The 61432-nt window shown below is 42.8% G+C and overlaps 4 protein-coding genes across 4 annotated transcripts; 3 read left to right on the forward strand and 1 right to left on the reverse strand.

Annotated features, from left to right (window-relative positions):
- Positions 1-9036: 9036 nt before the first annotated feature.
- On the forward strand, positions 9037-10005 carry LOC310997281 (odorant receptor 131-2-like; the record flags this gene model as incomplete). Its single annotated transcript, XM_083986957.1, has 1 exon — positions 9037-10005. One exon carries the CDS (start codon positions 9037-9039, stop codon positions 10003-10005), a length of 969 nt encoding a protein of 322 aa, XP_083843083.1.
- Positions 10006-15926: 5921 nt separating this feature from the next.
- On the forward strand, positions 15927-16754 carry LOC310997282 (odorant receptor 131-2-like; the record flags this gene model as incomplete). Its single annotated transcript, XM_083986958.1, has 1 exon — positions 15927-16754. The coding sequence occupies one exon, from the start codon at positions 15927-15929 to the stop codon at positions 16752-16754; it is 828 nt and encodes a 275-aa protein (XP_083843084.1).
- Positions 16755-24856: 8102 nt separating this feature from the next.
- LOC310997283 (odorant receptor 131-2-like) lies at positions 24857-25804 on the forward strand (the record flags this gene model as incomplete). The annotated part of the gene is made up of 1 exon (XM_083986959.1): positions 24857-25804. One exon carries the CDS (start codon positions 24857-24859, stop codon positions 25802-25804), a length of 948 nt encoding a protein of 315 aa, XP_083843085.1.
- Positions 25805-47751: 21947 nt separating this feature from the next.
- On the reverse strand, positions 47752-49261 carry LOC310997284 (uncharacterized protein; the record flags this gene model as incomplete). Its single annotated transcript, XM_083986960.1, has 4 exons — positions 47752-48402; positions 48478-48543; positions 48778-48936; positions 49079-49261. 4 exons carry the CDS (start codon positions 49259-49261, stop codon positions 47752-47754), a joined length of 1059 nt encoding a protein of 352 aa, XP_083843086.1.
- Between the last annotated feature and the right edge of the window lie 12171 nt (positions 49262-61432).

Here is a 61432-nt window from a genome sequence, read left to right on the forward strand (position 1 = left end):
ACATTTATATGATAATCCATTGTTCCACTGATTGATTATTAAAGCAGAAGTAAGCGATCTGGTCGTTTTGGATAACTTCTTGTCAGCCGATGGAGTTAGCAGCCCCCGTCCTCGTCATGGATCTATTGGTCCTCGTCCCTACGTCACCACATTCACGCGCATCCCTTGGCTGCACACACAGCCCTTCATGCCGTTCTCTCTCCTCATTGGATAAAGGTTGTAGGATACAAGGAAGTACACAATAATAATAAATAAATAAATAAGAAGTTTTCTCCTCGGCTCAGAGCAGAGCAGAGTGACTGACAGACCCGTGTTTCGGACCAAACACTCTATGTAAGTGATTGCTGTCGGAAGACTATTTAAAACTTATATTAACACAAATATTCCGCTTACTTCTGCTTTAAAAAGGCTTGGTTGAAAACAGACGCATATGACCGGGAGGAGGCAGGAAAACAGCGGAGAATTGAGCCATGTGTCAGCTACGGGCAGGTACGAATGTAAACAGAACGTGACAGAAAGTCATTGTCGAACCCGTCAAAAATTTTTTAAAATAATTAATTCAGACTAAATATAATTTTTTATGGAAAATCAATACTTTCATTCTGTACCCCTCTAAACGCCCCATGGGTGTATTATTTTTGAAAAAATATAGCTTTTAATACATATTCTACATAATCAGCCTTTAATTATGGTTAACTGAGTTAGACTTTTTAATTTCCTTTTCTTTTGTTTAGTTTATTTATTAATTTAAATCATTTGCTTATGTTTGTTTTTCTTTTACAGTGAGCCCTCTTCATTTTGTTTATCCCTTTCCCCCCCTAGAGCTGATGGCTGACGGTGGTGGTGGTTCCCCTGGGTGGTGGTGATCCCCTTGCGTGTGTCTGATCCCCGATTAAGATTTTTCTTTGTGTGACATCATGTTTTTGTTGTGTGAGTGGGGAGCTCTCCTTTTCTCTTCGGACTCCACCTTTCCCTTTTGATCCCCCCTCCAGCCAGGATGCCTCAGCCGTAACCCCCCCCCCCCCCCCCCCCCCCTCTTGTTAGTTGGGCTTCTGTTTCTTTATTTTTGCCAAACCTTGTTATTTTAATTAATAACATTCTGTGTGATCATTGAACTCCGTCTCCTGCTGCCCTTATAAGATTTAAAATCCCAGTAAAAAATCCAAGTATTAAAATAAACATAGAGAGGTACTTAAAGGGACAACGAGGAGTTTCTATATATGAATCTCCGCTACCCACACTTGTTAATGGCTCCATTTTCGATAAATATATCATTCTGTCTCTATCGTTATTTTGTTATTATTAGTGGTGGCGTAAATGCTGGTCGAGCCGACCAGCGTTTCCTTTCGCGGCGAGTCATGAGAATAACGCAGCCGAATCACCGTTTATGGTCGGAACTACGACGGTATGTGAACCTCTTTGAACCTCTGATTTTGATTATTGATGAATGAAAACATGAGTCTGTCTTGCGCCGGTCAAAGAATTTCACGGTGCGCGGAGGCTCATAAATGTAGTGTGAAAACGCTTCGCTTTTCCAAAACTCCTCGTTGTCCCTTTAACTAGGAGAGGGGTGCATCGCGATGCTTCCCCCTCAACTTCTGCCATCCTCCTTCGCCTGCGGTCCACACTCGTCCCCTCGGGTCTGGCACTCGATCCGCCTGTCGATGCAGCCACCAGTTCTCTGACAATACACCAGCCCGCACTTCTACTCCCTTACTCCCGCCTGGCCCTGCAGCCGGCCTTGTCGTGTCTGCTGCTCAATCTGGAAGACAACACTCACGCTTTTCCTAGTTGTTGCGCCGAACAGACAGAGGCTGCTGCACTTCAGGTATGGGTGTCCTCGCTAAATGGTGGTCCCCTGGTTATCTGGCTGGTACTCTATCCTTGGCGTGCGTCCTGCTTCACTGCCGCTGTGCTGATTAGCCTGCTGGCTGTGTGTAGTTCAAGGTCAGTTTGTAAAAGGTAGTCCAATGCAAATCTCAAATAATAAACCCTGTAAAAAAGTAACATAACTACTGCAAAATAACACAACATAGAATACTCCATAAACTTAAATCACAGCAAGGAAACAAAAAGCCAAAACATGCAACACTAAACTGACCCCGTCACATTCGGCCTGGCCGCCTTGTTAACTACCTACACGCACACAACACACACTTAAAGCGTGATCACTTTCCTGTCATAGGAAAGTGCAAGCCCATCACAATGATCACAGATCGGGTCGGTCTCTGGCAGGAATTTCTCTCGGGAAAGGAGGACCGACGATGGTGGTCGACAGCTACTCCGGCCCTGGCACGTCTGGGCAGCTATCTCTGCCACGCTGTCTATGGTGGCGTCTTCCATATTGGGATTCAAGCACCCACCTGGCGAGCAAGCTCCCTGATTAGTGGCACAGTTTGTGCGTCAGAGTCTAGTGTTGTGTTCACAGAAGCAGTTCAGACAGGTAAGTCAAGGCAAACATACTCTAAATAGGCCTATCACAAGAAAAATAATCAAAACTTATAAGCATAGGAAAATCACTGCACACAAGGAATAAAATATCACACCCATATACGTATAGGGCTGGGTACCGAACTTCGGTTCTTTTGTGGCACCGACCGAAATGCTTCGATAGTACCGAGTATCAAAAAATGTCTCGTCTTTCGGTGCCAAGTTTCGGTACCCAGAGGTTAATCACGTGAAAAAAAAAAAAAAAGGTTTATCACGTGATCAAGACCTGGTAATGCTGCCGGTGATTGGCTGTACGTTACACGTGATTGCGGTGTGCCGAGACGTTTTGCGGTTACGCCCACAGACGGGGTTCACGTGCATCTGTGTTGTGATGTGAACTGTAGCTGTGTCGTTGAACCGGTTAAAAATGCCACCGAAGTCAAAAGCGTGGCTCCATTTTAGCAAGATTGATGGCAATAGTGCGCGATGCAATACAGGACTGTCTCAGAAAATTAGAATATTGTGATTAAGTTCTTTATTTGCTGTAATGCAATTAAAAAAACAAAAATGTCATACATTCTGGATTCATTACACATCAACTGAAATATTGCAAGCCTTTTATTATTTTAATATAGCTGATTATGGCATATATCTTAAGAAAACTCAAAAATCCTATCTCAAAAAATTAGAATATTTCCTCAGACCAAGTAAAAAAAAAGATTTATAACAGCAAAACAAAAATCAAACATTTGAAAATGTCAATTAATGCACTCAGTACTTGGTTGGGAATCCTTTTGCACGGATTACTGCATCAATGCGGCGTGGCATGGAGGCAATCAGCCTGTGGCATTGCTGAGGTGTTATGGATGCCCAGGATGCTTCAATAGCGGCCTTTAGCTCATTTGCATTATTGGGTCTGGTGTCTTTCTGCTTCTTCTTCACAATACCCCACATATTCTCTATGGGGTTCAGGTCAGGGGAGTTGGCAGGCCAATCGAGGACAGTAATGCCATGGTCAGTACACCAGTTACTGGTGGTTTTGGCACTGTGGGCAGGTGCCAGATCATGCTGGAAAATGAAATCATCATCTCCATAGAGCTTTTCAACAGATGGAAGCATGTAGTGCTCTAAAATCTCTTGGTACACAGCTGCATTGACTCTGGACTTGATGAAACACAGCGGACCAACACCAGCAGCTGACATGGCTCCCCAAACCATTGCTGACTGTTGGAACTTCACACTGGATTTCAAGCAACTTGGATTTTGCTCCTCTCCAGCCTTCCTCCAGACTCTAGCGCCTTGACTTCCAAAAAATCTATGATCTATCTGTGAACAGCCTGCTCTTTTGGAAATTTCTTTTTGTGTCTTACCCTCCTGATGGAGGGTGTCAATGATGGTCCTCTGGACAGCAGTCAGGTCAGCAGTCTTCCCCATACTTGTGATTTAGTTTACTGAACCAAGCTGAGTGTTTTTAAAGGCTCAGGGAAACCCTTGCAGGTGTTTCGAGTTAATTAGACGATTCAAGTGATTAGTTAAATAGCCTACTAGTATACTTTTTCATGATATTCTAATATTTTGAGATAGGATATTTGAGTTTTCTTAAGCTGTATGCCATAATCAGCAATATTAAAACGACAAAAGGCTTGCAATATTTCAGTTGATGTGTAATGAATCCAGAATGTATGACATTTTCATGTTTTTAGTTGCATTACAGAAAATAAAGGACTTTATCACAATATTCTAATTTTCTGAGACAGTCCTGTATATAAGGATGGACATTGTTATTACTTCATTCTTTCATCAATGTGTACTAATGTGCTGGGCTGTGGTCTAGCTAATAAAACAATGTGTATATTTTTTTTTCCAGACTGGAGAGACTTTCTGATGAAGATTACAGAAAAGCAGAACAGTTTGTTAGAGTAATGAAGATACTCTATACTTCAACCATCTGCATCTCTGCTGAAAGGAGTCCAACTTTGGGCCAGATTCTCCCCATCTTGGGGAAACTCCAGCAACACTTCACAGTGACTGATGAGGACTCCTCCTTTACACAGACCATCAAGGATACGATCTGGGGTGACCTCTCAAAACGATACCAAGTATGTAGCATAATCCTGTAGATTTTTTAATTGTTTTCATTAGGTAAACTCAGAGATTTGACGGTTACATGCTGCTATTCCGACATGCCGCTATTTCGACATTGACTTCTAATTGTCGGAATAGCGGCATTAACATTATTTTTCAAACGTCCCACTATTCCGACATTTTTTTTTTCATTGTCGGAGTAGTGGCACTTTACTATTTTTCAAACATTCCGCTTTTCCGACATTGATTGATTACCTTATAGTCAGACGTGTCCTTCTGATTTTTTTTTTTTTTCATCATCTGAGACACTGTTTCTCATACACAAATACATAGGCCTATTAGAGAAGAAAAAACAAACCCTCCAGGTTTAAAAACACACCGGCAGCTGAGATTTGGGAGGTTTTTGTTTTTATTGTAGCTTATTAAAATGCAAGATCATTTTTCTGACTGATGTATTGCCCGATGCCATGTATCTCGCTTTCTTTCCCCCACCCTCCGCCCGTTGTCTTCGTTGTCACTTTGTTGTCACTTTGTTGCCGCTCCACAGAGCGCACATGGCTAATTAATATGCACGTGCTGACCATATATGGTTGTGTAGGCATTCCGGGGGCGGAGGTGTGTTCACGTGCGCAACTGCGCACCATTCTTGGATCCAGTTTGATTTATCAAAGATAAATTGTGGAGAGTTGTGCACGCACAGTTTGATAGATCTGAAAAAGGTGTAAATATTGTGGGTGTCTTTTCGCCGTAGGCCTAAGCAAAAAATTTAGTAGCAGCAGTTTTACACTGCTTACTTACAGTTTTGATAAATGAGGCCCCAGGCCATAAGCCCAGAGACGCTCACAGCTGCAGCTCCGCGGCTCATCCGCGGCGCTGTCCGTGGTGCTGACGGTCACAGGTTAACTTGACAAACAAACTGCAGCATAGTTCTGTTTGTTTATCATGTGTGTCAGTTTTGTTTGTGACTTGATAGTTGAGTTGTTGAGATTAAGAACATCACTCCCTCATCAAACCAGTGATAGGCATGCTGAAAAGAAAAGAGAGAGAGAGACGCGCCTGGGTATCGCAGCTGTAAAAAAAAAAAAAAGAAGAAGAAGAAGAAAAAAAAGACCACGTGTCGGAATAGCGGTATCAAAAAGTGTCGGACTACCGGCATGTCCAGATAGAGGGATGTCGTAATAGCGGGATGTCTAAATAGAGACATGTCGGAATAGCGGGATGTCTGAATAGCGGGCGGACCCCAGATTTGACTACTATATATGTTTTTGTCTTGCAGGATGAGAGCATCAGGCAGTTCTTGGAGGAGGGCACAGCCTTAGACCCAAGATTCAAGACGAAAGTGGCTGATGAAGTGTGGACCAGACTACAAGAGGAGCTGGTAACTAGGACCTCACAACAGGTATTTTTTTGTTATTGATAATATTTGATTCCTCTTCCATTGTAGATCAGTTTATATGACTCCCATAATCTATTGAATACAGAATAAAGGTGCAGTGACCCAGGCCCAGCAGATGGAGCAGGAGCTTGAAGGGACAGCAGGTGACCATGATGACAAATCTTCTGATGAAGACTGTACAGCTGCAGTAACAACACTGGTAAAATAAAAATATACAAAGACATCATGCCCCCCCCCCCCCCCCCCCCCCCCCCCCCCCCACCCCCAATTTCATTGTCAGAACAAAATTAACATATATTATGTCTTTTTTCTTCAGCTGGGGACACCATCAGCCAGGAGCGGGCTTGTCTGTGTCCTGAGAAAGCAGACATGTTGATTTTTCTGAAGAAAAACTGCTAAGTGAAAAGGTTCTCAGTATGTAGCAGAACATTGGATTGAGTTGTAACTTGTTTGCAAGTGTTCTTTTGCACTGGAAATTATTTGTTGTGTTTTCTGTAAGAAAACTGCTTTGACTGGAAAATTACCAAAGCTGAAAAATAAAACTGAAGATTTGTACAATGTGTAATGTAATTTTCTTTTTGTTATCTTATAATCTTGTAAAATTAGTATCGAAAAAAGTATCGTTCAGGAACCGGTATCGAAGTGAAGGTATCGGTATCGGTACTGGTATCGAAAATTTTTCATTGATACCCAGCCCTACCCATATACAAGTCGATACATGATTTACACATTTTCCTGTTAAAGGGATAGTTCACCCAAAATTCAAATTTCTCATTTTTTACTCACCCTCATGTCGACTAAGGGTTGGAAGAAGTTTCAGAGTCATCTGTGCCTTCTTGGAGTTACAGGGGGGCTCCACGCAGCACTGCATGTCCATATGACACTTCAGAATATGTTGGTTGGATCGGACCCAATTCCCTCTCTGTTTAAAGTTGCTCATGACTAGCCATGTTTGTATTTATCTTATTCATGCTTGGAGCATCTTATCACACATTTCCAGTTACAGTAAGATACAGCAGGGCAAATTCAGAGAGTAGCAGCTGGACCTTCAGGGCATCAGGTGAAGTATTAATTAGGGCCACGGGCTGCTCAGGCATACTTTCACCTAGAGACTTCATTTGAACTTTAAACAGTAGACACAAGTCTTGTGTATTGGCGTATTATTCCACGTTTTGATAGGTCATATAGTTTTTGATCAATCCCTGATCAATGACCATGATCCTTTTTGGAGAAATTATGAGATTATAATGGGTGTGTATTGCACGGAATGTTCGTGTCAGAGTGCGTGACATCACCGGTTAGAGTTAGAGAGAGCACAGAAAAATTTCTGAATTTTTCTCTTTCCACACTCGGCCCGGCCACAATTTACAGTCTACACACATGATTTTTTCAAAAATTTGTAGACAAACTTGTTCTGTCTCTCACCATGTGCTCAAAATATCAGAGAGATTTACAGAATTTGAATTATCAGCCTCTACGTGCGGCCACGTCTGTCTCTGCTCCTCATTGACTCCAATACAAAGATTTTCTGAGAGAAGCAGAACGGACCGATGTTTTAATATTGCCAGTGTCTTCAAAATATTTACTGTAGAAACACCAAATTGTACCAAAGTTTTCAGGAAGTCCTTACAGCACCGTTGATCTGTGTTTTGTTCTGATAGGAGTTACCGTTTTGTCACAGGAAGCCTAAATGCGAGACCAGTGCAGAGGCAGAAAATCGCTCTTTTTCTTAACGTTTCTGTCTGTCTCAGCCTGGGGGGCCCCTATTGTCATTGGCAACCACCTCAAGTTGCCGTGGTAACGTCTGATTCTCAGGCCAGAGCTCGTTAACTTCATAAACAATCCACCTGGCGCTCGTTTAAATGTTTGTAAACACACACACGCTAAATCAGACACAGGATGCAGCTCATAACATGTGTCAAGTCAGTCACACACACACACACACACACACACACACACACACACACACACACACACACACACACACACACACACACACACACACACACACACATACTCTAGAACCAGCTCTGGAAACTGTTCTCAGATCAGATTGAGCCACATTTACACAAACAGGTTTCATACAGTTCTCAGGTCAGACTTTATTCCTCCTGTTGCTCCCTGTTGTACTTCATTGACTTCTCTCTCAAAGCTCTGTGCTTATTATGGGCTGCTTTTAAAAAAACAAACTTTTAAACCATTGCTTCAGGCACCTTCATCAGGTTTAGTTCAAGTCACTGTCAAACACAACTTCATGTGATTACAGTTACAGACACACACATCAAAACACAGGTTTGCGCGCACTCCTCTCCCACACTCCAACACACACAAACACACACAGGTAACTTCATGTGATAAAAGTTACAGATACACACACACACACACACACACACACACACACACGCTCCTCCATATCAGTGCTTACAGAAAGATGATGATGTGTCTATTTGATCAGCTCTGTGGGTTTGATTCCCATGTTGACAGAGATGGCAAAACCGGCAGTAGCTCCCGTGGCCCTCTCAAAATTTCCCAGAGGAAATTTTCTAGTATGATTATCTAATTAAACCTAGAGTACCATACTAACATACATAACTTATAAATGACTATCTTACGTACAATGTAACCATCGTCTTTGTATTTTTTATATTAATTTGTACATTGTTATAAGATTTTATATGCTCATTAACATATTTGATTGACAGCATTAAAATGTTTGTTTTCAAGTGGTGGGGGTGAGGGGTGGGTGTTTTGTGTCACTCCCAATGTTGATCCAATGTCTTATGCCCTTGCTTATAGTATCCTACCTACCTTGAAATTAGTCATAGAGTGTCACAAGTGGGTGGGAAAGTGAGCAGAGATATAGTATGTGAGGACTGGCAAGATTTGCAGACCAGTTCTGCTCACATTGAATCAACTACAGCTTCTTACCTGCTAACTGCTGACATAAGGAAAATGCAGATGGATAATTCTGTGCTCTGTTTTTGAAGCTAACAGGTATCTGTACTGTAAATATGACATGTCTTCACTGTTTTAGGAATCCAAACTGCACAAAAAGTGTTGTGTTTTTGTGGTTCAATTACATCAACAGGTTTATAGTTAGTTTTGGTCTGAAATGCTTTTCTAAAATGTCTTTTGTAAACCAGTCTCAGACTCTCAACATCACTGTGCAACAGTATCAGGGGTTACTGGAAAGAGTCTTGTTTTCTACTCTGATTGGAATGCCATGCTGTGTCTTTCTTGTTATCAACTGCATTATGCTTTTCACCCTGAGGAGTAAACCGGTGTTTAGAGAGACCTCACGTTACATTCTTCTGTATAATCTCCTTTTTGCAGATACTTTTCAGTTGGCATTAAGCCAACTATTATATATAATTGCTACTTGTAGAATATGGCTGACGTATCCTGTGTGTGGTGTTCTTGTTATGTTGACCAAGCTAATGAATGACATCTCTCCTCTCACACTAGTGGTGATGTCACTGGAGAGATATGTAGCTGTGTGCTACCCACTAAGGCATGCTGCCATCGCCACCATCAAAAACACTGCTTTAGCTATTATTGTTGTGTGGGCCATAAGCTTACTAAATGTGTTCGCTCGAGTTCTTTTACTGTTAAATTTTCCATTTGAAGACTTGGACAACCTACAGATGACGGATGTTTGCTCTGATGTACTGATGCTGCTTGAGCCAATAACTGATCTTTATGACAAAGCTTACACTTACTTTCTGTTTTCATCAGCGTCAGTGGCAATAATTTGTTCGTACATAGGTGTGGTGGTAGCAGCCAGGTCAGCCTCTACAGACAAAGCTTCAGCTCATAAGGCTCGTAACACACTGCTGCTGCATCTGGTGCAGCTGGGCCTCAGTCTCTCATCAACTATACACAACCCCTTGCTCACAGCCATCTCAAAGGTCCTAGACAGAATAGTAATTGTGCGCATAAAAATTGTCCTTTATGTGTGTATTATCATTTTCCCACGTTGCCTGAGTGCTCTAATCTATGGCATACGTGATAAGACCATCAGACCTGTCCTCATGTATCATCTCTGCTGTCAGTGGAAACTAACACCTATTATCAGAAGAAAATTAGCATACTAATCACTCCATACATAAATATTAAATACAGCTAATTCTGAGTTTGCTTCATGCGACTTCTGACCTACACTTGACCTACAATGCTTACAGTGGCACAGGCAGAACCAATGTTGAATATGCAGCTGTTATTGTGTTTAAATGGTGGGCATAAAGAAGTACTTCTAAATAGAATACAGTCAAGTCCAAATGGCAAACTATGACCTCAACATAATGTTAAATAGTCAGTGCATGTGTATTTGTGTATGTGACTTATTTTAAAAATCAAAATATACTGTTGGCAATCATCTAAAAAATTGTATTGTATAAGCTTTATTGTAGGAAAATAAATTACATTGGAATAATGGACTGTAGGTTTAAAACTCATCATAAAACTACACATTACTTATTTACAAGACTGTTGAGACAACAAATGGTTGATCCAGGCTTCTTCCTATTCCAGCAAGCTCTGCGTCACATCATACAATTGATTTGTTTTTCCATGGTTCTTTTACAATTTTTCTGCAATAAAGCTGGACTTACTGTTCTCTGCAGTGTGCTTAACTTAGTTTCTCACTTCTGTAAAAGCAAGAGCCGAAACGTAAAATATTCCTTTTCTCAAATTGTAGAAGCAAGGGTAAAGATTAATTTAACATCTAGATACGCACACCACATCCTTTTATTTTCTAAAAAGGGACAAGGTAAAAGGACAATTCTTCAATATTAAGTCTTGTAGTGTAATCAAAATGAATATGATCTAGCTTCGACCATGCAAGTTACACACTAGTGAAGGAACATTTAATGTAAAAAGAAAAGAAATCTGTCCCATTGGTTTGCTTGTCTCAGTTGTCAAAAAAAAGAAAAGAAAAGCCTTACATCAGTAACCCAGAGTTTTGTTTGTTTGGAGGCCGAGGGTTCAGTGTGGTTTGTAGCAGCCAGGTCAGTTGTGGAAATGAGGAAAAGCTGCTGTTTGGGAACAGGCTGGATTAAATTTATGATGATGACAATAAGAAAGTAAATCTGCAACCGGGTGAAAAGACTGTGCAAAGGTTTTTTTTTGTTTTTCTGGAGTTAAAAAAAACAAAACAGAAACTGAACCAAACACTGTGAACGCAAAACTGTGGTATAAACTGAACCGTGGAGTTTGTGAACTGTTTTCATCCCTATTACATACACAATGTATTTGTGCTGATAGCCAGTCAACCACCACATTATCAACTTGGATCATAAAAGTGGGCAAAAAGGTTTTTTCAACTGCTGGAGACATACTGTATTTCTGTGGATCTATTGGCCCTTTTCCCCTAGTGCCACTTGGCTCGACTTGACTCTACTTGTTTTGTTTTGTTTTAATTTTCCACGAGGAATAGTGCCTGGTACTTGATACCTGGTACTTTTTTTGTCATGCGTCTGGCGAGGTTCCAACTGAGCTGAGCCAATACTGAAATGTGACATCAACCGACTGCTGGCCACTGATTGGAGTGTCATCACTGGAAGAGTCGTAAGCATGATGTCCCACACAAGAATCAAAACTGCAATTAAAAAAAACAAAAAACAGACAGGCAACAGTGACCACTGATCTGTACTGCAACTGTTATTCTTTCTGGCCATACTTATCTTTCTTTTAAAGGTGTACAGAAAAGAAAATTGAATTTAAGCCCACTCTGGGTCATAAAATTAGTGTAATAACTCATCTTTCAGACGATGTAGGCCAAACTTTGTGCAAAATTCTATTTTTGAGTAAATCCGGGATGAAAGTGTGTATTTTTTTCCCCGCATTGGATAATGCAGGTGCACGGATTATACGTCAGCCTGTACACGATTCACCAGCCACTGATATTGGATCCGTAATCCGTCATTCAAACGTCTGAGACACGCACACACACACGGAGCTCGGGCTCGCCCCAAGCTTTGAATATCCCGCCCGCTCGATAACGACCAATCAAATTCGTTTTCCTTACTCGGGTGAACTCGTGTTGCAGCTCGTGACAACTCGGCGCGACAAACAGGACAAACGGTCATTTCTGTACACCTTTAAAAGAAATGTAAAACTATGGTTGAGAGACGGTCAAGTATGTGACCATCTGCTCTGAAACTGTAATGTATGTATTTTATTGTATGCACTGTAATATATTGTATTGTAATGTGTATTGTATACTATGTATTCTATAAGTAGGCATAGTACTGTTTTTTTTTTTTTTTTAATGCATTTTAATTGTTGTAGTGCTCATGTCACCTGCCCCAGAGACTACGGTTGAAAATTGGCCAACTTGGCTAAACCGACATGTTTACAGAAATGTTTATTAATGTGCATTGTCTCCGTATATTTAAACCAATAAACTAAACTAAGCCGGGCAACTGAAAGACACCCTGGCTATGTTGAACCTGCTTCGTAGAAAAGGCCCTTGCTGAATGTCATACCCCTTTCTCTTCCTTACTTTAATGCCTGCCTGTCACTGTGACTATCAAAGTAAAGGTGATAAATAATCTGCCGTTGTTACAAACAATGTGGGACTTTCTCCAAAAAAGGGGCAATTTGTACAATTTATTTTCTGCATTTTGCACTTCCTTTTCTATTATATTATTTCTTGTTTTTTTGAGATTGCAGGAATATCATTAATACCTGGATTATTATAGTTGTGTTTTTGGTAAGATGTGTATCCCTTAGACCTGAGGGAAGATTAATGAAGCATTTTGATTATTTTAAGTTTTTGTTCTAGGTACATCTAATGACCTTGTCCAAGAAAAAACTAAAGCAAAATAATGCAATACGCATTATAGGAGGTTCAACAGGCTACAAGAAAACTTTTCAGGATGCAATTAAAATGGGTAGTATGCCAGAAAGTGCAATCTGCGGTAATAACACTTAATAATAATAATAATAATAATTTTATTTACAGTATATAGCACTTTTCGAGCAAATTCACAAAGTGCTTCACAGATGAAACAATACAGAAAAAGAATAAAAGAGAGATAAAAAAGAGACAAAATGTTAAAATTATTAAATAAAATCAGAAAATAGTTAAAACCAGAGTGATGGACTTCATAATTTTTCATCATAACTCATAATTTTTAATAGGTTTAAAGCAATACTTACCGATCTGGCATTTCACTCAGCACAGCACAAACATTTGAAAATCAACAGCTCCACCTCCCTCACAAGTCCCACCCACCTCTCCCTCCTGCAGCACCTCCACGAGCCCCCTCCCTCCCTGCTGCATGCGTTGGCATGGCAACGGTAAACAGAACAGGAACGCGAGTGAAACGGGAACAACACAAACAAACACAACACCGGAGTTTTAAACCATATAAACGGACTCAGTGATGATGACTGATGAGTTTTATAATAAACTGTTGTTAGCCTACTGCTACTGGAGACGCAGGGGAAGTGATTGTTACAGATTACAGTTCTCAACGAGCCGGGCTGGTGGCCGGACCAGCGCCACCTGATGCGCTGGTTCAGGCCGAAAATAAATCCAGACCGGGCCGAGTCGAGCCGCGCCGGTCCGGAGTTCACCCGGGTCCGGACCGCTGAGAACTCCGAGAGCTAACAGTAGCCTAGCCGTTAGCACAGAGCTAACAGTAGCCTAGCCGTTAGCACTGGATGCTTTATAGACACATGTGACTTCCTGTGTTTACGTATCACTCGGGGCTGCTCACTAATATCAACGTTACAATATCAGACATGAAACTCTGCGACCAGCTGCGGCTGCAGTTATTGGTCTTTTAAAAAACTATTTATTTCCAAAAACCTTCTTTCTTGTGTGTTGTGACTCTAGTCTCCTCTGCTCTCTGTGTCCTGCTACTGCTCTGTCAATAAGCGTTCTTCCTGGTCGGGAGGGGGGAGAGGAGGAGAGGGGTGCACAAAGTGATTACATATTAAGTAGGTTCGGTCGCTCGTCAAATCTTATTAATCGGACCGAATAATATTATTGGTCAGACTTTTCTCAGAATTATATGAGAATGAAAAAATGATGAGTTTTTAACCCTGTTGGGTTTCTCTTACATTTTAATCTATCATCAGATTATTAATAGCATTTTACCTTAGACAAAGAAATGTGCAAAAGTTCCAGAAAGGTAAGTATTGCTTTAAATGTCCAAAAGTGTATTCAATATTGAGGCTACATTTTGATGAAGCTGTTGCACGTATGGTTGATTTGTTATGAATGTTCAAAGTTTTGAACTTTAGACGCTTGCTGTAGTGCCACCATTAGGACTATTGTCTTGAGTTTACAGCTGGTGTAATCTGGCATGAGACTGGACCTTTGTGCAAAGTTTGGTGAGTTTTCACCAATGGGAATTATGATTTCCTCGGAAGAAGAAGAAGAAGAAGAAGAAGAAGAAGAAGTATATAACTGATGTTTTAAAATGCCATTCTTGCATTGACTGCAATTAATGTTCACAAGAGCACAGTTCAAAATGCTGTCAAAAATTCAGTTTTTGAGGTGAAATTCTTATATTTGTCAAACATCATCTAACGTGACTAAAATTGTATACATTTTACAAAGACCATCTTGTTGGGTCTTGAACGCACATCCTCTGACACCAAGAACCAGCTCCTAACTCACTGAGCTAATTGTCTCGAAGTGAGACCTTGTGTGTTGCTTCCCAAATAGACTCAGGGAGTCACGGGCCAGGCAGCTGTTGTCATGGCAGATTTCATAAATGGTCAAAATGTCACAAATTGTGTTATCTAAACAAAAATCTGATACATAAATTTGCATTAACATAAATTGCATCTAGACAGCATGGGAATGTTGGTGATTTGTTTTTAATGATAAGTGTTTTGCTTCGCAAGAGAAAATATGATGTTTAGAAATGCCACTCTTACATTGACTGCAGTTGTTCCCATGAGAGCAGAATTCAAAATGTTCTCATCAATTCAGTTTTTGAGATAAAATTCTGATATTTACCAAACTTCATCAACCAGGACTCCAAAATATTGTGGGGTGGGGGTGGGGTGGGGGCACATGTCCTTGCAGTTGAGTAAATCTGGCATGGGGTCGGACGTTTCTGTCAAGTTTGGTGAGTTTATGATTTCCTCGGAAGAAGAAGAATATAATAGTGTCCTGGCTTAGCTGCCCAGACCCTAATTACCTGGATTTGTAGCAAAGGATAGATTTTACATACCATAATATCCCCATGGATTATGACAATATGCAAAATTACTTCTATGTCAAAGATGATCCAGAACAGAAAGATGTAACAGTCCCTACAGATGGATGATTTGATTCGAGAATTCAAGGAAACTATCTCTGTCAAACTGGAACAACACTCACAAAACACGGGAGGTGGTCTTCTACAACACCATCTTTTAGGTGGCAGGGGCACAAAGTTGGTATTTCACATGATTATCTTTCCTCTGATGCCTGCCCCATGCAGCGCACTTTCTAGCATAACCTCTTTTTTTTCCTGGCAGGCCAACAAAAAACAAATCGGACATGAGGAGCTGATCAACCCCCATAGCGTCAGTAATAGGAATAAATGAATATACATGGACCAGACTAGTGGGTGTTCACAGAGTGTCATGAAGTGGGTGGGGAAGTGAGCAGAGATATAGTATGTGAGGACTGGCAAGATTTGCAGACCAGTTCTGCTCACATTGAATCAACTACAGCTTCTTACCTGCTAACTGCTGACATAAGGAAAATGCAGATGGATAATTCTGTGCTCTGTTTTTGAAGCTAACAGGTATCTGTACTGTAAAGATGACATGTCCTCACTGTTTTAGGAATCCAAACTGCACAAAAAGTGTTGTGTTTTTGTGGTTCAATTACATCAACAGGTTTATAGTTAGTTTTGGTCTGAAATGCTTTTCTAAAATGTCTTTTGTAAACCAGTCTCAGACTCTCAACGTCACTGTTCAACAGTATCAGGGGTTACTGGAAAGAATATTTTTTTCCACACTGATTGGAATGCCATGCTGTGTCTTTCTCTTTGTCAACAGCATTATGCTTTTCACCCTGAGGAGTAAACTGGTGTTTAGAGAGACCTCACGTTACATTCTTCTGTATAATCTCCTTTTTGCAGATACTTTTCAGTTGGCATTAGGCCAGTTATTGTATATATTTGCTACTTGTAGAATATGGCTGACGTATCCTGTGTGTGGTGTTCTCACTATGTTGACCAAGTTAACAAATGACATTTCTCCTCTCACACTAGTGGTGATGTCTCTGGAGAGATATGTAGCTGTGTGCTACCCACTAAGGCATGCTGCCATCATCACCATCAAAAACACTGCTTTAGCTATAATTGTGGTGTGGGCCATAAGCTTACTAAATATTTTGACTCGAGTTCTTCTAATGTTAAATTTTCCATTTGAAGACCTGGAGAGCCTGCAGATGACAGAGGTTTGCTCTGACATACTAATGCTGCTTGAGCCAATAACTGATCGTTATGACAAAGCTTACACTTACTTTCTCTTTTCATCTGCTTCAGTGGCAATAATCTCCTCATATATTGGTGTGATGATAGCAGCCAGGTCAGCCTCTGCAGACAAAACTTCAGCTCACAAGGCTCGTAACACACTGCTGCTGCATCTAGCACAGCTGGGCCTCAGTCTTCTTTCAACTATGCACACCACTATTGTTCAATCACTCTCAGCAATCCTGCATAGATTAGCAATTGTACGTATTAAGAGTGTTTTTTATGTGTTTGTCTATATCCTCCCTAGATGTTTGACTTCTCTCATCTATGGGCTCAGAGATCAGACCATCAGGCCCATTCTCTTGTACCATCTGTGCTGTCGTCTGACACTCAGCAGTCCCAGCCAGAGCTGAGGACATTTTCCCCTTAACTCTTTAAGGCCAGCAAAAATACAAAGGCATTTATATTGTGAATTGAAATGTAGTGTATGCTCAAAACAAAATGTTTTTAAATGTTAATGTAAAATTGTTTTTGCAATGAGCAAGATAAATGTGATCCCCAGAGTCCCTTCTACCTTTTCAGCAGCATTACAAGGCAGACTGTATAATATAATTAAAAAAGACATGCATAATGCATATCACACAGAATGTCCTTTTTTATTTCTATAGAAGAAAGTCAATAAAGGCTTCAGCTTGTTTAAAAGTTCTGCTATATGCATTTTAAAAGACAACTTGTCATCAATCCAAATGCCCGGATACTTATAACAGGAAAACTTTTCTAAAGGGGTCCCATCAATACTGCCCTACTAAGCCAGACCGCAGTAACTACGCAAACAGTGAAACTGAGAAAAATGGCTTTTAAGTTTTTTGATTTGCCTTCCAAATGTGTTGTAGGTAGATTAGTGAAAATACACAGATTTGACAGGTTTTCATTAAGTAATATTCATGCAATTAAATATATGACCACATATTATACATTTTACCCCTAAAAAGCAGATACTGCGCTCTGGTGCCAGTTTCCTTCAACAGATAGACAGGTAATGCTGAGGCAAAGTGCAGTAACTACAATGTTGTTGTTTTCTTCCAGCTTTCATTACTTAATTACTAACTTTGGCCACCTCAAAAATGATGTTTTGAGTGTGATTTTGTACAGGGAAACAGATACAGAGTGCAGTAACTGTAGTTACTGTGGTTTGGCTCAGTTTCAAGAGTGATTTTGTAGTTACTGCAATTTTTCATACCTCATATCTCTAAAACTGAGCAAAATTGACAGCTGAACATTTTTACATAAGATAAAACATTTATTGACAAGTTCAATTTCACAAAAAACTCAATTTGGAATTTTCACGTAGTTACTGCGGTCTGGCTTAGCAGGGCAGAGTAGTGGTGATAAAACTCTTATTTTAATCAGCAGACACTTTTTTTGTATGAAAATCATGTTTCTACATGCCTTATTATTAACACCAATTGAAGATCAACAAGAGTCCTTTGGATCACACAGAAATTAGACTGTAGTTTCCAGAGCATATGAGCGGGAGGATCATGTGTTGAGCAGGGAGCGGCTATTTTCTTTCAAAACTATGGTGTTTACTGTGTAGGGTTTCCGCGACAATAAAAAAGTCTCATATTAATGAATCTACGTTACCCACACTTGTTAATGGGCCCATTTTTGATAAATATATTGTTTTGTCTCTATCGTTATTTTGTTATTATTAGTGGTGGTGGAAATGCTGGTCGAGCCGACCAGCGTTTCTTTACTTTCGGTTTTGTGGCGAGTCATGAGAATAACGCAGCCGAATCGCCGTTTATGGTCGGAACTACGACGGTATGTGATCGTCTTCCAACCTCTGACTTTAATTCTTGATGAATGAAAACATGAATCTGTCTTGCGGGCGCATGACGTCTGTCCGACGGGAGCATGCCTATGTTCCCACAGCCCTATGTTCCCTCAGCCCTATGTTCCCTCTGGACTCTATCTATCTGGCCTGTCTAGCCTCTACCTGGTCTTTTTACTTAAAGAGCAACTAAACCCCTCAGTTTTGGATGACGTGCTCTAAGCTTGAAATTCAAAAAATGCCTTGATTATGGGCGGGACTCAGGAGCACTCTCCGACCCCCCCTCCCCCCTCCCCCCCATTCACACCCGCGAAATCACACAAAAGAGAAAAAAAAGTAATAAACACACATCGACACTTCTGCTAGGGCTAACGAGCTACTAACGAGCGACTCTAACAGCACTAGTAGCGCAGACACTACTAGGAGAGGACGCCAGAGCCGTGACACAGTGTATCTACAGCTGATCCGCCGGCTCGTTAGCTCGTTAACGGCTCGTTAGCGCCAGCGGCGGCCGCACTAACGATTCCCATTCAGGCAGCTGTTAGCAGCCGTTAGCCGCAGCAGAGCAGCTAGACTGCCTAGCAACCGTTAGCGGCAGGCAGCAGCCGGCGCTGATTGGCCGGGGAGCTGGTGGCCGGTGACGAAAGCTGCCTCCAAAACGTCATCTGCCTCCATCTCAGCCAATAGAAAAATTCGATTGTAATAGCCGTGTTTCAACCCATAGAGGGCAGTCACTCTACATTTTTACTACAAAATACACCAAATTGAAATATTTTGACTAAAATGTCAAAAGTTGGACCAGAATCAACCGACAACACTACCTTATACCCAGATATATTTGTTTTCAGCAGAAAAAAGTGGTTTAGGGGTTTAGTTCCTCTTTAACTTAACCAACTCCTTTCTTCATTGCCTAAACCCAACCAATGGTGGGACCGAAGGGCTGTGGGAACATAGGGCCTAATTTTCAGTGACAACAAAAGTTAGAAATGAGGGAACATAGGGCTGAGGGAACATAGGGCTGTGGGAACATAGGAATGACCCCTGTCCGACTATCCATTTCCCCCGACCATACATTTCTTTATTTTTGCGTCCATTAGTCCGACCTCCCACTTCTCCGACTTAAGTAGCCCTAACCCTTAACCTTACCCTAAACCTAACCTTAACACTGTAGAATGGGTAGTCGGAGAAATGAGCCGTCGGACTTTTGGGCAGTCGGACTGACGTATGCTCCCCCTGTCTTGCGCCGGTCAAAGAATTTCACGGTGCGCGGAGGCTCATAAATGTAGTGTGAAAACACTTCGCTTTTCCAAAACTCCTCGTTGTCCCTTTAACTCATTGAGTGCCAACCACGTAATTTCTCGTTTTTCGTTCCCATGCGTTGAGTGCCAACAACGTAATTTTACGTTTTTTGCTTTTTTTTTAAATTATGAAAATAGACACTTTAATACACATTATATGTAAATTTGGGGACTCTACGACGAGGAGAACTGAAATAGATGACGATCAAAGTCACATGACAGCTCATGATCTGGAAGTTTTTATCATAACTCGGCTTCTGCAAACGAGTTCTGCATGCAGATGCAGCGCAGCTGCTCTGCTCTCACCCGCGCTGCTGCTCCAGCTGCTCGAGCTGCTCGGAGCAGAAACAGGAAGCTCTCAGCCGACAGTCCGCCCGGTCTTCAGCTGGAGCAACACCGTGTCCTCTCCAAAGTCCTCCCGCGGTAAAATCTGATGGTCTCTGGGCCAAAGCAGACCGGCATCACCGACCCGTACCACAGAAGGACCGCGACCACCGGCGAGACCGGTCTTCCCGAGCCGCGGTGGCCGACTGACCCTCACGCTCCGCGGCGAGAAGCTGTGACACGGCACGGTGCGTCTGTGATATTGTTGTTTAGTGGCGCCCCCCCCGCCCCCGCTGGTGGTTTTGTGAATAGAACAACCATTGTTGTATATATTTATCTTATACGAGCCCTTTGATCCAGAAATGCGAGTGTCAGAAGAGCGACAGACACAAACAGAGCACCTTTCATAAAAGACGCTCTATCTCCTTTTCTAGAAAAAAAGGAGGGATTTTGGTGAAACCCAGCCATGTTTAGCTTGACTTTTCTCAGGAACGGAGGCACGTAGAAACAAACGGTTTGTGGCCACTTGAAGCATTAAGTTAAACCTTTCAATTGAGCCACAGTATGTGTTGGTGGCAATAATATAGAATACACTGTGGCTCTACATAAAAAGTCAAAAATGGTCTAAATTGCCGGTACACTTGACTAAAACTTTGGAAAGGAGCGCGGCACTCAATGAGTTAATAAATAATAAATAAATAACAGGACAGATCACCCTATATTGAGGCATCTGATTAAAAAAGGGGAGATTGCCCTGCACCGCACAGATTAGATCCTCACATTGGTGCCGGTGGTGTCAGGAATTGAGTCCATGAAGAGAAGAAGGAGTTCCACCGCACACAACGTGGTCCTATCAACACTGATAAACTGAGTAACTATTACAAGGCTCATGAGCCTGATGAAGCCCACTGGGTTAAACGCATTGCTGTACTTTTACTTGTAATAATAAATCAGGCCGGGAGTTTGAGACCCCTGGTTTATACTGCCCATAAACTTCATAGAATAAATTATAAAATAAAAGCATGCTGTACACAAAACCTATCGGGGAGCGGAGCACTGGAGCACTCAGTTGACCCTCAGAGTCCGTGTAGTGGATTCTTTGGAACAAAGTAAATCAAAAGCGGCAGCTAACCATCTCCACATCATGCAAGACAGAGAATACATGTGCAATGTTGCGTTTTTAACAGACATTTTCTCCCAAACTACAGCTACAAGGAAAATAAAAATCCATGGTGGATGTGATGGAAAAACTTGATGCCTTTGGGAAAAAACCTGATCTGTTCCACGCAGATTTGTTGTCAGGGAGGCTGCTGCACTTCAATACACTAAAGGAAGAAATTCATCACTCAATTAAAGGACAACTTCTCTGCTAGATTCAATGATTTTGTCATTTCCAGAGATATTGTTGGATTTGTGCATGACCCAGTCACAATCAGCCCAAATGGAGAATTCTCCACAAACTCGATCAAAGTGGTGCTGTTGGACCAGGTGGCTATTCAGAGTGAGCTGGCTGAAATCCAGGCCGGAGGCGACATGAGGGCTGCTCTCCGTGGTGCTGAAAGCTTGAGCACATTTTGGGTGTCTTGTCCCCAAGACTATGGAACATTACGCCCATATATAGACGCTGGCTATATATGGGCTCACTGTGTTCGGTCCAACCTACACCTGCGAGGATGTGTTCTCCAAGATGAACTCGATAAAAACACAGGAGAGGAACCAACTATAAAACCAGTCTTTGGAGGAGTCTTTGCGCACTGACAGCTACCAAATGTGATGTGAAAAGCTCAGCCCAGGCATCTCCTCAAGCCCACCAGCAGCTATTTTCCCCCTGGGCCTAGTCTCCAGCCCATCACCCCCATGGACCAGCACCCCTCTTCCCCTCACCTCCCTTATCACCAATAAACTTTTTCTTTTGACACTTGGGGCCAGATCTACTAAAGGTTTGCGTGTATTAAAACGTGTGCAAACGTGATTGCACGCGCAAACACATGTGAAACCTGATCTACTAACCGGGCGCACCGAGGATTGCGTCTCTCAAACAGGCAAAATAGCACGTGCAATCCATTTAGCGTGTTTGCCTTGATGAATATGTAAATATGGGCGTTTCAGCCAGAACGTGCAAAATACTGGGAGGAGTAGATGCAAATTGATTTATTTAGCGTGTGCAATGTGATTTACCAAACCAGGAAGAGATTGCGGTGGCTGTTTTTGCGTCTTTATTCACCACGTCTGAAAACCATGTACTAAATGATACAACTTTGACAAAACTTATGCGTTTATTGATTTGATACCTATCAGAGCCCCATGATCTTACATCTCTGCATTTCCTCACGTCTGGGTAATTCTGTAACAATTTTTCAGCCATGTTAAAAGTCTTTTGCACGTGTCCTGCAGTGCGCTCCTCTCCTCTCCTCTCCAGTACCTGGCTGCTCAGACTGAGACACGTCACCGCTGCCTTCACCCGTCTTTGATCCCTCTGGTCAGTGGTCAGAGCGTTTAGATCCGTGTGTCCCACCTGAGCTCTCTATTAATCCTCTGGATCATGGGCGGCACACACATATTCCAGGTGTGTGATTGTCGCTGCAGCTGCTGCCAGTTCATCACTATATGACGAGTTGGGCCCTGTAGTGATTTGTGTTTATTAATCTAAACAGAACACACATACTGTCATTGTATGCATCGGATCAAATGTCATTCTGTCCCTTCGTCCGTCCAGCTCTCTTTCCACACTCTCCATGGCGGAAACGATTACCAAGCGCAAAACCCTCATTTGAGTACTGCGGTTTTCACATGTTGTCATTTAGCGTGTTACTCTTAGTAGATCACCTGTTTTGCGTGCGCTAACCAAACACGCAATATTTTAGCGGGCGCAAACAATTTAGTGCCCGCTATCTAGGATCTTTGTAGATCCGGCCCTTGGTGTCTGCATTCGGGTTCCTTGCTCAGTCGTGACAGTACGATCCGGCCATGCAGGACCCAGCAGACATTGACCCTGTCCACCCTGTTTCCCACCATGGTCTGTTTCTTGGACAGCACGCCCAGGCACTTATGGAGTTAATGCAGTGTTTTTCAACCTTAGGGTCGGGACCCCACGTGGGGTCGCCTGGAATTCAAATGGGGTTGCCTGAAATGTCTAGTAATTGATAAAAAAACAAAACAATAATAAATATATTTTTTAAAATAATTCTTATTCTTTTTAAAATTATGATTAAAAACACCACAGACAATCTTAAAGGGACAACGAGGAGTTTCTATTCGGTTATAAAAAAGTCTCACGTTAATGTGGATGAATCTCCGCTACCCACACTTGTTAATGGGCCCATTTTCGATAAATATATCGTTCTGTCTCTATCGTTATTTTGTTATTATTAGTGGTGGCGGAGATGCTGGTCGAGCCGACCAGCGTTTTTTACTTTCGGTTTCGCAACGAGTCATGAGAATAACGCAGCTGAATCGCCGTTTATGGTTGCAACTACGACGGTATGTGAACCTCTTTGAACCTCTGACTTTAATTATTGATGAATGAAAATATGAGTCTGTCTTGCGCCGGTCAAAAGAATTTTACGGTGCGCGCGGAGGCTCATAAATGTAGTGTGAAAACGCTTCGCTTTTCCAAAACTCCTCGTTGTCCCTTTAAACAAATTTATTCTATACTTTAACTTTCACTCAAATATCAATCGAGTTCAAAGAAAATGTATATAAAAATATCTGAGCTGGGGGCGGTGCGTGGCGCAGTGGTTGAAGCGGCTGCCCCATGTAGAGGCTACAGGCCTCAACGCAGGCGTCCCTGGTTCGAATCCCGCGTCGGGCAGACCTTTCCTGCATGTCATTCCCCCTCTCTCTGCCTCCCCCTTTCCTGTCTATCTCTACTATGTGCTATAAAAAAATATCTGAGCTGGCGCATCTTGATTGACAGCCATGATCACATGACTGCACGTGATAGCGGGGTCGCCAGAAATTTGTGATGTCGAAATGGGGTCACGAGCCAAAAAAGGTTGGGAACCACTGAGTTACTGGATGGCCTCAGAGAGCTCACTACCCGGGTGATGGAGATTCGGGATCAAGTGAATCAGCCCACAAGCCCTGAGGTTCAGCCACCAACCACAATTCCAGCAGTGTCCATTTCTGTTCCCATTAAGGAGCCATGGGTTCCTCCCCCAGACCGGTATGACGGTGACTTTGGTCTATGTTATTCCTTTTTGTTGCAATGTGATCATGTGTTCAGTCAACAGCCCCAGTCTTACTCAACTGAGTGTAAGATAGCGTTTCCCCGATAAAATCCAATGTTTTAAAATTATTGTGTGAATGTGTATGTGTGTCTCCCAATATGTGTTCCCTATATTGTTTGTTTTTATCATGTGAAGCACTTTGAGCTGCCATGGGCATGAAAAGTGCTATACAAATAAAGCCTGATTGATTGATTGATCACAGCTTTACCTTACCGACTTCCAACTCATTTTGCCAGAGCGGGTCACATATGCAGTTTGGGCATTTTTGTTTGTTTTTACATAAAGTTTTTGTCTATGTTCACTCTGACAATTCAAAGATTGAGATGATTATATGACAATTGGTATGTGGTATTTGTATAACCACCATAGTATAGTTGTAAAATTATACTGTTCATTTAAAATAAGATGTAGATCTATCAACAGCATATCAGAAAATGCATCAATTTCAATAATCAATTGTATCCTGATAGCTTCAAGTGCCCTCCATCCAGAAGAGAAATGAATCTACATGGACTGCATAGTGGGTGTTCACAGAGTGTCATGAAGTGGGTGGGAAAAGTGAGCTTAGATATAGTATGTGAGGACAGGCAGGTTTTGCAGGCTGACTCTGCTCATGCAGAAACAGCTTCTTACCTGCTAAATGCCTACATGAGGAAAATACACATGGATAATTTTGTGCTCGGTTTGTAAAAGTAACAGGTATCTGAACTGTAAAGATGACATGTCTTCACTGTTTCTGGAATCCAAACTGCACAAACATTGTTATGTTTTTGTGGTTGAATTACATCAACAGGTTTATAGTTACTTTTGGTCTGAAATGCTTTTCTAAAATGTCTTTTGTAAACCAGTCTCAGACTCTCAACATCACTGTTCAACAGTATCAAGGGTTACTGGAAAGAGTCTTGTTTACCACTCTGATTGGAATGCCATGCTGTGTCTTTCTCTTTATCAACTGCATTATGCTTTTCACCTTGAGGAGTAAACTGGTGTTTAGAGAGACCTCACGTTACATTCTTCTGTACAATCTCCTTTTTGCAGACACAGCTCAGTTGGCATTTAGTCAGTTATTGTATATAATTGCTGCTTGTAGAATACTACTAACATATCCTGTGTGTGGTGTTCTTGTTATGTTCACCAAGCTAACAAATGAAATCTCACCCCTCACACTAGTGGTGATGTCACTGGAGAGATATGTAGCTGTGTGCTACCCTCTAAGGCATGCTGCCATTGCCACCATCAAAAACACTGCAGTTGCTATCATTGTGGTGTGGGCAATTAGTTTACTGAATGTCCTCATTAGAGTTCTTTTACTGGTCAATTTTCCATTTAAAGACTTTCAGATGACAGATATTTGCTCTGATTTAAATATATTACTTGATCCAACGATTAATAACTATGACAAAGCCTACACTTACTTTTTGTTTGTATCCGCTTCTGTGGCAATCACTTCCTCCTATATAGGTGTGATGATAGCAGCCAGGTCAGCCTCAGCCGACAGTGCTTCAGCTAGTAAGGCTCGTAACACCTTGCTGCTGCATCTGGTGCAACTGGGCCTCAGTCTCTTCTCAAATATGCACACAGCTATTGTTAAATTACTCTCTACAACCCTTCAAAGGTTAACACTTGTACGTATCAACAGTGTTTTCTATGTTTTCATCTATATCCTCCCAAGGTGTCTGAGTTCTCTCATCTATGGGCTCAGAGATCAGACCATCAGACCCATTCTCGTGTACAATCTATGCTGTCGTCTGGCACTCAGTCGTGTTAGTAAAGGCTGAGGTCTCATCTCAGATTACTGTTTAATGATTGAAGCATTCAAGTTATCAAAGGTGGATTCCCTGCACTTAATGATGGTCTATGACTTAATGTAAGGGGCTGTATATTTGATTTGCAAAAAGCACATTGGCTTTGTATTAATAGCAATAACAATAGGGTTTTATGTATCTGAATGTCAAATGGTCAGGACATGTTGCAAACTTAATTCAAAGTCTGTTGTTTGAAATTGCATACACAAACTTTTCACTTTATTCAAACAACCGCACTACAATGAAGCCCCCAGCTGTATTGCATAACTTCTCAGCAGGAATACAAGGCAGTTCACTCTGTGTTTTATACTATGTGTATGATTAAAAAGGCATCATTTTACACATAGTATTAGAAACAATTAAAGGGAATGAGGAAGTGCTGATGATATTTATAATAACAGAATTGAACTGAACTGAGAATGTTATAATGCAGCCTAGAATAATAATTAACTTTCTCTCTCTCTTGTCATTTTATCAGTCCCTCCAGGATTTCAGGCTTTTTTTTCTGATTGTTGCAGCCTAAAATGCCTGATTTTGCAGCCACATTTTGAAAAAATTGCGGTGCATGTTGCAATGTTTTAAGCGCTTTTGTTGCGATTAAATTGCAAAAGTTGCAAAAAAAAAAAAAAAAAAAAAAAGTTGCAGTTTTGTTCTGAATAATTAAAATCCATGGAAAATTGAAAATTTTTAAATGTCACAAAATAATGTGAGGTCCTGTTATACCAGCAATTTTCCACTTGTTGAGAAAGGCACAGGAAAATTACATAGAGTTGAAAGTTGTTTTACTTTTAATTAAAATGTCTGTTTAAAAATCGTGGTAAAACAACTGTTTTAAAATGCCATTAAAACAGTTTTTGAATGAAAAGGGGTGGCTACTCAAGTCCAGGGCCTTAGGATGGGGGAAGGGGCACCTGGCCGCCGGCTGCTCCGCTCCGGCCCTGCCGCGGCGTACTGGATTTGGGACTGAGAGACAGAGCTGAGCAGCCAGGTACCGGAGAGACAGACGTGCGCCGTGCGAAACGGCGCGTAAAAGACTTACAGAATTACCCAGATGTGAGGAAATGCAGAGATGTAAGATCATGGGGCTCTAGTAGGCATCAAATCAATAAACGCATACGTTTTCACAAAGTTGTATCAGTTAGTTAGTACATGGTTTTCAGACGTGGTAAATAAAGACGCAAAAACAGCCACTGCAATCTCTTCCTGGTTTGGTAAATCACATTGCGTGCGCTAAATAAATAAATTTGCATCTACTCCTCCCAGTATTTTGCGTGTTCTGGCTGAAACGCCTTATTTACATTTTCATCAAGGCAAACACGCTAAATGGATCGCACGTGCTATTTTGCCCGTTTGAGAGACGCAATCCTCGGTGTGTCCGGTTAGTAGATCAGGTTCCACATGTGTTTGCGCGTGCAATCACGTTTGCACACGTTTTATTACACGCAAACCTTCAGTAGATCACGGTTCTTGCCGTCAGCCCTGCCACGCCATTCCTCCGTGAACTCACTTTCAACCACCAATCCGTCCTGACTCGCACTCTCTGCTGTGTAACTCGCAGAAAGCACCGACGATTGGTCCAATTTGTGGAAAAGTTGCGGTGATTGCACAAAATTGCAAGATCGCACAAATTCACGGGTTGGTTGAATTTGCGTTAATTGTTGCGATTGCGACATCGCAAAAACCCTCCAAGTTTAAAAACACACAGGCAGCTGAGATTTGGGAGGTTTTTGTTTTTATTGTAGCTTATTAAAGCAATACTTACCTTTCTGGAACTTTTGCACATTTCTTTGTCTAAGTTAAAATGCTATTAATAATCTGATGATACATTAAAATGTAAGAGAAACCCAACAGGGTTAAAAACTCATCATTTTTTCATTCTCATATAATTCTGAGAAAAGTCTGACCAATAATATTATTCGGTCCGATTAATAAGATTTGACGAGCGACTGAACCTACTTAATATGTAATCACTTTATGTACCCCTCTCCTCCTCTCCCCCCTCCCGACCAGGAAGAACGCTTATTGACAGAGCAGTAGCAGGACACAGAGAGCAGAGGAGACTAGAGTCACAACACACACTAGAAAGAAGGTTTTTGGAAATAAATAGTTTTTTAAAAGACCAATAACTGCAGCCGCAGCTGGTCGTGGAGTTTCATGTCTGATATTGTAACGTTGATAGTGAGCAGCCCCGAGTGATACGTAAACACAGGAAGTCACATGTGTCTATAAAGCATCCAGTGCTAACGGCTAGGCTACTGTTAGCTCTGTGCTAACGGCTAGGCTACTGTTAGCTCTGGGAGTTCTCAGCGGTCCGGACCCAGTTGAACTCCGGACCGGCGCGGCTCGACTCAGCTCAGTCTGGATTTATTTTGGCCCTGAACCAGCGCATCAGGTGGCGCTGGTCCGGCCGCCAGCCCGGCTCGTTGAGAACTGTAATCTGTAACAATCACTTCCCCTGCGTCTCCAGTAGCAGTAGGCTAACAACAGTTTATTATAAAACTCATCAGTCATCATCACTGAGTCCGTTTATATGGTTTAAAACTCCAGTGTTGTGTTTGTTTGTGTTGTTCCCGTTTCACTCGCGCTCCTGTTCTGTTAACCGTTGCCATGCCAACGCATGCAGCAGGGAGGGAGGGGGCTCGTGGAGGTGCTGCAGGAGGGAGAGGTGGGTGGGACTTGTGAGGGAGGTGGAGCTGTTGATTTTCAAATGTTTGTGCTGTGCTGAGTGAAATGCCAGATCGGTAAGTATTGCTTTAAAATGCAAGATCATTTTTCTGACTGATTTATTGCTCGATGCCGTGTCTCTCGCTTTCTTTCCCCCACCCTCCGCCCGTTGTCTTCGTTGTCACTTTGTTGCGGCTCCACAGAGCGCACATGGCTAATTAATATGCACGTGCTGATATATGGTTGTGTCTAGGCATTCCGGGGGCGGAGGTGTGTTCACGTGCGCAACTGCGCACCATTCTTGGATCCAGTTTGATTTATCAAAGAGAAATTGTGGAGAGTTGTGCACGCACAGTTTGATAGATCTGAAAAAGGTGTAAATATTTTGGGTGTCTTTTCGCCATAGGCCTAAGCAAAAAAATTTAGTAGCAGCAGTTTTACACTGCTTACTTACAGTTTTGATAAATGAGGCCCCAGGCCATAAGCCCAGAGCCCAGACGCTCACAGCTGCAGCTCCGCGGCTCATCCGCGGCGCTGTCCGTGGTGCTGAAGGTGACAGGTTAACTTGACAAACAAACTGCAGCATAGTTCTGTTTGTTTATCATGTGTGTCAGTTTTGTTTGTGACTTGATAGTTGAGTTGTTGAGATTAAGAACATCACTCCCTCATCAAACCAGTGATAGGCATGCTGAAAAGAAAAGAGAGAGAGAGACGCACCTGGGTATCGCAGCTGTAAAAAAAAAAAAAGAAAAGAAAAGAAAAAGACGACGTGTCGGAATAGCGGTATCAAAAAGTGTCGGACTACCGGCATGTCTAGATAGAGGGATGACGGAATAGCGGGATGTCTGAATAGCGGGCGGACCCCACATTTACCATGAGGCTCCGCGCACGGTGAAATTCTTGGACCGGCGCAAGCCGGACGTCTTGCCAAGAATATTTTCATTCATCAAGAATGAACGTCAGAGGGGTCCGTCCGCTATTCAGACATCCCGCTATTCCGACATGTCTCTATTTAGACATCCCGCTATTACGACATCCCTCTATCTCAGTGCTTCTCAAAGTGTGGGGCGCGCCCCACTGGTGGGGAACGGAGACATGACAGGTGGGGCGCGACAAACGGGAGGAAATTTTCAATTTCATGCCTATCTTACTGTAAATGCTATTGACAACAAAGATAATTCACTCTAACAAAACACCCACACACAAACAAAGTAATAATGAATAGCTAAAATGATTAAAAAGCATTAGGAGACCGGGAGAAAAAATGTAACCTGGAACTAAAGGGCAAAAACAATGATTGAGGTCAGGATGTTAATTGCAACGGGCCAACATTTGCAGCGGGACAACAAGACAGCAGCAGCAGAGAATGTCTAATAGAGACTGGCTCTGGTAGCAGGCTGCTGGGTTCACACCGGACGCCGAACCACCGCGAATAGCGCGGAACAGAGACCGCTTCCCTTCAGTGCTCAAGTACCGGTTGTGTAGTTCAGACCAGAAGCGACTCACGCCCACAGCAATCGGTTCGGCATCTGGTCAATTTTGTGTGCGAGCCGCGAGCGAACGTGTCAATCTTGGCAGGAAGTCACACATGAAACAACGAGAGAATCCGGTCAATTGTCAAAATAAAGCACTTTTCAAAAATAAAACACAGCGATTGACAAATCATTGTGTGCGTTTTATAGCTCTTATGTCAGACTCGAGAGAGATGAAAACACACACACACACACACACACACACACACACACACACACACACTTCTCAGCTCAACATTGAGCATGACTTGAGGCAGTTTCAAGCCTGCAACCCTGCAGCCACTAATGCAGGGAAAGTTCACTTGTTCATGTTTTTGTTTTTTGCACAGATTGTAAATGAAACACTGTTTCATTATTTGACTACTGTACTACTACTACTTTTACTTTTCGTTTTTGATCTGCACTTTTATTTTCTCTTTTTGAACTGTGTTATTTCATGTTTTTGATTTTGACATGAAATATGACTGATATACTTGGTGCTAGTAAGTTCAATAAATTTGAAGTAATTTTTGTTGGGGCGACGGGGGAAGTGGGGCTTGAAAATCCCCACTTGTTAAAAGTGGGGAATGACGAAAAAAGTTTGAGAACCACTGCTCTATCTAGACATGCCGGTAGTCCGACAGTTTTTGGTATCGCTAGTCCGGGCGCATGACGTCTGTCCGACTACCCATTTCTCCGACCATACATTTCTTTATTTTTGCGTCCATTAGTCTGACCTCCCACTTCTCCGACTTAAGTAGCCCTAACCCTTAACCTTACCCTAAACCTAACCTTAACACTGTAGAATGGGTAGTCGGAGAAATGAGCCGTCGGACTTTTGGGCAGTTGGACTGACGTATGCTCCCCCGCTAGTCCGACACGTCAGCTTCCTTTTTTCTTTTTCTTTTTTACACAGCTGCGATACCCAGGCGCGTCTCTCTCTCTCTTTTCTTTTCAGCATACCTATCACTGGTTTGATGAGGGAGTGATGTTCTTAAACTCAACAACTAAACTATCAAGTCGCAAACAAAACTGACACACATGATAAACAAACAGAACTATGCTGCAGTTTGTTTGTCAAGTTAACCTGTCACCTTCAGCACCACGGACAGCGCGGCGGATGAGCCGCGGAGCTTAGTTTAGTTTATAAGTTTATTTGAAAACAGGGACAGTGCACATTAATAACATCACTGTAAATGCGCCAGAATTAGCCAAGAGGCTATTTTTCATCTGTAGTCCCCAGACGGATGTTAAAAAGTCACCCTAAAAACAGAATATGAATGATTAAAATTACAAAGTTATTAGCCAAGGCAATCTACAAACATGCACAGCAATTAACAACTTGACAAAAGAACATACAACATGACATGACAAAAGAACATATATAACATCAATCAGAAAACATAATCAATACATCCCCATGCAGCAAAGACACATGCCGCAAGACACATCACACCACAGCATGCAAAGCAGAAGCACAGACACAAACTGCATGCATACACAATATAACGACACCACAAAAAGACATGCATGCCGACACAGGCAGACAGACAACAACAAGATGGCTACAGGTTCAGCACAGACGGACCGGAGAGAGGGAGGAAGGTGTGAAAAAAACAAACTAGTGCTGACAGAGCTGAGCACCAATCAACAATCTCTCCAAATGAGCTCTGAATAAACTGTAGGTATTCAGGTCTCTAATAGTAGCTGGGATGGAATTCCACTCTAGTGCAGCTCTAACAGAGAATGCAGACTGACTAAACGAACTTTTCCTAAATGGAATAATACAGTCTCCTCTTGCTGCACCTCTTGTGAACCCATATGCAGTTGTTCTTATGTTGACGAACTGTCTAAGCGGAGGCGTGGTGGAACCATATATAATCTTGTGCATAAGACAGACATTTACATATTTAATCAAATTGTCCCAACTCAACAGATTATATTTTCTTAATATTGGACAATGATGAGAATGTACCGGTTTCTTGTCAAGGATTTTAACTGTTCGTTTATACGAAGATTCTATTGGTTTTAGAGAAGTGTTACTAGCCTGTGACCAGGTAGTTAAACAGTAGATGATATGGGAAAAAACCATGGAATGCATATACATCTTAGCCGCCTCTGTTGACATATAATCTCGAATGAACCTAAAGTTTGAGAGATTGAATTTGACCCGGTTACAGACCTTTTTCACCTGAGCCTTGAAAGAAAGTTTAGAGTCAACCAAAACACCAAGATACTTGTATTCAGATACGACCTGTAACCTCTCCCCTGAAACAAAGATATCCGGCTCGACACTAGGACTGTTCTTCTTGGTAAAAAACATACATACTGTTTTAGACACATTCAGCTGCAAACAGCATTGCTTTAACCACGCTGTTACATGAGTCATGGAGTTTGTGACTTTATCAGCAACCTGTGTCATGCTGCTACCATGTACATAAATTACCGTGTCATCGGCATACATTTGGATGTTGGTGTCAGGACATACATATGGTAAGTCATTGATATATAATGTAAATAGCAAAGGGCCCAATATGGATCCTTGTGGGACTCCTGTGGACAGACGAAGGGTAGCTGATTTATGATTCTGTACCTGAACAGACTGAGATCGATTTGACAAATATGATTCTATCCACATAAGTGTATCTGAACAGAAATTAAAACTGGCTAATTTTGACATGAGCTGCAGCTGTGAGCGTCTGGGCTCTGGGCTTAGGGCCTGGGGCCTCATTTATCAAAACTGTAAACAGTGTAAAACTGCTGCTACTACATTTTTTGCTTAGGCCTACGGCGAAAAGACACCCAAAATATTTACACCTTTTTCAGATCTATCAAACTGTGCGTGCACAACTCCCTGCAATTTCTCTTTGATAAATCAAACTGGATCCAAGAATGGTGCGCACGTGAACACACCTCATATTCCGCCCCCGGAACGCCTAGACACAACCATATATGGTCAGCACGTGCATATTAATTAGCCATGTGCGCTCTGTGGAGCGGCTACAAAGTGACAAAGTGACAGCGAAGACAACGGGCGGATGGTGGGGGAAAGAAAGCGAGATACGTGGCATCGGGCAATAAATCAGTCAGAAAAATGATCTTGCATTTTAATAAGCTACAATAAAAACAAAAACCTCCCAAATCTCAACAAAAGGGAGCAGAAAGAATAATAATCTTATGTAATCTGCCCCTTTATCCCAGAAAATCTTTTTTCTTCTTCTTTTACCTATTTTAAAACAATGTAAAGCAGGATTTCCAGGATAGTTACCATTACTTTGAACGCCGTTCCACTACACAGTTACAGCTCTACTGGACTCGGTTTAGGTCATTTTCCATTACAGCTGAGTCCTTCACAGTTCCTCCTCAGGGCTGCGTTGTCTCACTCTTTATTCTCTCGTCAGCTCCAAACACACGTGCACCTCGTTAACTCAGGTGACAGAATAATAACAGTCTCAGTAGCTGCAGATCAGCGGGTGCTGCTGCCGGTGTGTTTTTACACTTGGCAGGTTTGTTTTTTCTTCTCTTATAGGCCTATGTATTTGTGTATGAGAAACAGTGTCTCAGATGAAGAAAAAAAAAAAATCAAAAGGACACGTCTGACTATAACTTAAACAATGTCAGAAAAGCGGAATGTTTGAAAAATAGTAAAGTGCCGCTACTCCGCCAATGAAAAAAAAATGTCGGAATAGTGGGACGCTTGAAAAATAATGTTAATGCCGCTATTCCGACAATGTCGAAATAGTGGCATGTTGGAATAGCAGCATGTAACCGCTCTTCTTCATTGTCTGTACTATCTTGTTCAGACTAGGAGGCATCGCTTAGTCCTAACACCTCTCCGCCATCCGATTCAGAGTCGCCCATGGCATAGAATACCTCTAAGGCCTGATCTGCGTTGATTTTGTCTCTTTTTCTCATCTCCATTTTTTTTTTCAAATCCAGCAAGAGTTTCTGCCTCACACTACGTAACTGGCTACAGGGTAACTATTGTTCATTGCAATAGCAGCACGAAAATGTACAACAAGCACTATTTTTATAGACTTCTTAGATCGGTGAAGGGGTGTTCCATCTCTTGTCACCAAAGTGAGCAAGTACTCCCTGGCTCTTGACAAAAATGCTTTCCTCTCCATCCAATTCAAAGCACCCAAGGGAGCTTTGAATCCTCTGGCACGAGGATTGTGTCCATTCATTATATCAAAGAGCCTGTCAATCATCTATAAAGAAATATTGGCATCTAAATCACTATCAATAAAGGTACTTTATTTGTCACATATACAGCATATACAACTAGTACTAATACAGGGTTTCATGAGGTATCTGATAGTTCACCTATTCAAAATATACAGAGAACAGAGTGCTAATTTGTAAACAGTATGTTCAATGAGTAAACATTAAAGTATTAGGTATTTGCTTGATTTCCTTCTTTCCATTGGTCTACTTTGTACTTTGAACTTTACCGTTCTAAACATTGTGAAGGCATGTATAAGGTTATGTACAAACTTTAGTAGTTATGAATAACAGTTTATGACAATATTTGTATGTTGAATTTAGAGTCAGTCAGAATTATCAACAAATTGTTCCTGATGCTAAAATAAAATTTTGATGAATTATTTTTTTTTAAAACATGTACTTGGTTCTATAATCACTAAGTATTACCTCAGTGAATTCTGTTGTCGCCTCACAGTCTTGAAACGGAGAGTACCCAAGATCTCTCATTGTGCGGAGAGCCACTGACACAGAGCGACTCAGTGTTTGTGCAGCCAGGGACACCATCTTGTGGTTTTCAAAGTAGACATGTTTGTCTGTAATTTTATTGGCAGCATGCAGTCCATCTTTTCTTTGCAATTCATTGAGATGATTGACGTAACTCCACTTGATCCGTCCGGTAGTCGTTGCGACGGGACTGTATGCCTGCAGAGTAAGAATCAGTCACTGCTTAAACAAGTACAAACAGCAAAATGTTGATCATCACGTCCAGCCATAACTGTGCAAATGGGCTTTATGCACAGCTCCACTACTCCCTGAACTTCCTGCAGGCTGCTCCTTTATTTCCTGTCTTACATTATTGGACAAACTGATTAATCCAGGTTTGTCTAAGTAGTCACAATGGTCAGACACCACCTGGATTAATCACTTTGTCCAATAAAGTAAGACAGGAAATAAAGGAGCTGCCTTTAAAGCAGAACTATGCAAGTCGGCCGGAAATACTCCCCCTACACGTGCTTGTGTTTACAAGGAAGCTGCTGAAGGTAGAGAGCGGTGTTTGCTAAGCCCTGCTAACACGGCGCTAATGCTAACACGGCCACACACGCTAAGCATAAAATACGATAATTTACTCACCCAGACAACTTTGGTGTCATTTGGAGTCGTTTTGATGAAATTAGCCCCAGTGGAGCGGCGCGTATATCCGTATAATGCGAGAACACAGGGCACGCAATGCAGCCTCTAAATAACACATTATCCGCCGCAAAACTCGTTCATTTCGCCAATATTTAGTTTTGATAGGCTAGTGCTATTCCCCTCCGAGCCCGTGGTGGCATGTTATCAACATCCGGGGTCTGTAGGTTGACCTACTGACCTCTGACCTGGATGATGTCATCTCCGACAGCTGCCCGGCTCATTCTGATAATAATCATTCCGCTTCGACATTAAGGTCCATTTTTAGCTCAACTAGCCGGAGCTTTAGTGAGTCCAGGTTGAGGAGAGGAAGCCTGTGGAAGCTGAACTTCATCCAGCTGCTCATTTTGTTCTGACAAGTCAGAAACACGCAGAAACGAACCATAGCATTAGCGGTAGCAAGTTAGCCGCGCCGGGCAGCGGTCGGAGATGACATCACCCAGATAAGAGGTTAGTAGGATATACGCGCCGCTCCACTGGGGCTAATTTCGTCAAAACAACTCCAAATGACACCAAAGTTATCTGGGTGAGTAAAATGATAGTATTTTATGCTAGAAATAAGGTCCAAGTTGTAAAAAACGGAAATTATCCTCTAACATTAATGTTAGAACAATATGAAGAGGGTAGGCAAGGCAAGGCAATTTTATTTGTATAGCCCGTTTTTACAAACAGTTTGTCTCAAAGGGCTTTACATGGCATCGTAACAACATCCTCTGTCCTTAGACCCTCACATCGACTGAGGAAAAACTCCATAGAAAACCCTTTTAACAGGGAAAAATCGGGTACAGGGAATCAGAATTATTTCATTGACAAATAACATTTTTCACTTACTCGCAAATCCACTCATAGTCCATGAACGGTCTCCCCTTCTTCGCAAGGGCATGAGCTGTCCTAAACATGGCCCTCAGTTTGGCTCTCGTCTCCTCCGATAAACATGTCAAGGCAGCAACAGCAGGTTGAGAAAAGAGTGGCTCCGACTGAGCCCGAGCCACTGATTTACAGATACCGTGACACCGGCTTCCCTCGTGCTCCCGGATGGTCTCCACTTTCATCGTTTTGTTGCCCACCACCACAAATGAATTTCCGCGCTCTTTTTCTTTGGCGTGTGTCCGGCAGACGGAGCAAAACATGACACCCGTCGAGTCGTCGTACTGAAGCCATTCCCAGTCAGTCTTCCACTTCTCACTGAACTTTCTCACTTTTGCTTTTTTCGTCGACGCTTCGCCTTCTTTGTCACCTTCCTTTCCACCTATCTCCTCTGTATTTTTCCTCTTTGGTTCGGTAACACCGGGAATATGCCGCCACATTGCTGCGCTCGAGTCTCACTCACTGCGCCAAACTTTTAAAGAGCGGTGACGCGCACGCTACGTTGCTTCGGGGGAACTATTTTCTACAGCGGTGACGTCCGGGGAGCTACTTCAGTGTGACACACAACAAATCACCGGTTTAGCTTGACGTTTGCTACTGTCATTGATCAGTTTACAGCTACTACAATGTTTTGTTATATCATGCATCATTTATTGCAAGAGCACGACCATCGGGGGGCGGTGTATGGAGCAGTGGTTAAAGCGGCCGCCCCATGTAGAGGCTACAGTCCTCAACGCAGGCGTCCCTGGTTCGAATCCCGCGTCAGGCAGCCCTTTCCTGCATGTCATTCTCCCTCTCTCTGCCTCCCCCTTTCCTGTCTATCTCACTATGTGCTGTCCATTAAAGGCAAAAAGGCCAAAAAATATACTTAAAAAAAAAAAAAAAAAAGAGCACAACCATCGGGACAAACATTTACCCGCCCCAGTGGCGTGTATCCCTCCAAAATTAAGTCGCCAGGGGAATATTTTAGTCGCATTTGGCGAGTGGCGACCGCTAGTTTACAGCCCCGTCTTCAGGTGTTGGATAGAACCGTCACCTGGTAGGGTCATTATGACCTCTGCTGCTTGACCAGTCAGCTACTTTAACAATGATGTCATTGGCCTTCTTATTCAAAACAGTGAGATTTCTTATGAAAGACACAAGCTCTCCATCTCTATGATTTTTTCCCTCTTGGGACTTTTCACCAATGATGATTGCCCAGTGTGCAAAAGGTTTTTGCGGATTATGACAGCTTTTCGTCCATTTTCTGTCACAAAACGGAATGAAACAGGCTGGGCAGGAATTGCAGCGTGTTTGAGAAGGATCTCCGGTTGATTTTCCCATGGGTTTTCCTGATCGCTCACACAGGAACTGTTTGTAGCCTCTGGTGTTTTTATTTTTCTGACGGGTAAAAGTTCCCTGGTTATTGTTTATAATATAAAATAGTTAAAATAGCAATGTTCAGTAATCTGTTCATATATAACAGGAAATAAAAGAACGAGAAGAGGAGCCCTTTATATATAAGCTTCACAGCAAGGTACGGATCTAATGCTAGAGATGCAATAATGTGTAAAAGAGAATACAAAAAAGATTGAAAGAAAGTGTTGTTGTTGTTTTTTTGTGTTTTTTTTAGATCATGACAAATAGGCCTACTTTCCCTGATGTTTTAAAACTTAAATGTCAGTTTATCAGCCTGCAAGGCACTAATTTCTACAATCACTCTTGAAGGAAGCTAAGGGAATACTGAAAAAATATGCAATATGAGACACAATGATACCTTGATGACCAGAGGTGGCCAGGGTTGGAGGTGGGGCGGGTGCAGAGGGGGCTGGTGTTGGGGCTCGGGCTCTTCTGCATCAGGTCATTTCAATTCCTAAAAAAGATTTTAAGTTAGCAGATGAAAGCTCCAACTAAGAAATGCTACAGATAATACAAGACTAAATTATCACTAGCCTGCAATAATCAGCCTGCAAGGCACGAGTTTCTATAAACAGCCTTGAAGGCTGCTGACTGAATAATGAAAAATGTGAAATATGAAAGCCTCATTAGCCTGCTGACTGAATAATGACAATAATACAATATGACATTATCATTAGCCCTAATAATCAGCATGAAAGGCACTAATCTTTGAAACAGTCTCGACGGTAAATGACTAAAAAATGATAATTTCACAATAAATTATTATTAGCATTGTAGGCCCAGTCTGCAAGGAATCTCTGCAATCAGCCTTTCAGACTGATGCCTTTGTATCAACAAGCTAGCTGCTTAGCTCACATTAGCAGTAGCTCAACTAACCAGTTTGTTTACAAAAATGTCTGTGTACTGGCTCGGCTATAATTTGTCGTGAAAATCTAGCTCTTGTTTGCATTAGTCGAAGCAATCAAACAGCTTTATATCTAACTTATTTACAAAAAGTAGTGTGCAGTGTTGCTAACCAGTTCGTTAACGTTGACGTGCAGAATCCGCTTTGCCGCTCGAATTGATGATGCCGCGTGAGCTGATTGGTTGTGCTGCTACTCGCGATCTGACTGGTTGTTGTTGAGGGTGGCGCTTGTGCAGCCTCCCAGGCTGAGCAGCCTGGAAGTCGACGTCTGAAGGCAGATTCACCCTGGTGCGTCGCTGCCGGTGACTCTCCCGTGTCGACACCTCCTCGGACTCCCTCGACTGCTGTCTCTCCAATAATGTCTAGCACTTTCTCCTCCAGGCTGTCGAGATGAATACTTTCCACACCACCGGTCTTGTTCAGTAGGCGTTTACGTTCAGCTCCCTTCTTCTTTACCTCAGACTTGAAGTCTGCCCACTTCTTCTTGACGCCGGGGCCGTCTCTCAGGGTCCCACCGACCGCTGACACAGCTTCAGCCACTTTGGCCCACCCTCTTGTCTTATATTCCGCTGTTATTCCCATATTATTAATTTTCCCCAGCAGTAGTTTTTTTCTTGCATAAATCTCATCCACCTTGACCTCAAGCTCCTGTCTTGAAAAGTTTCTTTATCTCTTTTTGTCCTTCTCCATTGTTAACGTTAGTGAGTGACTGACGGTTAAAGACGCAAACTATATACAATTTGTTTGTTGGCGCGTGCAATGCAATGCAATGACGTATTTTAAGAAGTTCTTAACTCATTGAGCGCCGCGCTCCTTTCCAAAGTTTTAGTCAAGTGTACCGGCAATTTAGACCATTTTTGACGATTTTTGTAGAGCCACAGTATATTCTATATTATTGCCACCAACACATACTGTGGCTCATTTGAAAGGTGAAACTTTCTGCTTCAAATGGCCACAAACCGTTTGTTTCTACATGCCTCCATTCCTGAGAAAAGTAAAGCTAAACATGGCTGGGTTTCACCAAAATCCCTCCTTTTTTTCTAGAAAAGGAGATACAGCGTCTGTTATGAAAGGTGCTCTGTTGTCTGTCGCTCTTCTGACACTCGCATTTCTGGATCAAAGGGCTCGTGTAAGATAAATATATACAATAATTGTTGTTCTATTCACAAAACCACCAGCGGGGGGGGGGGGGGGGGGGGGGGGCACTAAACAACAATAATACAGACGCACCATGCCGTGGCACAGCCTCTCGCCGCGGAACGTGATGGTCTCTCGGCCACAGCAGGTCGGGTGGTCGCGGTCCTTCTGTGGTACGGGTCGGTGGTGCCGGCGGGGTGAGCCCTATGTTCCCACAGCCCAATGATCCCACAGCCCTATGTTCCCTCATTTCTAAGAATTTTTTTTTCACAGAAACTTTTTTAAATTAGGCCCTATGTTCCCACAGTCCTATGTTCCCTCAGGCTTATGTTCCCTCATTTCTAAGATTTTTCTTATTTCTAAGAATTTTCTCAAAATGAAACTCCAAGTCAAGTCTTTTTTTATTTTTATACTGCATTTAAAGGGATAATTCAGAGTAATTTCTGCTGGTTGAATTGTTTTTAGGAGATAAATGCTGGTCTCATTGATGAAATCTAACAGTGGCAGTCATTTCAATCACAGTTCATTTGAATGAAAAGTGAAGCTTCAGGTGTGTGTGAGCAGCGCAGCCTTGGGGCTCTGTACGTACAAAAATCACCATAGGCTACTTCAATAAATAAATAAATAGTTTTACAATGAGCCGATTGATTCATCCGTGGTCAGTTTATCCAAACAACGCCTGTAAGGAAATTCTCCGACGCGTAAAACGCGGTAAATTGAGCACTGTACAATGAGCGCGGCATGGCGCATTTACTGTTTATTAACAGCCAAGCGCGACGTGTGTGTGTGTGTGTGTGTGTGTGTGTGTGTGTGTGTGTGTGTGTGAGAGAGAGAGAGACAGCAGGTAGAGGGGCTGACTGGCAGAGATGAGAGATAGTGAAAGCTGTTCTTTTTTCTGTGAGAGACTGCTGCGGCAGCCCCATAGACTGTAAAAAGAATGGACGTAGCACCCGTGACGTCACCCATTGGTTTGGGGGAGTCTGTTTTGTGCTGCTACTACGGGGGTTTGAACCGCGCCATGTTAGATTCTACTTGCCATATTTGGAGCGGTGCGGCCGTTAGCTGGCCGAGAGCCCGCCCACTGGCCTCGTAGCAGCGGTCACCGGACCTGTCACTCAACGGTTCTGCGCCCTAATTGGCCAGAACTTTAAACCTAATAATAGTAAAACGGTAGAGTTAAAAAAAAAATTCACCCCCCTCAGAGTGTGTGCGGGGGTAGAAACTATCGGTTGAGACCAAAAAAATAAAATGTACCAGGCTGTAAATATGTTTTTTTAAGCTGTAAAATCGGCTATTTTAACATGGGGCTCAATTAGAGTTGCTCCCTTCTGGAGCCAGCCCCCAGAGGAAGCCGAGGAAATTGCAGTTTTTTTCAACGCGGAAGTGAGCTTCACTTCTCAGACCGACAACTGCCCCCTTGGGCAGCCCAAACGAAACTGTGGCGGCTGATTAATGGAAAACACTGGTATAGTAACGTTATGCCGTTTCCAATTCAGCCACAATGTCACTGTCACATATTCAGCTGCTGTGGAGAGTTGATCCCGCACCAGCTTGGCTGATGGCTGCAGTAACCCTGAAGGCCGCTACGGCCGTTGTATCGCTAATGAGTTTTATTCCTTGATCCTGCCTCAAGCTCCTTTAACTCATTGAGTGCCAACCACGTAATTTCTCGTTTTTCGTTCCCATGCGTTGAGTGCCAAAAACGAGATTTTTCGTTTTTTGCTTCTTTTTTTTAAATTATGAAAATAAACACTTTAATACACATTATATGTAAATTTGGGGACTCTACGACGAGGAGAACTGAAATAGATGACGATCAAAGTCACATGACAGCTCATGATCTGGAAGTTTTTATCATAACTCGGCTTTTGCAAACGGAGTTCTGCATGTGGATGCAACGCAGCTGCTCTGCTCTCACCCGCGAGGCTGCAGCAGCTCGGAGCAGAACCAGGAAGCTCTCAGCCGACTGTCCCGCCCGGTCTTCATCTGGAGCAACACCGTGTCCTCCCCAAGGTCCCCCCGCGGTAAAATCTGATGGTCTCTGGGCCAAAGCAGACCGGCATCACCGACCCGTACCACAGAAGGACCGCGACCACCGGCGGGACCGGTCTTCCTGAGGCGCTGTGGCCGACAGACCCTCACGTTCCGCGGCTAGAGGCTGTGACACGGCACGGCGCGTCTGTGTTACTGTTGTTTAGCTACAGTATGTGTCGGTGGCAATAATATAGAATACACTATGGCTCTACATAAAAAGTCAAAAATGGTCTAAATTGCCGGTACACTTGACTAAAACTTTGGAAAGGAGCGCGGCACTCAATGAGTTAAGAACCTTCCAATGAACTTCTTAATTTTCTTCTTAAAGGAGATATCAGTGAAATGTTTTTGTTAATATAAGTCCTAATTAGTCATATTTTCCGTCAGCAATCACTTACATAGAGTGTTTCGACCGGAACACGAGTCTCTCCGTCACTCTGCTCTGCTGTAACCCGAGGAGAAAACATTTCTTCTGGGATACAAGTGTTATCCAATGAGGAGAGAGAACGGCATGAAGGGCTGTGTGTTCAGCCAAGGGATGCGCGTGAATGTGGTGACGTAGCACGAGGACCAATTGATGCCTGACAAGGGCGGGGGCTGCTAACTCATGGTGCGTTCAAGGAAACTCGTACTTTGTGTTTTTCCTTCCTGTGAAGTCATACCAGTTCGATCTGGTACGAGTTCACGGGTCAGAAGTTACGAGTGGCCGTTATAGGGAACTTTCACAGACAACAGGATGGTAAAAACACGAGCTACGGGTTACCTGGAACGCTACCAAGTCGTAGTTGTGACTTGAAGCTGTAACTTACGGTTTCAAAAGCCTGCCTTGAACGCAGCATTAGCCGAAACGGCCGTGAAGCTGATATCTGCTTTAAGGCGAGACACGGCAGGCAAAAACATCGTTTTTTCATGCACTTATCAATTTTGAGATTTTGGGCTATTTTGCTTCCATAACATGTCTTCTTTCAGACTAATACAAAAAAATAGTCTAAAATACACATTATGGGTGTTTATTTTACTTCACTTTGACTGGTGTCGCCTGTAGATTTCTCCTAAATTCACCAGAACTGAGCGTTCTATCGCGGAGCGAGCCGCGTCTGTTCAGACTCCTGTCATATCAGGTATCGCTGTGAAGCTCTCTCTCTATCTCTCTCTATCTCTCCCTCTCTCTCTCCTGCACTAATGTGTCGGTTCCAAAAATGGTCATTTCCTTTGTACCAGCGACGAATCGTAAAAGTACGAGGGAGGGTCTCATTGGCTGGTGTCGTTTTCCGACAGCGTGATTCGTTTAGAAGCATCACGTGACGCGCTCTGAACAGCGGAGGGACTTTTAAAAACGGGGAAAGGAAATCGATTTAAATCCTCACATAAAATAAAACAGCAACTCTCACTTGCTAGACAACAAAAGACACAGCACAGAAACTCACCGAGCCATAAGATCCCTTTACAAAGTGCGTCATCGCGGAAGCTGTCACCCGTAAAAAAACGAGTGTTTGCCGTCGGAGACAGCGCGATACACAGCGGTGGCCTTTTTTTTTTTTTTTTTTTTTACACATCAGACGTCTGAATGAACTGATTGGAGATTTAATATGTCCCTGCGCTGGTACAGGGCTTAAAATGAACATCGATCCTCAGAATCACGTGTTGTGCAGTAGTTTACTTCTCAGTGACAGAGGTGAAACGGATGTGACACTGACATGGGCCAGAGATGATTTTTAGCCAGACAGAGAGAAACTGAAAACATTGATTGTCATATTACAGATGAGCCCAACTAGGCTACACCTAAAGTGTTTATTTATTTATTTATTTATTTATTTATTTTTCTTTCTCTGACCTACTGGCCCACACACCTTAAAATTCACAGTGGCCAGACACTCTTGTTTCCAGTAACAATGGGCTCTATGCACAGCTCCACTGCTTTCTAAATTCAAGGCAGCTCTTTTATTTACTGACAAACTGATTAATCCAGGTGTGTCTGATCACATTGGTCAGACACACCTGGATTCATCAGTTTGTCCAATAATGTAATAGGCCTACAGGAAACAAAGGAGCTGCCTTAAAGGCCCCATGGCATGAAAAATGTGATTTTGGTTATTTTTTCATGCTTGGGGAGGTCTCTGGGCCACGTATATACTGCCCCATGCATCAAATTGGTCATAAACGGAGAAACACACAACGCCCATTTGTAGGAACATTCTCTTTAAGACGAGCAGATAGCACTTCCTCCTTTCTGTGATGTCACACACAAGGTAACTCCGCCCACCGTGACCAGTTGTTTTTTTTCAATTTGTATCAATGCAGCTTAGGTTTCAGTTACTTGCCTGTGATTGGCCCAACCACATGCCACTCTAAAACAGTCAGCCAGAGGAGAGGTTCTCATTCTCTCTTCTGATTGGCCAAATGACCTGTGCCTGTTAGAACTCCAGAAAGAGGCAACAGAAAGGGGCAGTAGAAACCATATTAAGCAGATCACAGGTACTCAAAACCAATGATACATCTTGTTAGGGATATCAGCAGGTAAATAAACCCAGAGAAAAGTGCACAGCATGGGGCCTTTAAAGCAGATATCAGTGGAATGTTTTTGTTAATATAAGTCCTAAATAGTCCTATTTTCCGTCAGCAATCACTTACATGAAGTATTTCAGCCTAAACACGAGTCTCTCCGTCACTCTGCTCTGCTGTAACCCGAGGAGAAAATTTTCCTTGTGGGATACAAGTGTTATCCAATGAGGAGAGAGAACGGCATGAAGGGCTGTGTGTGCAGCCAAGGGATGCGCGTGAATGTGGTGACGTAGCACGAGGACCAATTGATGCCTGACAAGGGCGGGGGCTGCTAACTCATGGTGCGTTCAAAGAAACTCGTACTTTGTGTTTTTCCTTCCTGTGAAGTCATACCAGTTCGATCTGGTACGAGTTCACGGGTCGGAAGTTACGAGTGGCCGTTATAGGGAACTTTCACAGACAACAGGATGGTAAAAACACGAGCTACGGGTTACCTGGAACGCTACCAAGTCGTAGTTGTGACTTGAAGCTGTAACTTACGGTTTCAAAAGCCTGCCTTGAACGCAGCATTAGCCGAAACGGCCGTGAAGCTGATATCTGCTTTAAGTTCAGGAAGTAGAGCTGTGCATAGAGCCAATTTGTGGAATTTTTGCAATAGAATCTTTTAAGGCCGTTTTCTCAAAATGAGCTTTTTCTTATACTCTGGACCCGAAATCTCCAGTTCAGCAGCACTTATAGACACCAAACCTTCCAGTTGTATTCCTGCCTATATTCTGAAGGTTTTTACAGAGGGGATTGTTGATATATCATTCACAGCCTCATTTATACAACAATTTATACCTAAAAACAGGGCGAAATTTGATTTTTTAGGGCTGGTGACAGTATTTTCTCATTTACAAAGTGATAAAAAGAGATATCCAAAATCCCCTCTGTAAAAACTTTTGACTTTAATATGTCAACAAAATAAAACAAGAATTTTGAAAGTGGCTTTATCCAATCTTCAGATTTCGGGTCTGGAAATGTACACAAATTCACGCATATTTAATTATATAATGTCTAATTTCCATATGTAAGCATAATATTTAAGAAAACATGTAATACAAAAAAGAATTGTCTCAATCTAAGTAATAAACATAGAAAGTTTCATGGCAATAGCTGTTAGTTAAATTTTTTACCCTATTCACCTGGGGTGTCTCGCCTTAAGAATTTTCTTAAAGCCTTTGGAAACCTGACTATATATAATAAAAATGCTTATCATATCAAAGTCAAGTGCCTTATTAAGCATCCACAAAAGTCTGAGTGACAATAACTATTCATAACTATTAGAAAACCTGGTTTAAAAACAGCTCATTTTGCTATTGAGGCACTATTGAGGCCACTGGTCAGGACAGTGTGGGCGTGGCAGATAACGTTATGATTGACAGCTCCCTCGTCTTGATTGACATCTCTCTGGCCCCGCCCACTTCAAACAATGTCATAGCAACACGTCAATGGCGACCGTTAAAAAAAAAAAAAAAGTCCTCAGCGGAGGACGTGCATCCATTGATTGATGCTATTTAGCAGCTAACTAGACTACCAGCTTCGTTTTGGAGCATCATAACCGTCTTTGGTCGTAGTCTCACAGAAAAAAAAAGCTTTTAACCGTCACTCATGTCTGTGTGAGCGCCAGGAGGGGCTGACTGACACACACACAGAGACAAGGCAGGTCGCGCTGGAAAGCTAATAAATGCTAAAAGCTAATCGCCAATTTACACACACCCTCCCTCCGTCCCTCCCTCCCCTCACCCCCCCACAAAAAACGGCTGTATGGGCTGTATGTAGAGGAGTTGTGAGGAGTTGTGGGCACAGACAGACTGACTGAAACACAGACACAGACGAGGTAGGTCGCGCTGGAAAGCTAATAAATGCTAAATGCTGATCGCGGATTTACACCCCCTCCTCCCCCCACAAAAAAAAAACGGCTGTATTGGCTGCATGTAGAGAGGAGTTGTGAGGGGCTGTGGGCACAGACAGACAGACAGACACGGCAGGTAGCGCTGGAAAGCTAATAAATGCTAAAAGCTAATCGCCACACACACAACCCTAGTTGACATGGCTCTGGTTGTGAGGACTAGAGAGGAGTGGGGGAGCGACCGTTAGCAGAACGGTTTTGTTCGCTGCCACTGGGGGGCTGGGTGAGAGAACTGACGTGGCGATTTATGAGTGGTTAGGATTTATTGCGTGATAAATCCCAGAGATAACTCCGCCCAATTCAAACCTACTGTACAAAACCTTAAAAGACAAATATTTTGAATTTGGATGGAAACTTTTCTAATTATTTTTTACATGTTTAATAATATGTACATAAGACCCTAAAATACATGGTTAGGAGGCTTTGGTGGATTTGGGTTTCCAGAGGCTTTAAGATCTTTCTTAAGAACATATTGGTGAATCTGGCCCCTGGTCTTTGTCTTCCTGTGTGCTCCCTGCCCTTGATTACCTAATGTGTCTCACCTGTGTTAATTGCACCACCTGTGTCTCGTTCCCTCATGTATTTAACCTCAGTGTCTCCCTTTGTCTTCGTCGGTTCATTGTCATTTGTCCACGTCCATGGTGTGTTCCTGTTTTGTGTGAAACCTGGCAAATAAAGCCTTTTTGTCTTGCAAGTCTGCATTTGGGTCCTGCTTCCCTGAAAACCTGACAACAACCGGTTTCCCCCTGCCCTGCTGGGGCCTGGTGCACTGGGGCCGTGGCACCTGCCGCGTTTACGGCCCTCGTCACCTCCTGCCACTCGGTTGTCTTCCTTTTTGTTGGTGAAGCCGGGGCTGTGGCTGATTAGATGAGTTTGTTGCTGGACCTGAAATTGTTTGGTCCAACATGTGTTCATCTGTTGTGATTCTCTATGTGTTCTTAGTTATATGTTCTTGGGGCAACATACAGGTTTGTGGCTGCCGTCCACCTCCAGGCAGATGTTCTTCCCCACCTGACACGGCTTTCAAAGCTTTTCTGTCTGAGAAGACACCTTAAACCTTTGAAGCCTACATAGACCTAAAAACGCCTGGAAATATTGCTATATTTTTGCCAATTTTGATCTTATATTTTCAGGTAGTACCAAGTATTAAGCATCATATGATTCAGGGTCAGGATAATCTGCCACTACATCTGCTGCTGTGTAAAGTCTAATTTAAACCTTACTTTTGGGTGAGCATGCCATCCCCCCCCCCCCCCCCCCCCCCCACACACACACACACACACACACACCAATGAGTCACTGAACAAAATGCTTTAGAGGACAAATGGGAGATTGATATCTTCAGAAAGGTCAACTAAAAAGTTTACAGAGCAAGCACTTAACCCTAACCCTTTTCTTCTCCTGTTGCCTTGGATCTGTCTTTGGCCCTTTTGTAGGTGGTTAGCATGTTGCCTAGCTTTTTTCTTATTTTATCAATGGGGAGTGTGTATCCTTTTCCAGTTTTTTGTAGAAGGCCATTTTGTTGCGGTGATACAGGTCTTTGTATGTCCTGGTGAGTTCAATCAGAAGTAATGTGGACTGAATTTAGCTTTTGATTAAAGCGCCTCTGCCTGGCGGTTAGGTACCCATTATCCCTGTAGGGCTTCATCAGATGTATGGACAGAGTATAGGCTGAATCCCCAATGATGTGCATCCCCTCTGGGACCAGGGCCTGGGGATCTTCCTCCAAGAGATGTGCAACATCTGTGTTCCGAAATGCCCTTGCATTATGCCAACTACCAGGGTGACCTACGTTGACATGACAGAAGCGCCGGTCACTGGTACAGAATCCGGTGAGGATGATGGAGAAGAATTGTTTCCTGTTATAATAGGCTATGGAATTGTCATGTGGTTTGATAACGGGTATATGGCATCCATCAACGGCACAGACGGTATTTGGGAATCCAGCTGCTTCAAACTTTAACCGGGATGTTTGAAGTGCCTCTGCTGTGGGCCATGGAATGTGATGAGACAGATGTGTGTTAACCAGGGAGCAAAAATTATGCAGATGTGATGACATTGTGGATTTGGAGATGTTAAATCTGTCGGCCACACCCCTAAATGACTCCTGGTTGGCGAGAGTCCACAGACACGCAAGAACACTGTTTGGCAACGGCAACTTGGTGTGTAGTGTGTTCATATAGAACGGTCCCAAAGTGGTCATAAGGTCCTAGTTAGCAAAGAAAAGAAAATCATCACACATACATGTCAGTGATTATACTTGAAATGCTTTCGATACACCTACCTCCACCTGTCCTCTTGACAGTCTGAAATGACTTTTAAAGTCAGTAACGCTGTACAAAGGTACAACCTCCTCCACAAAATGAGGATTTTTTTGGAATCAACCTAGGAGCATAGTAGTGAAGTTTATTGTATACAGTCCCTACCCTCTCGCTAGGGACAGAGGTAGCGGGTATGGCCAGGTAGCGCTTAGCTAACTTAGCAGTTAGGGGACATATGGGCTCATTGGTCTTCCACCATTGAAGTGGGTCAGAGTCTACTGAAATACAGCTCACTGCCTTGTATGCAGCAACCTCTTCCTCACCAGCTGCAAAGTATCCTTGTTTCCCACCTGTGTCTTGAAGAGCTCACCAAACAGTTCAGCCATCGCTGACTTCTTGACAGGAGGAGATAATTCAGATGCCTCTGGGTGTCCTGTCTCTGGGGATGAAGCAGCTGCTGTTGTCCCTTTGGCCTCCTCACTCTGTAAAATAAAATACAAAGAAAAAAGTATAAATATTTTTGAATATAAATACTAGTGACACAAGCAATTAGTTGTTCGAAAATTATCAGTGAAAAATACATTTTATGCACATAAAATTATTATTATTAAATTATTACAATACCTCTGCTTGCATGGCCACAATCTCTGTGATGAGACTGTTGTAGATCCTGTCACGACAGGCATCATCCACATGAGGAAGAGGTTTAAACCTCGGGTCAAGTGCTGTGCATTTGTGGAGAACAAGAAGTCCCAACGAGTTTTCTCTGATGGCAGCCTTGACTTGGGTCACTATTGCACTCTCCATCGTGTGGTTCCATTGAGTGGAGAACTGTGGCTTTGAGGGGCAGGATCATGGATGCTGAAGGTGTTAGGAGTTAGGAAGAGAGAGCACATCTCTCCCACCTTAGCTTCTCTCCACTGGCTTCCTGTAGGATTTAGAATAGACTTCAAAATCCTTCTGCTGACTTAAGGCTCTTAATGATAAAGCTCCGTCCTATCTGAAAGAACTAATCATTCCTTACTGTCCTACCAGAGCACTCCGCTCCCAGAATGCAGGTCTGTTAGTGACTCCCAGTATCTCTAAAAACAGACTGGGAGGTAGAGCCTTCAGTTACCGGGCTCCTTTACTGTGGAACCAGCTCTCTCCATGGGTCAAAGAGGCAGACACTCTAACTACATTTAAGTCTAGACTTAAAGCCAGGAACACACCGCCACGACGCTTCCCGACGCCGACGGCTTTGGCCGACAAGTCTGTCGCCTCTTGTCGGGAGAAAGGAAAAAGTGAAACACACTGCCCCGACTGCCGACCAGAGCGATTGAGTGGCGAGGACTCCCCTATAGAAATACAGACCAATTCTAAGTCATAAAGTGGTAGTAATAATCTTTGCCATGTACAGTAACCACGTTGACTTAACAAAATAAAAATTATAAGACTGATCGGTTCAATGTAAAACATTTATTTATTTACGTAAATGTGGTGATTTCAGTATGTAGCCCAGAGGCAGCCCTGCTCACTTTTCATTCAAACAAACGAATGTCACTGCCACAGTTAAATTTCATCAATGAGACCAACATTAATCTCCCCAAAACAATTTAACCAACCACGTGTTAACAGCGCTAAAGCCAAAATTAAAACAGTTTTTAGCAGCTTACTGCTGTGGCTCGGTTGCCGCGAATTGACGATAGCCGATGCTAATTTCTGTTAGCCCGTCTATGGTGTTTTACATTGTACGTTAGCATTAAGCTAGCGGGCTTTATATGCTTAGTTGTGAGCTGTGTGTGTGTTTTGAACGTTGTTTCAAACTATGTGGGTTTGACTGAAGATCTTTGGTGTTTATATATATATATATATATATATATATATATATATTGCTGCTTAATATATTGCTTTACTCCTCTTTTTATCTTGTATACCATTTTTACTGTGGGACAGGCTAGGACACCATTTGTTTACTGTGGTCACTTCCGTCCCTCCCACGCACCGCCAATCAGAATCACCATAGCTAGCACACAGCCAATCAGAGTACCCGACGAGTCTACTCTCCCGACGGCCGACGAGTCCCGATTGAGCATGTTCAATCGGCCCAGACGAGACCTGACAAGACCCGACGCTCCCAACGGAGAGGAACACACCAAACAGACGAGCTCCCGACGCCGTCCGACGAGGCCCGACGCCCGACGGTTGGGCCGGTGTGTCCCTGGCTTAAGACCTTCCTTTATGACAGGGCTTTTAGTTAGGGCTGGTTCAGGTAGCTCTGAACCATTTTATAGCTATGCTGCTATAGGCTTAGACTGCTGGGGGACACAACAGAGCCCTCTCCTTTCTCCCCCTCTCCTCTCCTCTCCTCTCCCCTACCCTCTCCTCTCCTCTCCTCTCCTCTCCTATCCTCAGTATATTCTTGAACTGTCATTGTCTGTTGTACTTTGTAGTTTGGCCTTGGTCTCTCTGTGTTACCGCAGATCCACCGGAGCTCCATCTCTCTGCACCAGTCGCCGCCTGAAGACGGAACCTGAGAGCTTTGACCGACCGATGGCCACCGACGAGGTAATTCATTACACATGTCTTACTATTAGTAATGTTTTGACAATCTATAATCTTTGGATTTTTGCCTAATTATACTTTTATCTGTGAAATTACATGCACTTCTGGGGCGGTGTTTAGCTCAGTTGGTAGAGCACCCGCCCCATGTGTTGAGGCTACAGTCCTCACTGCAGGCGGCCCCGGTTCGAATCCCGCGTCGAGCGGCCCTATCTTGCGTGTCATTCCCCCCCCTCTCTGCCTCCCATTTCCTGTCACTCTCTGAACTGTCCTATCCATTAAAGGTATAAAAGCCCCAAAAATATACTTAAAAAAAGAAAAGAAATTACATGCACTTCGTATCGAGTCACAGTGAAAGTCTTAAGTTAGGCTACTAACATTAGCTTAGCTAGAGCTAACGTTGTTTTAGTAATGTTAGGCTAACACTAGCTACAGGGTCAATACACAAATAACAGTGTTTCCATACATTCATTTATTCGTGGCGCTCTTTCTGCTCCGTTATTGCCGTTTACACACACGGTCCGATCGCCATCGCAATTGCCTGAATCTGCGCTGGTCTGGCTGGCTCGGGCTAGCTGCTGTTCGGCTGTGCCAGAGACGACTACCACCAGAGACGTTTGCGACTCCTCTACCAGACAGACAGACAAATGTCTAATAAATAATTTCTTGTCATTCACTCTATACATTAAATAAAGTTTTGAAAGCAGTACATGTTTTTTGGGGTTCTTATGTATACATTTAAATGGATGGATGCTGTTCAATTGTTCAATAAATTTTCTTCAACACTAAACGTTTGACGATCATTTGCCATTGACAACCTACGTGACAATTTACGTTTGTACAGAATTTTGGCGGCAGTAATATTTTTATTAGCATTATATTAAATCAGAGACGTTGTATTAAATTCAAAATGCCACGTTTATGTGCCTTTTTATGGTTGCAATAACAGACCTGGATGTGGCCGATCCTTCTTCTCTTTTCCGAGGGATAAAGCAAGGTAACTTCCACGTCCTCATCCTTAACATATACTCCTGATATACTCACGTAAGTTGTCATTCTCGTAATACTGGAGTAACGTTTTTTATATATACAATTCATGAATCAATCATACTAATTCTTTTATAAATATCTGACATCACTTCATACTATTACATTGATTCAACTAGTATCTACTCAATCAGGTTAAAAAGAAAAGGGAAAAAAAAAATCACAGAGCAGAGCATGTGTTAATTTTTTTTTGTTGTCATACAAACAGGAGGCACAAATGGGTGTTCAATACCAGGAGGGTAGATCTTCCCTCTCACATGACCTTTGAAGAGGCAAGACGAGGAGGATATATGGTCTGCGAGGATCACTTCAAGCCAGATGACCTAAAAATAAAAGTTAATATTCATCATTTCCTTCAATCCTATTTATGAAATAAAATGGACTATATTTCTGGTTTCTGTACTTTCATCATGATAACTGTGTTATAAAGGTGTACACCAACTCACAAAATTATTTCATAGTTTAGTTTCATAGTGTGTTTTTTTTTTAAGTAGCTTTGTACATTTTGTGAAAACCATGGTTAACAGTGCCATGGCCTTCCCTCTACACTTTGTTATAGAGTTTTCTTGCTTTTTCATAGGGTAAAAGGAAAGTATTAACAACCACAGCCATTCCGTTCCACCGTGGAGGCAGTGTGCACAAAGAGAGAGGTATCGTCACAGAAAATAGGCTTATGTGACACAAATGACAATGTTCATTACAGGGAAAGTGTATATCCTATGCACATAAGGGCTTTGATGCACGTTTACACATCCTTTAAAACATGACTGTATGGCCTACAGTGTTTACATTAATAAAGTGAAGTTACTATGATTTAACCAGGGCATCCCAAACTTCAACACTCTAGGGAGGGAGGGGTTAGGAGAGGGAGACAGAAGTAAGATGAGTCTCCTAGGTGTTAATAGAAATAAAAACAAATAAACAGTATAGGCTACCAGTTTTAACTAAACTTGTGGTGGGTTTAACTGAAATCCAGATAATTTTGGCGCCTTGATCCACTGTTAGTGGACAATTTTGGACAGTGCTGTAGAAGATGGTAAATCAGCAATGACCATATGCAGACATAACATCTGTTTTTGTATACTTTACTGTATGTACAGACTCTGAGCCAGTCAGCACTGTGGTTGAGGCAGAGCAGGACACAAGTGTCAGTGTTGCAGAGCTCCGTGAGATGGTCGCTCAAAGAGATGAGGTTAAATTAAATTATGATTGTTGTTACATGTCTGTGTGTTAACTAGGGCAGCTAGATCAATTAAATTGTGCTTTACATTCACAGGAAATCAAGACACTTAAAAAAATAATTATGAAGGAGAGGACCAAGATAAGGCACATAAGGAGCCGCCACAAAAGACAAATGACAAGAATGCAAATGAAGTATGTAGTTAAAGCATAATGAGTAAATAATCGTGAAAACATTAAATGGAACATCAATAGTAAAATACCTTCTTTTTTTAAATCTAGACTACGCTTAAGCAGCACAGAAAAGGAGAGCCATGCTGCAGACCACCTTCCAGAGGCTGCAGACCACCTTCCAGAGGCTGCCAGAAATTTCTTTGCTGGCCAAAAAGCCATGGCAAGGGTCAGTAATCGTGGGCAGAGATACACCAGGAAGGATAAAGACCTGGCATTGTGGCTGTTCCATCATAGCCCAAGCTGCTACATGGAATTGAAAAGGACATTTCAGTTGCCTGCCCCAACGACCTTAAAGAGGCACATCACTGCCAGTCTTGGAAACTTTGATGTGAGTTCACCAACATAAGTGGATGGATTTGACGTGGCTGGGGGCTGCTCCTGTTCTGCCTCCTCTCCTGTAGAAAGGAAAGGCACAACCCATATGAGTGAACAAAAATAAATTTTCTTGTTCAAAGTATCCAGAACTGTGCAAAAACAAATACTGTAGAAGATCAAACCATTAGGAGTCAGGGGCAGGGAGGGGTAAAAGGTGTGGGATCTTGGCAGGTGGGGCCATGTATTTTACCTCCTCTTGTATAAAAGACAGATAACAACCCAAATATGAGTGCACAGACATGGGAAAAAAATCTTGTTCTTTACGAGCAATAGTTTTCCTGTGAGTTAAGTGAAATAATTAAGTATGCAGAACTAACTGTCTCTCTGACCACTTCATTCTTTAGCCAGGATTTCTGCATGGATTATTGATAAAGATCAAGGCAAGGACATCGGCCATGTCACAGAGAGAGAGGATGTGCTCTCTCATGATAGATGAAATGGCCATCAAGGGCCACCTCGACTACAACAGGCGCACTGACTCGATTGTTGGCCTGACTCCTGGTGGCTTTAAGGCTCGTCAGGCAATGGTATTCATGGCCAGGGCCATTAATGGAAAGTGGAAGCAGGTAGTGTTAACAACTCAAATTCTGGATAAATTCAGTTGCATGTGTGAAGGTCTCAAAAGAGCATTTTTTTTAATATGTGCAGTATAATGTCCACACATTGCATTCACATGTTAACACTTAAAAACTGCAACGTGTGGTGTGTTGTGCTGTGCGTACCCTGTAGGCGATTGGCTACTTCCTGTCAAAGACTGCAATGCCAGGTGAGGAGATTGCCATCAAGCTCACTGAAGCAGTCACTCACCTTCGGGATGCTGGTCTCACTGTAGGTTGGAACAAGACTTGAGAATAATCAAACACAAATCAAAATGTTATGAATACTTGATGTGCGACTGCTATTGTACTTTCAGGTCAAATGTATCGTCTGTGACCAGGGATCCACCAATGTGAAGGCCATGAGACTCCTTGGTGCATCCCTGGACATCACTGACACCAGCGATGCTTCTCACTGTGTCCAGAATATCCCACTGATATTCGATGTTCCTCATCTGGTCAAATCCATACGGAACAACCTGAAAAAGCACTCCCTTAAGGTAATTTCAAATTTTAGTTAATGAAATATTAATATATTCATTGAATTTTTAAGGTCTGTGTAAGTTGTGTGTGTACACACACTCACAAGTTGCATCATTTATTATGTGCCAATAGGTTGGTGAACACGAGGTATCTTGGAAACACATCAAGGATTTTTACAACCTGGACAGGAGGAGTGCTATAGACCATTTCTATGTTTATAAACATTGATGACATATGTTGTGGGCGGGGCTTCACTGGTGGCAGAACGTGACAGCTGATCTGGTGTCAACAGGGGAAAGCCGGCATCAAGAGCGATCAAATCAGAGGAAGATGGATCATACAGAGGCCTTCTCTGATTATTTTAATGTTTTGTCAACAGAAAACAGGTTGTCATACCTGAGTAGGCTAAGTTAACGATTAGCAACGGAGTGTGTTGTGTGTTACGGACCGACGTAGGCTACTGCCTAGGGACACAAAACGCTGCGTGGGCGATCATCAACAAGTCCATCAACTACGGTATGACAGCAAACTGTAGCCTACTTGTATGGCTGTATATTACAGTTTATTTAACGGATCCATGTCTGTTATTTCTGTATTAGTCAGACCGTTGTTAGGCTATATATCACAGACCGTTGCTAGGGACACCGCTCATGACCCGATGTGTGTAAAAATGAATGAATGAATGTCAAAATAAATGAATAAGAGGGTGAACGTGTACACGTGTTAACGTTTACACTGAATGAAACAGTAAATGTTTAATAAAAATCCCTAAACGATGCACGCAATATCTATATTTTATACACTGACTGATAAGAGTATTTTTTCCGTCGAAAAAAGTTGTAAAGGACGAGTCGTCTTATATTCCGGGTCTAGATATTGTAGCCTACATGTGCAAATCAGCGGTTGACACCAAACAACGTCTGCCCAAGCAAGTCAGAGCTTTTATTTCTCTCACACTCACACACCAGTGACCTGGAGATGCAGCCGCATCTGAGGGGACGCGCGTGTTGCTGCTTCTCCACTACACAGTTACAGCTCGGCTCTACTCGACTCGGTTTAGGTCCTAGTTTAAATCACAGCTGAGTTCTTTATAGTTCCTCCTCAGCAGTCGTTGTATCACCCCAATTTCCACCGGGTCCGTCAGCGCGGCGGTCACCACTGATCACTCCTCTAATCAGCATTTCACCGGTCTCGCCGCGGCACGACTCTCTTTTTTCTCTCCTTTCGTCAGCTCCAAACTCACTGTTCTGCACCGCGATTACGAAAATTAAATAAAATTCACCCTCTAATGTGGGCTCATCATCACAGCTTAGGGTCGTGCTGCAGCCAAGCAGCTACGCTGCTTTTTAAAGTTGAGCTGTATGTCAGGACCTATGGTCAGGACGTGTATTTGTTGCTTACTTCCGGTATTTCTCTGCCACCAGTACGTCACTGTGACGTCGACGCCGAAGTGGTCTATACGGATGGCTCCCAAAATCACTGAGCGGCACATTCACCTGCCTCCGTTTTCCAACATGCGGGTGAAACTGGCCACTCAGATCTTCAGCCACTCTGTTTCAGCTGGTACAGAATGCATTAATTTAAATTTAGTACAGAACAGCAAATAGATAATTTGTGTGAGTTGCTGTAATGGTAAACAGGAACACACAACATTGCATAAAAAAAAATAAAAAAAATCCCTTTAACTGAAATTATTTTTACTTACCTGTGATCTACAAGGGATGCAGACCATGGTGATGGCCAATCAGCTCCCTGAAGAAGCTGTTCATACAGCCAAGTTTGCTGAGGATTTGGACAGGCTTTTCGACATCCTGAACTCCAGGTGACACTGAAACACAGACATACAGCATATTATTGCATCAGGCTGCTCAGTGTGTGTGCCCATCTTGGCAGGCGAGAGCCCGCCCCTGCGAGTTGATGTACAATCATTGTTTGCACCGCCACACACTCTGTATCACACTGCTGCAACTCAGAAAGTGACAGAGGTGGAAAAAAAGAAAACAGGAGGCAGCATGAGCGGTCGCTGTGCAGGGAAAATCAATTAGTTATATTAGGGCCATTGAATTACTCATAAAATTACAAGTATTCCCAAACTTACTTCAGGATAAATAAAATTAGTTTACCTGCTAATTACTGGGCTATGATGGTTCTGCAGAAGCATGAAGGACACAAAATGGTGGCGAAGACCTCTTGGCACTGACCAGTCCAAGGTGGCACACCTCCAGGGCTGCATCAGCTGGGTGAAGTCTTGGAAATTTGGGTGAGATTCAAAGTAAATTTGGTTGGTCTGGTTATTGGTAAAAATATAACACTCAAAATGATAAAATGCCATACTCAAAGTAATTTTTTTCACAAGATCTGGAAGAACACCACCCTGCCAGACCGGACTGGTATTGAGCATCAGGAGCATCCTGATGCTTCACCAGCTATTGATGTCAGAGGGAATGAAGTACCTCTGCACATCAAAACTTAATCAAGATTGCTTGGAGGTAATTAAGACAATGATACAATTAATGGTCTGTTCCATGTCATGTCTGTGTGACCAATGGCGACGTACCTCTTTTACAGAACCTGTTTTCTGTCATCCGGGGTAAGGGAGGACACCGCTTCAACCCCACTGCGAGGGAGTTCGCTGCAGCACTGAGAAGCGCGTCGGTGGCAAACATCATGTCTTTGCAGACAAGCGCCACCAACTGTATCCCCGATGGCGCTTCTCAGTTGCTGCAGTCTGACACCACTGCATCCAGGGAGCTGGTAAGAAATGTGTAAAATTGTTCTAGACAACACTACCACTTAACTTCCTCAGTCATGGACGCCACCATGGTCCCCGTGGAGTCAGGCCGACGTTTACAGTCTAAATCCAGAAACGGTGGCCGACTTGTCCAAGGCGACAACAAAGGCATGAAAATAAAAGCACTCTTTTTGTGTCCTAAGGAACCTGAAACTCAAGAGACAGTGGGGTGCGTCATCACTGAGCAGGGGTCTCATTTATAACCGTTGCGTACGCACAAAACGGGGCTGAAAGTGGCGTACGTGACTTTTCACGCCAAGGTTGTGATCTATAAAAAACAAACTTGACGGGAGAATGTGCGCAGCTCTAAGCAAACTCTGAGCCATGCGTACGCATGGTTTGGAGGAAAAGGGGAATTGGCGACACAGACGGTGTGGTGGTGAACTGAAGTCAGACTCAGGAAATGATGATTGAGAAGAACGATTATGTTTTTATTATCGGCCGTCACACATTTAATTTCAACCCGTATGCGTTAGATCCATGTTGCCACGGTGATTTAATTCAACAGCGCCCTTATTTTGCATCGGACTGGTGTTTCAGAAACATCTTCTTAGAATCTAACTTAAAATTCAAAATCAAAATTCCTTCTCTATATTTAATCACCACCATCTCTCCGTCATATTGTCCACTCCCAGAGCGCAGGAGGAGGAGAGGACGGCGCGGCTGCATGGGATAAATACATGGTGTAAATAACTATATGTTCCTATGATACTGTGTGAACATATGATCGAGAGTCAATTAAATCTCAAACTCTGGGGAAAAAAATCCAGCAGCTAATCGTTCCCACAATTGTTACATTCTGTTTTCTTGTTATCAAGAGAAGTGTCATGTTTGCTCATTCCTCAGAATGTAACTGATTCCGCTAATGATTCAAAGTTTTATCGATCAGTCTAATTACTGTAAATGTATGAATACAGCGGTGAGCCCCGTGCGTAATTCTGCACCACGGCACCGCTGGAGGAGAAAGGAGGGAGAGGGAGACCATGATGAAATGGTTAATAACTCGTTTCAAATTAAAACTGTTGTCACTGTTGTAACTATGTGCCGAACCGGGTCCAGCATGTGAGAGGGCAGTGCACCAAAACAACACCGCGTGCGCTCTGAGCCGCTGACGCCGTTAACAGCTGCAGCAACACGTCACGTCGCCACTTTCACACCTGCAGCTAATTCACAACAGCGACAGAACAAGAGCACGTCAGGCTCATTGACATGCAGATCGCATTCATGTGGTGGTTTGCATTGACCATCTACGGTTAAAACAGGGCGTGTACAGGGCGGAACGTGAAGCGGATTCAGCTGCGCACACTTGTAGGAACTCTGTGATTTATAAAGGGAAGTTTGCTTGCAAGTTTGCGTACGCAGGGTTTTATAAGTCTGAATATTTACTGGCGCACGCAAAACTTGGCTTTTGGGCGTACGTACACTTTTAGTAACGATCCCACGCACAGTTTTATAAATGAGACCCCAGGTGATTACACAAGAAAACATAAAATTAAGATGCATGGCAAAATATTACACAAGTTGATAAATGACATGTACTTATTTCTTCCCCTTGCAATTGTGATGTTGTAAGTGACATTTTTGTCTAACTTGAGTTATTCACATTCACATTGCCTTTGGTTTTTTTTTTTTTTTTTTAACTTATGAGCTTATTTAGAAAAGAGGGTTTCTCAATAAGGGTAGCTCTAATGAATACAAAAATTTTAAAGGTCAATGTCTCAAATTGATTCCAATAGATATTGTCATATGAACTTATAATTAAAAGGTGATTTGTGTGTGTTATAGGGCACACCTGATGCTCCACAGGGGGGTGAGGAGGAGGCACTCGCCTATGTGGCTGGCTGGGTGGTGCGGAAGGTTGCGGAGGAGCCAGACATTCAGGCATGTGCCGACTGTGAGAAGCTGCTCCTCCGCACCAACGACGCTGAGCACAGCTATACGAAGCTGTTGGATGAGGACACCTTCATCTCAAAAAAAAAAATACTACTCCTCTGCGAACCTGCTCTTCCCTTCAGAGGTGTTCAAGGGGTGCATCCTCAAATGTGAGAATGTGATAAAAAAAAAAATGCTACCAGCAGCATGGTCCAGAAGAAACTTGGTGGCAGGACTGAAGGCCTCTTTAAGGGCGAGTGGTGCTTTTACAGACCTTCACCAAAAGCACCCCAATCACTCTAAGGAGATTGAAAACGTGGCCTTACAAAAATATGTGATGTGTCGGCTGGGAGCAGAGCTAAAAACAAAAAACCACGAGGCTCTGAAAAAAAGACGTATCAGCCAAACGAAAGCTGGCGTGCTTCACAGGGTAGGTGGGGGGTGCCCTGAGCAGGAAGGGGAAGAGATAAAAGGTGTGGGGGTCTGGGCAGGGGGGAGGGGGTATGGGCAGGAAGGGAAGGGGTAAAAGGTGGGAGGGTCTGGGCAGGATGGGTATGGGCAGGAAGGGAAGGGGTAAAAGGTGGGAGGGTCTGGGCAGGATGGGTATGGGCAGGAAGGGAAGGGGTAAAAGGTGGGAGGGTCTGGGTAGGAAGAAGTGGGGTAAAAGGTGTGTCCTAGGTATCCTAGAGTGAGTTAAAAAAAAAAAAAAAAAAAAAGCCTGTTCAATGGTGTTCCTGATTGCTATTTTCAAACTTTATTCCTGATTATTGTTACATAAAGTTCATTGTTGCACTATGATAGTGTGTCATACCTGTATGTTGGTCAGAGGAAGGTTTTACAGGAAGAGCTGAAGGAGAAAAAAGGATTAAAAGGGAGAATGTTACAACCATACAATTCATTAAGTCTACATGTCTATGAAAAACAAAGCAAGCAGGTCCCTCTTATTTTACAACTGTACAAATGAAAAAACCCAGACAATCTGAAGCAAAATCAAATTGTTATTAGCCTACTTTAAAAAATTAATCGATTGTTCCAAACGTCTCTGGTAGTATACGAAGCTAAATAGCTAACACGCCAGTTAGCTAGCCTGCAACATACTGATACCTGCTGATACGCAATGACAGGGTCAGAAAAGGCTCCAGCCAGAGACAATTAACATTTTAGTTAACGTTTTAATTAATATATTCATATGAATATTCACTTATTCGGTTTTACGAGGCTAACCGAGCTAACGCTTACGGTAAAGCTAATGGTAACGCTAACTTTAGGCTAACAAGTGGCTTGCTTAGCTACTATGACGTCCCGAAGCTAAATAGCTAGCATAGGCTAACAAATAGCTTGCTTGCTAGTATACGATTTAGGATGCTAGGATGCTAAAGTGGTAATTCAGGTTGGTGCCTGCCCAGCTACAAGCGTCGGAAAAAACTCACGATAAATCGGCTGACAAAGAGGAAAAACTTGGCCGTCAGACGCTCAACGACGCCGCCCGACGAACGACTGTCGGTCGGGTTGGTTTTTCCCCATGTGCATTGTCAGCTTTTCAGTCTATTATTCATGTCACGTTTTTCCGTCGATAACATCGTTTTAGGCGAGTAACAGCACAAAACCGATACCACGAGCAATAATTTAGCTCTGTAAGTCGAACAGTTTAGCTTTGTACATTAGCTAACAAGCTACTCGTAATTACAAATGTGGTTAATATGTTTATGGTCTACGGTCAGCTTTGTACACAGAAATATATAAAATAGTTACCTCGTTGTTTAGTGGTTTCTGCACGGTTGTATGGGCAGAGACTTCCAGCAGCTTCCAGCTAGCTTTCCTGATTGCCACCAGGTGAATCGGTGTCGTAAAACAACTTGC

Source organism: Trachurus trachurus (genome assembly GCF_905171665.1).
Source record: "Trachurus trachurus genome assembly, chromosome: 14".
NCBI classification, from domain to species: domain Eukaryota; kingdom Metazoa; phylum Chordata; class Actinopteri; order Carangiformes; family Carangidae; genus Trachurus; species Trachurus trachurus.